Consider the following 72089-nt stretch of genomic DNA (forward strand, 5'->3'; position numbering starts at 1 on the left):
CATAGACAACATTGGACGTACATGTACGGCATGGTGTGCTGGACCTTAAATGGGCGCTGTCATTAAAATTATTTTTACAGCAGGTAAAATAAATAAGATTTGCAATTTACTCCCAGTAAAAAAAAAAAAATTTAGGTCACTTTTATGGCCTTATAAATCAGGCCACAAGGGGTCTCCCTTCTGGTCCAGACTGCATTCTGTCTGCTCAAAAGCACAGACTTTGGTCTCCTGCTGGACTGGCAGGAGACCAAAGTCAAGAAGTGCTGTCTGGCCATAGGCAGTGAATAGCACTAGGTCTCTGCCTGTGTATGAAACATGGAGAGCGAGTGCTATTCACTGCCTATGGCCAGACCGCATTTCCTGAATTTGGTCTCCTGCAGGGAGACCAAAGTCTGTGCTTTTAAGCAGACGGAATGCAGTCAGGACCAGAAGGGAGACCCCTAGTGCCCAGATTTATAAGGCCATGAAAGCGACATAAAAATAATTTTTTTACAGGGAGTAAATTACAGATCTTATTTATTTTACCTGATGTATCATATGCAAAAAATAATTTTAATGACAGCGCCCATTTAACTATATATATATAACATGATATACATTGAGTCATGTTGTGCATTCTGTCTATGAAGCAAGCACTTGCCTCATAGCTGGGACTCAACACTCATGCCCAACATGGGTATTCATGCTGTTGTCCACCATTTACCCTAAAGATGCCGTGATCAAGACCGATCATGGCATCTAAAAGCTGATAAAAAGTGTGGGCCACTCACCCCGCAGCACGATCACAGGGGCCCGATAAGATAAGATGGATGCAGACTGTACAAGGAGAGTACCAATGTCACTGAGCAATACTATGATACATGCTAAAAAAGTAAAAAAATTAACATATTTGGTATCACTACGTGCAGAATTGTCCTAACTATTAAAAATAATGTTTATGATCCCACAAGGTGAACAGTTTGAGTAGTACAATAATAAAAAAAAAAATAATAAATTGGGTAACATTTTAATCGCATTGACCTACAAAAGAAAGAGAACAGGTCATTTTTACCATAAAGTGCCCTGCGTAAAAACAAAAAAAAACTAAAAAAGTTGCAAAATTGCATTTTTCTTTTATATTTTGTCCCACAAATAACACGGTTCAGGTTTAGCTGTACATTTTATGGTAAAATAAAAAGTGTCATTCCTATGAACAATTATATAAAAAAAAACAAGTCATGGCTCTAAAAAGGTGAGGAGAAAAAAGCAAAAATCCAAAAATCTAAATGGGCTGTGCCCTTAAAGGGGTACTCCTGTGGAAAACATTTTTTTTTAAAATCAATTGGTGTCAAAAAGTTAAACAGATTTGTAAATTACTTCTATTAAACATCTTAATCCTTCCAGTACTTATTAGCTGCTGTATACTACAGAGGAAATTCTTTTCCTTTTGGATTTCTTTTTCTCTGCTGAAACCTAGCATATATTTGATATGGGAATTTTCTCCTAGTATACAGCTGCTAATAAGTACTGGAAGGATTTAGATTTTTTTTTTATAGAAGTAATTTACAAATCTGTTTAACTTTCTGGCACCAGTTCATTTAAAAAAAAAAAGTTTTCCACCAGAGTACCCCTTTAAAGAGTTAAAGTGTACATGTCATTACTAAAAACTCTTGATATGCAATAAAGACTTATTAAAATCATTTGTGGTCTGAGTGTTCAGACCCTGACCAATCAGTAGAGCAAGCAAGGAAGGTGCACACCTAGCACATTTACTCCTGGTTATATGTCACGTGATCAGGACAGACTTGTAATGTAAGTCTATGGGACCTTCCTACTCACATAGACACAGAACAGGAAGATGACCTCTCCCTGCTCTTCTACTGATGGGTTGGGGAACACTTTTAGTAAGAAGTCCCATACAGTTTAATGCAAACATTTGGGCACCATTTGTTAAATGACAAGCTCTGTTGAATTTGTACTTAAAAATAAATTAACAAATGCATGAAACAAACTCGCACATGATATTCTTACAAATCAAGTGTTACTATCACAAAAAGTATTTTTAACATGTCACACAGATATATCAAAAGATAAGATGGGTTAGGGTCTTAGAGCTGGCATGTTAGCCTATAGTACACATACATTAGTTTCCTTTCCCCTTTTCTGGCCAATCACAGGACAGCATCTACTCCTTTCTGGTATGACATCGTTTTGAAGAAACTGCACTGGACTGAATGAGCTGCCACTGTGCTGGAAATGATTTGCACAGTACACTGATATAAAATGCATGGGGGTGAGATTATTGATGCATTGACTTCTTGGGTACTTTGTAAGCAGAAAGGTAAATAGCAACAAGATCACTGCAAGGAATGAGTTACATCACAAAAGCAGCCCTAGTCTAAGCAGTAAACTGTTGCTGTTTCTTCTTTTGGTATGGCTGATGATGCCAAGCTAAGGGGAGAGAGTATAGAGTAGGAACACAAGCATTTACATAAGGGATTGCTGCCAAGAACTTTATGAGTGGTAAAGAGTAAGAGGGAAGCTTTGATTTACCTTTCAGGTATTAGCATGGACAAACTGAACTTGCATGTAAACACTAGCTAACCCTGCTCCCACTTTCTTTGTTCCCTCCTGGTCACTCTGCTTCTAAAGACAGAATTTTTCTAACAATAGCATTAGACAGCAGTTTGCAGGGAAGTGAGACACCTAGTGGCCAAGACTTTAGAGCATTTTTGTCTGAGGTAAGGCGTAACTATGTTACAGATCACATCGGCTATTAAACAGAAGGAAATGGTTTGAAACAACACTGACCATTTAAGTTAAATTTAGAAAAATATCTTGGGCAGTCCATAAATGATTTTGAGATTTAAAGTTCCAAAACTGTAAATAGAGATGAGCGAACTTACAGTAAATTCGATTCGTCACAAACTTCTCGGCTCGGCAGTTGATGATTATCCTGCATAAATGAGTTCAGTTTTCAGGTGCTCCGGTGGGCTGGAAAAGGTGGATACAGTCCTAGGAAAGAGTCTCCTGGAACTGTATTCACCTTTTCCAGCCCACGGGAGCACCGGAAAGCTGAACTCATTTATGCAGGAAAAGTCATCAACTGCCGAGCCGAGAAGTTTGTGACGAATCGAATTTACTGTAAGTTCGCTCATCTCTAACTGTAAATATTCAGTAAAATCCACCCCCACTAAGGGCACAATCTTTTTTTTATATATATTCCTGGCCAGTCTATGAAAGATTTTTGTGGGTCTCCCAGATTTTAACAATTTTAACAAAAATTTTTGTTTCTCGGTGATATTTCAGGCAGTAGAAACATATAGAACAGTGGTCTTCAACCTGTGGACCTCCAGATATTGCAAAACTACAACTCCCAGCATGCCTGGACAGCCGTTGGCTGTCCAGGCATGCTGGGAGTTGTAGTTTTGCAACATCTGGAGGTCCGCAGGTTGAAGACCACTGATATAGAAGCTGTAGAAAGTTGTTAAATATATTGTATAACTTGTAGGAGTCAATTGATGCTATAATACAGATCCCCAGTCAGCTGCTTAGAGATGCTCATGGCTGACAGAATTTATTATGTTCTGGAATTCCCACAAATCATTGTAATAAATAAGTAACAAGTTAATGAATTAGTTCTGAGACATTAGATGAACTAGAAGAGTGTCCAATCCTTTAAACAAAGGCACATTCTGTGTTCATATTTCCCCTATAATAATAATAATAATAATAATAATAATAATAATTATCAGCAAATACACAGTAAGGGGGCATTCACATGTTTTTTGTTTTCTGTTATTTTGAAAGTGTAAATGATGGAAATAAAATCTAACTTTTGTTGACATATTCTAAGAATGTCTAATCTGTAATTTGTTGACTTTTGGAGATTTTTCCATCTTTCCTTGGCTTCTTTATGCACATTAATACATTTTTTTACCTGGGGTGCCCAAACTTTTGATCCCCACTGTAAGAGGCTTGATAAATAACTGGTCACGTCAGACAGCAGTCTGACTACGTAACACAACCTTTAGTCACCTGGTGGTTTAGGACCACATTCTTGTTTGTCTAAAATACTACGGGGGGAGAGTTATCAAAACCTGTGTGGAGCAAGAGTGGTGCAGTTGCCCATAGCAACCAATCAGATCGCTTCTGTCATTTTTCACAGGCCTCCTTAAAAATGAAAGAAGCGAGCTGATTGGTTGCTATGGGCAACTGCACTAATCTTCCTCTGCACAGATTTTGATAAATCTCCCCCTATGTGATGTGCACGCTGAATGATTGCATCTGTGGGTAGTTATCTGAAAAGGGTAGTGAAGCATTGACCACAAGGACCCACAGAGGTGCAGAGAAGCACAAATGGCCTAGTGATATCCTGCCCAAGAGTGCTGTATGGATATCACCAGTTATGGCAGTGCATAGTCTCTTTGAAACCCAAAGCAGCTCAGGAGGACAGCCAAGAGCTGGCAGTCACTTTGGCGCAACCTGACATTAGAGAAGCCTTGGTCATGAATCTATGTAACTAAGAAGGACTTCTCAGAAAAAGTCACTTGTGCAAAGAATTAAAAGTCAGTCCTACCTATGACTGTCGGAGAGACATGGAAAGAAGTGCGTAATAGAAGGAACATAAAAATGTTTACGTTAACTTTTACAGAGCTGAGTGACTAGGTACCCGGGACAGTATGGCAGATTATGGCAGCTATCCCTTGTCCCTAGATACAGCAGGATCAACGTCTCTGGAGCACAAACTTCTTGCATGACTGTGTATTAGTGATGACTAAAGTTATTAGTTAGTTTGTAATGCTGAAAAAAATCATACAACACATCATTATTAGTCCCAATGGCAATGACCCTAGCAATAAAGTTTACTATAACTCCATGCTATGTATAATGTACAGTGATATCTCTCACAGGATCTAATCATACCCAGTACTGTATCTATAACAAGGGGGCATCCTCTACATCTAGAGGAAAGAAGGTTTCTACACCAGCACAGATGGGGGTTCTTTACTGTAAGAGCAGTGAGACTGTGGAATTCTCTGCCTGAGAAAGTGGTCATGGTGAACAAGAGTTCAAAGGGGCCTAGATACATTTCTGGAGAGTAGTAGTAGAATACTAGATTAATAGGGATTGCGATATTGGAGTCGGGAAGGAATTTTACCCCTTGGTATGGGACAATTGGCACACTAGGGATGTAGGTTGAACTTGAGAGACATTTGTCTTTTTTCAACCTTATAAACCATTGTAAAGGTCCTAGATGGGCATCCTCTAATCTGTGTGGCAGATGACACAGGCCGTATCGGGGAGCAGAGTCTAAGGTGCCACTGGTCTACCAGAGCCCGCTGCAAGGCAGGATGGGTTTGCTGCGGCAGGCGACACCCAGTTCGCTACCCCCGATACGACTCGACCACACAGGTAGCTGGGCAAAGACGAAGTACAGAAGGGTAAGGCAGAGGTGTAGTCGGACTTAAAAGAAGGTCAAGGCAGATGGAAAAGGTGCGTAGTCAAAAAACGTAGCGGAAGGGTCAATAAACACAGGCAAGGCAACAGACAATAAGGAAGCTTAATCTCAGGCTAGGGGCACTGAAGATCCGGCAGGGAGGAAAGGGAGGAGCTGCTTTATATAACATAGCAGTGGAACAAGGCACCAATCAGTGGGGCACTGGCCCTTTAAATTTCAGGCAGCAGGCGCATGTGCGTCCTAGGATTCACATGCGGGCGCGTCCCTCGATGTGAATCGCAGCCCGGACAGGAGAGCGGGGAGGTAGAGCGCTCGCGGTCAGAGCACCGGGCCGGAGCACTCACCGTAACAACTATATTACTATATAGACTTTATTTACACAGAAGACTGATTATATTATTTAGCATATAACCATTGGAAGGGGTCCACATTTTTCTTTTTTACTATCATGGCGGGAGGAAGCAAACACAACATAGCTCCACTCTAAAATACTACTACTAAAATATGAGAAATGCACTCTAACAGCAATGACCTAACCCCAGGTCTGCTAGGAAAGTTCTGTGCTATCTAAACTGCAGCATCGCTCGCTATAATACTACTACTCAATTACATTTTAAAGACGTAGAGAGCAATTATGGGGGAAGGGGGAGAAGCTCTACAATAAAACAGATTGCTATGCATGGGGGGGGGAGAAATATAGACAAATCCTTTAATACATATAACCACACAATCTGCTGCACAAACAAATATACTGCATTCGTTTGTGCAACTAGTTAAAGGGGTATTCCAGGCAAAAACTTTTTTAGATATATATATATATATATATATATATATATATATATATATATATATCAACTGGCTCCGGAAAGTTAAACAGATTTGTAAATGACTTCTATTAAAAAATCTTAATCCTTCCAATAGTTATTAGCTTCTGAAGTTTTCTGTCTAACTGCTCAATGATGATGTCATGTCCCGGGAGCTGTGCATGATGGGAGAATATCCCCATAGGAGCTGGACAGCTCCCAGGACGTGAGTCATCAGAAAGCAGTTAGACAGAAAACAGCTACTCAACTTCAGAAGCTAATAACTATTGGAAGGATTAAGATTTTTTTAATAGAAGTACCGTATTTTTCGCCGTATAAGACGCACTTTTTCTTCCCCAAAACTGGGGGGGAAAAGTTGGTGCGTCTTATACGGCGAATACACCCCTATCGCGGCGGTCCCTGCGGCCATCAACGGCCGGGACCCGCGGCTAACACAGGACATCACCAATCGCGGTGATGCCCTGTATTAACCCTTCAGACGCGGCGATCAAAGCTGACCGCCGCGTCTGAAGGGAAAGTGACACTAACCCGGCTGTTCAGTTGGGCTGTTCGGGACCGCCGCGATTTCACCGTGGCGGTCCCGAACAGCCCGACTGAATAGCCGGGTTAGTGCTTACAGGACACTGGGAGGGACCTTACCTGCCTCCTCGGTGTCTTCTCCGTTCAGGGATCCCCTGTATGGCTGGCGCTCTCCTTCCTCATCATCACGTTGTCGCGTACGTGCGTCGGCGTGCGTAACGACGTGATGGCGGCGACGGAGAGCGAGGATACCCGGCCGGCAGCAGAGATGTTCCGGAGCGACGGCGACAGCGATGGAGCGACATCCAGGGCAGCGGTGACGGGTCAGGAGCGGCGGGGACACGTGAGTATTACCTCCTATGCAGTGGTCTTCAATCTGCGCACCTCCAGCTGTTGCAAAACTACAACTCCCAGCATGCCCGGACAGCCAACGGCTGTCCGGGCATGCTGGGAGTTGTAGTTTTGCAACAGCTGGAGGTCCGCAGGTTGAAGACCACTATTGGGTTAAAAATCTTAAATTTTTTTGATTTTGCACCTAAAAATAGGGTGCGTCTTATACGCCGGTGCGTCCTATAGGACGAAAAATACGGTAATTTACAAATTTGTTTAACTTTACAGAGTCAGTTGAGATATATATATAAAAAAAAGTTTTTGCCTGGAATACCCCTTTAATATCTGTCTATACCAGCGGTCTTCAAACTGTGGCCCTCCAGATGTTGCAAAACTACAACTCCCGGCATGCCCGGAATTGTAGTTTTGCAACATCTGGAGGGCCACAGTTTGAAGACCACTGGTCTATACTGTCACATTTTAGATACTTTACACCAATGAATTTGTGCAGACAGAATATACAATTTTGCACGTGGGTGCTGCTTTACTCACTTACTTGCTATTTCTATGAAATACGTGCAAGAATTAACTGTGTGAGAGTCACAGACAGCATTGAGGGCAATTCATAGAATTATAACTGCTGGGAATTGGCTGACTTCCACTAAATGACACCACATTGCTTTGTATATAATTATTTCTTGTTGAAATTAAAATTAAAAAAAAGAAAGAAAAGAAACACAAAAATAGAACAAATGGTGAAAAACGTAACTTCATTTTAATAGCAACCTCTCGCACAGCTTACATTGCCTCTAGTCTAAACGCCTAAGAGGAGATTATTATTTTTTTGTTTGTTTACGAAAAATATGAATGGTGCGTAGAAGTAGCCAAATGTCTCCCTGATGTAATATATAACATTTGAAAACTCCTACAAGACTTACTAGATTTCCAAAGAAACAAATGGGGGGTATTCAGTAGCATTGACCTTATAGTCACATTATTTGCTTGTTGGTCAACTTTCAAATGCCACTGGGAAACGTGGAGATGTGTAGACGCTGACGCACTCTTCACAATGAATTGTTTTGCAAATATTTGGTGTGGTGCTTTTGTGACATTCTCCAGCGTAACCAAGCATCTAGATTCCTCCATGAGAACTAAGGCACTTTATCTTATTTAGAATATTATTTGAACCTGTAATGCCGAACGTGCTGTGGGGATCATGTGATAAAGCAGCAGTTAAAATCCATACAAAGATCAGAGAGAGAAGTCCATATGTTTTGGTCATGCAGCCGAGATGAAAGGGTTACTCCGCTCCCCAGCTTCCGGGACATTGAGTTCCTAACGCTGTGTGCGGGCTTCCGTGTACACACCCACTCCCTTGTGTCATCGCGCCCCGTCCTGTGACGTCACATCCTGCCCCGTCGCACCCCCTTCCCAGTACATCCTGCCGTCGCACCCCCTTCCCGGTACATCCCGCCCCGTCGCACCCCCTTCCAGGTACATCTTGCCGTCGCACCCCCTTCCCAGTACATCCCGCCCCGTCCCACCCCCTTCCCAGTACATCCTGCCGTCGCACCCCCTTCTCGGTACATCCCGCCCCGTCGCACCCCCTTCCCGGTACATCTTGCCGTCGCACCCCCTTCCCAGTACATCCCGCCCCGTCCCACCCCCTTCCCAGTACATCCTGCCGTCGCACACCCTTTCCGGTACATCCCGCCCCGTCGCACCCCCTTCCCAGTACATCCCGCCCCGTCGCACCCCCTTCCCAGTACATCCCGCCCCGTCGCACCCCCTTCCCGGTACATCTTGCCGTCGCACCCCCTTCCTATAGACTTTCATTGAGGAGGCAGGCCGTGACGACACGAGGGAGCGGGCATGCACGCGGAAGCTCGCACACAGCGTAAGGGACTCAATGTTCCGGAAGCTGGGGAGCGGAGTAACCCTTCAATGTTGCTGAAGCTCTTGGTCACTACAAGTGCCCAGGAGGCGGGCTCTTCTTATTAGATGCCTATAGCACTGTCTATTGAGAGTTTTCCCACCCTCTCAGCTATGACTATTAGCTCAAACAATCTCCTGATTGGATGCTAGCTGAGAAGAGAGGCCAGGAACACTTTCAAGAGAGAGCTAACAAGAGTCTACCTTGGGGTCACTTGCGGCACAGCTGCCACCGGACGGTATTTTACCAGCACAGCTGGTATTTTGGCCAGTCTGCCGGTATTTTTTACATAAAATACAGTGATCCCTCAACTTACAATGGCCTCACCATACAATAGTTTCAACATACAATGGTCTTTTCTGGACCATTGTAACTTGAAACCAGACTCAACATACAATGTATGAACAGTGTACGGTCAATGGCGGGAAAAACTGACCAATCAGAATGGCCATTCACAGGTAAAGCCCTGTATTACTGAAGTGCATGCACTGACTGACTGTCTAGTAGCGCGTCCTACAGTACAGGGAGGTATTACATGTTCTGTACTACTCTTAACCTATGCCACATTTAGCTGCTTCTTTGGAACCAGGTGACTGGGGCTCCATTTTACTTTTTTAGGACATTGGGTACTGTACAGGACCCTGAAGAAGCTCCAGAGCAGGGAGCCTCCAGCTGTTGCAAAACTACAACTCCCAGCATTCCCGGACAGCCAAAAATAAAAAAAAATAGCGACAAAACAAAAATGGTACTGTTAAAAACTACAGATCGGGGGGAAAATTTGCCCTAATATAGGCCCTTGTATGAAGAAATAAGAAAGTTATAGGGGTCAGAATAGGACAAAATTCCCCCCACATATGTGTATCCTGTGATGTTATGCATATGTAATTAATTATGCAAATTAGCATGGCCGGTATTTTTTTTGCAAGAAAGGTGGCGACCCTACTTGTGGCAGTGGCCAGGAGTTTCAACAATGTTTATCTTGTCATAAGAGCTGTATGACCGAGACATCAGGGATGGACTTCTATCCTTGCTAAAAGTAAAAATGGAATTACAAAAAGGTTTCAGCAATATTTTATTTATTTATTTATTTTTTTTGCCACCAGCCCATTTTGCCTTATAACAAACCATGGAATTAAATTTCTACACTGTGACAAGAAACCACTTTATCTGTACAGAAGAACATAGCGTTGGTCTTGTCACCTACATAAAGCTAAGTAACCATTCAAGTCTATTAGGGCAGTGCTTAGCAAGCATGTCCATTCCCGAAAAATACAAGTTGGGGAGTGTGAAGGTCTGCCTAATAAACATTAAAATAATGAAAGATACATCGCATACATAAAGAAATAGCTAAGGAATGTAGAGGATATAAGATATACAATACTCTTACATTATTCAGGATTATATAGTCATGGCCGTAAATGTTGGCACCCCTGAAATATTTCAAGAAAATGAAGCATTTCTCACAGGAAAGGATTGCAGTAACACATGTTTTGCTATACACATGTTTATTCCCTTTGTGTGTATTGGAACTAAACCAAAAAAGGGAGGGAAAAAAGCAAATTGGACATAATGTCACCAAACTCCAAAAATGGGCTGGACAAAATTATTGGCACCCTTTCAAAATTGAGGAAAAATAAGATTGTTTCAAGCATGTGATGCTCCTTTAAACTCACCTGGGGCAAGTAACAGGTGTGGGCAATATAAAAATCACACCTGAAAGCAGATAAAAAGGAGAGAAGTTCACTTAGTCTTTGCATTGTGTGTCTGTGTGTGCCACACTAATCATGGACAACAGAAAGAGGAGAAGAGAACTGTCTGAGGACTTGAGAATAAAAATTGTGGAAAAAAATATCAACAATCTCAAGGTTACAAGTCCATCTCCAGAGATCTAGATTTGCCTTTGTCCACAGTGCGCAACATTATCAAGAAGTTTGCAACCCATGGCACTGTAGCTAATCTCCCTGGGTGCAGACGGAAGAGAAAAATTTATGAAAGGTGTCAATGCAGGATAGTCTGGATGGGGGATAAGCAGCCCCAAACAAGTTCCAAAGGTATTCAAGCTGTCCTGCAGGCTCAGGGAGCATCAGTGTCAGCGCAAACTGTCCGTCGTCATTTAAATGAAATGAAACGCTACGGCAGGAGACCCTGGAGGACCCCACTGCTGATACAGAGACATTAAAAAAGCAAGACTACATTTTGCCAAAATGAACTTGAGTAAGCCCAAATCCTTCTGGGAAAACATCTTGTGGACAGATGAGACCAAGATAGAGCTTTTTGGTAAAGCACATCATTATACTGTTTACCGAAAATGGAATGAGGCCTACAAAGAAATAAACACAGTACCTACAGTGACATATGGTGGAGGTTCAGTGATGTTTTGGGTTGTTTTGCTGCCTCTGGCACTGGGTGCTTTGAATATGTGAAAGGTATCATGAAATCTGAGGATTACCAATGGATTTTGGGTTGCACTGTACAGCCCAGTGTCAGAAAGCTGGGTTTGCGTCCAAGATCTTGGGTCTTCCAGCAGGACAATGACATCAAAAAGCACCCAGAAATGGATGGCAACAAAGCGCTGTAGAGTTCTAAAGTGTCCAGCAATGAGTCCAGATCTAAATCCCATTGAACACCGCTGGAAAGATCTTAAAATTGCTGTTGGGTAAATGCGCCCTTCCAATAAGAGAGACCTGGAGCAGTTTGCAAAGGAAGAGTGGTCCAACATTCCGGCTGAGAGGTGTAAGAAGCTTATTGATGGTTATAGGAAGCGACTGATTTCAGTTCTTTTTTTCCAATGGGTGTGCAACCAAATATTAAGTTAAGGGTGCCAATAATTTTGTTCAGCCCATTTTTGGAGTTTGGTGACATTATGTCCAATTAGCTTTTTTCCCTCCCTTTTTTGGTTTAGTTCCAATACACACAAAGGGAATAAACATGTGTATAGCAAAACATGTGTTACTGCAATCCTTTTCTGTGGGAAATACTTAATTTTCTAGAAAAATTTCAGGGGTGCCAACATTTACGGCCATGACTGTAGGTCTAAGGCTGGATTCACACGTGATAGTTTGGTTACTCTTCATTTTGAAGCTTATTTTGCTCAATACTGTAGCCAAAATAAGGAACGGAATCAACAAACAAAAAAACTGAATGGAAAAATGTGTTCATTTTCCTGTGCTTTATACCCACTCCACCTTTTTGGCTAATGATACTGACCAAAAACTAATATGGTGCTGGAATGGGTGGAAAATAGAAAAAAAATGATACTAACCTAGCTGCAGCCCCCTTTGTATACTTTTCTTCCTTCTTTGGAGATGAGCATTCATTGCAGGACCTACTGTCTCTGCCAAGCACTGGCTGTAGTAGTGTCCCATCTCGGGCCAGTTGTTGGCTAAACCAACAGGTCCGGCATTGTGTACTTATCTCAGAAGCAGAGCGAAGACCAGGGGTCCAGACAAAGGAAAATTGGAGCTGCAGGGGACCAGGGCTAGGTACTGTGAATATAATTATTTTTTTCTATTTCATCCCCGACTCCCCTCATCAGCATCTTATTAGTTGATTTTTTTTATGGTAGGTAACTCTATCAGGGTTTCAGAAAAGTAATGAAGGAAAGTTAGAACAGATTGTTTAAAACATTATATGAAGCACAAACATTTTGATAAGAAAACTATAGATCAATGGAAAACATGGCGTTGGTTCATCTACATGCATATAGTGCATTCCAGATGAATGGATCTTCAGATCAATGGGAATATTGCCATGCACAGCTAAATACTTAGCAATTTGTCGTTCTGCTTGTGTTTTCTCTCCTCAGTTATTCAGTGGATGTGCTGGGCCAACAATTGCCTTCAGAGTACACGATGCCTGTGCCTCCAAACTATCCCTGCCAAGCTCATCCCGGAATCTCTGTTTAAACTCCTTCTGTCTTATAGAAAATTCTTGTCACTCACCAGGCCACTATTATAAAGGGAGATGCCAAATTTTCCTTTCAGATGAAATTAAATAATGTAAATAATAGGAATACACTAGATCTATATTTTAAGTGCTTGCCAAATATGACTTCATTTTCGAAAATACTTGGACAAACTTTAAATGAAACTCTAACCTTCAATGTAACAGGCATACACTGAATAGAGAACAACAGGGATTAAGGGAAGCAAGAAATCAGATATTTTTAAAGGACAATTCAACCAAACATCTTTATTAGCAAATAAGATCTGGCAGCTCGTGTCGTACTAGAAGCCTTTCTTTGAAGGTAAACGTGCTAACCTGTACATAGTTGTCCTTTCAACCTCTGAATGTAGCAATGCAGATTTATAATTGCAGAACATATAAATTAAGGATCTGTTTGAGTGGCACATGGGCCTTATACTATAGGAGGGCACATAGGTGGGCCTAACACTATATAGTGACACATTTCATACTACATGAGGGCAGAGAGGGGTTCTAACTACTATATAAGGGCACAGAAGAGGATATTATATAAAAAGCAAAAGAGAGGATTAAAGCAGCACACTGCTAGCACTGAGATATATGTGAAATATATCTTTTACATTACAATACTGCTATGGAGAAAAATAGAGGTTCTTAGCTTACCATTTGGCCAAATAGTGTGTACCATCCCACCACGATTAGGTGACCTCATTTGGGATGGACCCTACACTAAAGATATGCCTTTCTTGGGCTAGCACTAAGCCAATCGTTTCTGGACATGTAAGATCCAGCTATTCCCTACATAAAACACGTACCAAAATGGGGGCTGCTGGTTACTGATAACATCTAAAATAGTTGTAAAGGATGTGCTGACCAATTTTTGCTTTTTTATGTTACATATGTAGAGGGAGTGGCTGCCTCCATTCCACTGTGTGTCTATGTTTTTTTTAATTATTTTTAATCAAGGCCAAAACCATCTGAGCCTAGAGAGGACACAAGTCTTACCGAGAACCGGGTTCCCGGTAGCTGCGGCACTTGAACGCCGATAATGAGGTGAGGCTTGGTCGACCTATGAATACAGGCAAGTGATAATATTAGGAATAGACAATTTTTTGCTTTGTGACAATAATATTACGGAAATCAATAGCTTATTTATTCTTCAAATACATTTTTCTTATTTAAGTCAGACTATTCTTGGAGAGCACCTTAGATTGAGCAGGAGAAGGGGAGCAGAACCACAACCACATCAAGTCGGAGTTTCTCCATATCAAAGGAGACCACCACCGAGCAGGGCACCACCACCGAGCCAAGGCCTACAATAACATCAGGAGAGACGCAGACCTGCCCCATCTGCCTGGCCGAATATGAGAGCGGTGAGGAAGTAATGGTACTTCCATGGGGACACATATTTCACCACCAATGCATTGCCCCAGCGCTTCACACCAAGACCAGATGTCCATTGTGCCAAGGGCGTTGTTTTCAAGAGAGGACTTAAAGGGGTACTCCTGTAGAAAACTTTTTTTTTTTTTAAATCAACTGGTGCCAGAAAGTTAAACAGATTTGTAAATTACTTCTATTAAAAAATCTTAATCCTTTTGGAACAGAGGCAATTATTTTCATTTTGGATTTTCTGTCACGACCACAGTGCTCTCTGCTGACACCTCTGTCCATGTCAGAAACTGTCCAGAGCAGGAGAAAACCCCCATAGCAAACATATGCTGCTCTGGACAGTTCCTAAAATAGGCAGAGGTGTCAGCAGAGAGTACTGTTGTCGTGACAGAAAAGAAATCCAAAAAAAAAAGGAATTTCCTCTGTAGTATACAGCTGCTAATAAGTACTGGAAGGATTAAGAATTTTAAATAGAAGTCATTTACAAATCTGTTTAACTTTCTGGCACCAGTTGAAAGTTAAAGTGATCCACTATGGGGGAGATTTATCAAAACCTGTGCAGAGGAAAAGTTGCCCAGTTGCCCATAGCAACCAATCAGATCGCTTCTTTCATTTTGTAGAGGCCTTGTTAAAAATGAAAAAAGCGATCTTATTGGTTGCTTTGGGCAACTGGGTAACTTTTCCTCTGGACAGGTTTTGATAAATCCTCCCCCTATGTGTGTATTTATGTCATAGAGCAGCGTTTCCCAACCAGCATGCCAAAGGCAGTTTTGCAACAGGGGAAAAGCACAACATGATTTCTCTGTGGCTTCATGCTGTGGAAATGATCTGCAGCAGTTTGGCTACACTTTAATATACTGGCTCCTTGTCTTGTCCACTCATAGCCTAGAACTGGCAATACCCTATATTAACCCCTTAAAGGAAAACGGTCATCCCGTTCCCCCACACTAAACCCAATACATTGGGTTATAGTGGGGGTGAACAGGAGACTGATGCAGGGTCTCTGAATAAGATACATACAGACGGGCCCGCCGAGTTAATTTGAATATTCCTGGACGCTGGTCATGTGAGCGTTCAATAGGCACAAGCGCTCACGTGCAGGCCTGTCGCTACAGGACAGGCAAACTAAGCAATTGCTTGGGGCCCCGAGCTGGCCCAGGGCCCCGAGCAGAGCCGGTGAATGTTCTGCCGGGCCGTCCTCCTGCCCCTATCCCGGTTCAGCAGCTCGCCCTGTCGGCTGTCCGGCCCAGCAATGCGAGAGCCTGGAGCGGGACGGGAGGCAGAGACTAAAGCCGCTCGGCCTCCAGCCAGTGGGGGATCCCTTACAATGGCTTCAACAGACAATAGTTTCAACATACAATGGTCTTTTCCGGATCATTGTAACTTGAATCCATACTGAACATACAATGCTACGGACAGTCCAGATCTGCGAAACATATCGATGGCTGGAAGAATGCGAATTTTACTGGAAAAACACCTGTATCAGGCTAAATTTCCACTTGGTATTTTTCTGGCAGTTTTTGGAATACTGCCACTGCAGCTTTTGAGCCAAAGTCAGAAGTGGATCCATAAGGGAGGAGAAGTGTAAGTCCTTCCTTTATATGCCCTATTCCTTTTGAATACATTTCTGGCTTTGGCTCAAAAACTGCAGTGGTAGTATTCCAAAAACTGCCAGAAAAAAAAAACAAGTGGAAACTTAGCCTTACTGAAGTGCATTCACTGACTGGTGTCTGGTAGCGCCCCCTACAGTACAGGGAGGTATTACATGTTCTGTACTCTTTACCTGTGCCAGGGTTAGCTGCTCCTTTGGACACCAGGTGAGGGCGACTCCATTTTGCAGGACACTGCATGTACTGTACAGGACCCTGAAGAAGCTCCTGTCCTCTACATAGACAGTGATTACAGCTCCCAGCAGATCGTTATTACTTTTATATGTAAGGATTTGCTTTATCTATATTAGTTATCTACTTATTTTTGTTTGATCCTCACTTTTTCCTATTTTTGGATGACATTTTGGGGGCTTCAGAACCAATTACCAGGTTTCCATAGAGTTCTGGTCTCAACATACAATGGTTTCAACATACAATGATCGTCCTGGAACCAATTAATATTGTAACTTGTGAGACTACTGTAATGTTATCCATGATTCACATATCGCTACTTATTTCATATCTACTCACAGTTTAAGTATAAGCATATAGGGCAGTGGAATAAGTCTTTGCCATATAGATCAGTTGCTGATGATTATCAAACCATAGTTGTCCAAAACCAATTTCAGTAGGATCTGTAGAAGATTAAGAAGGAGATTTTTCAAGCTCCGTAGAATTTTTTTTTTGCTTTAAAAAGGTACTTGTGCACTTGCGTCTTTTCTATACATGCTGCAACTTTTTTATTTTTGCTTATTCCAAAGCACATTTTTTAAATCTGCTCACGTAGTAATTAATTTTTTTTCACTTTGCAGTGGTCATGTATTTATCAAATGCGATAGTCGCTATTTATGAAGAAAAAAAAGTTGCATCTCCATTTAAAAATCGCATATGTATTCCAGGTCCTACCTGGCTTACAGAAAGTGCATACGTAGAAAAGAACATTAACTATATAACTATTAATTATATAACTAATAACTATTATTTTTAGGTTGAAAATAATTACTGCACACCTTGTTACTTTTAGGACATGCTGGCGTACCCACAACATTTTAAAATTAATGTTGTGTTAGAATAAGGCACAAAATAATTGTGTAAGAATTTTTACACACTATGTAAAAAAACCATATGTGGCACAAAAAATGTTTCTTAAAAAAAAAAAAAAAGAAACATCCATAGTAATACAGTTTCATGCACATTTTGGGGTGGATAACGTACCGAGCGTTTTTTTTTTTGGTGCCTTCACTATTGTTTATGTGGCTGTTGGTGCTGCGCTGTCTTCCCAACAACGTCACAAAATGTGGGCTCAAAATTAAACAAAAAAGCCTCCAGATTACGGATATTCATGGTGCGGCACAGTATGTTTTTAATATTTTTTATTTCTGAGGAGGGTGGATGGGTTGTTGGATAGTTGTAGTGCAGCTATTTAGTGTCAGGCAGGCCAGTCAGGGTGTCACCCGATTAAGGTTGTTCCTGAAGATTGCATTTCTCAAAGAAACTGAGCAAAGTTTAGAGATACTACCCTTTAAGGTTTTTTCCAGAGTAAATGTATTGCTTCTATTATCAGGATAGGTCATTAATAACAGATAGGTGGGGTGTCCATTGGAGTGAACGGTAGGTGAGCTGCAGTAACCCAACACGGCCACTACATGGAGGATGGAGCTGTCTGCTTTTAACTCTGTTCTCTGATTCACCACAGCTCTGGAAAACTGACTGACTGATACCTGGCACCCTGCTTATCTGATACTAATGTTGACTACCTTCTTATCCCCTATCCAATCTCCCAGCTGCACCCAGCGATCATTTAGAGTGTCGGGTGCAGCGCCGGAGGCTCATGACGTCACGGCTACACCCCCTCAATGCAAGTCTACTGCTTTCACACCCCCTCCCATAGACTTGCATTGAGGGGGCGTGACGTCACAAGCGAGGTGTGATGTCACAAGCCTCCGCCCCGCATCGCCAGTCATCCGGCACAGAGCGAGGTTTGCTCCGTGCATCGGATGTCTGCGTAGGACCCCCGCAATCAGGCATCCTATCCCCTATACTTGGATAGGGGGATAAGATTTCTTGGGGTGGAGTACCCCTTTAAGGATAGGTTATCAATAAATTCCGCCTGGAATAACAAATGTATCCCTTTTAATAGGCAGTTTGCCTTTAAAGAATTGTGTTGCCTAAGGATATTTAGAGGACCCATCACTGTTGTCAGAAGGCTACCACTTAATATATCATCACATGTAATATTGTAGAGGCTCTCAAATGTATTTAATAGATATCTTTCTTTTTTTTCTTTTCTCTTCATTACCGTTAAAAAATAAATTACCAAACTGAGAACATAAACTTCAGATTAACTGTAAACGTACATAAAGATTTTTGAGATATATTCTTCTTGATCAGCATTATCAGTGACACATAATCGCCGCTATTATGAAGCTAAGATCAAAAAGAATATTTGTCATTATTTACAGTTTCCTCATCATCTTGACACATTCTTGGATTCCTCTTACATTAGCACTTGTTACCGCTAACCCTAAGTTCACTCTGAAATGTTATCACCAAAGACTTCACAGTAAGTATTGAAAAGAACAAAGCACCAGATTTATTTACCAACATTCTACTTTTATTGATACCTAATAAAATAAAATCAGTTTTTTAAAGCCTTAAAGTAAATGTGTATCCTAGATATGAATTCTGAACTGATACTAAAAAAAATTCTAATCTGTTTCAGTTTTCTGTTTGTAATATTTTCTATTTCAGTTTTAGTACATTATTATGGGGGCAGCCATCTTGCCTGAGCAGTTTTTAACAGCATTTAGTGATATGTAGTGTTGCTCGCGAATATTCGTAATGCAAATTTTATTCGCGAATATTGCATATTCACGAATATAGCACTATATATTCGCAATTACGAATATTGTTTTTTTTTTTTCACAGTACACATCACAGTGATCATCCCTCTCTGCTTCCAGCTTGTGTGGTGTAAAGAAGGCTCTAATACTACTGTGCGAGACTGGTGTACGAATGTTCGCATATGCGAATATTTTGCATATGCAAATTTCCGCACATGCGAATTTTTGCTTATGCAAATTTTCGCATATGCTGATTTTTCGCATATGCGAAATATTAACGCGAATATTTCGAATATGCGAATTTAGCGAATATATGACGAATATTCCTCCATATATTCGCGAAATATCGCAAATTTGAATATGGCCTATGCCGCTCAACACTAGTGATATGTTTTACAGCAGTCCCCATGGAATTAGACACAATTAACACTCCAGACCCCATTATTTGTATGGGACAGGCTTGTAAGCATACTCTTTGACCTTCTACAGGGGAGAGGAGTCTGAGCTGCTATTGTCATATCTATATACTGGTGTCACCCTTGGTTCTAATTCTGTACTCATCACTCTCTAGTAGTCTCCTCCTTACCATTATAGACAGTACAGAAAGTCTCATCATAGTTTTGGGACTAGTGGTCAGAGTGAAAATTGCAAGATTTCAGGATCATTTTGTAATATAGATAGTAAAATGGAAAATTAGAAAAAAAAATTCACAGAAATTTCTTAAAAAAACATGTTAAACATAAAAACTAGATTTAAACAAAATATCATTTTCTGATGACATGTTTTTTTCAATCTTATAGAACATTATTCATTCTTTTCAGCAATGAAAACATAAATATACAACAATTGACAATGACCATATAAAAAAAATTACGATCAAATTTGGTTGCCATATGAAGGGTTATCCTGGTTGTAAAAATAACTCAAAGCACTGGATTGAAGGGGTTTTCCATTATAAAGTGATTTTAGTATTTACCTACAGGATAGTAATGGACATGCTTAGGGCTAAATGGCTATGTTGTGAGATTACCATAAAGCTGAGGCTATCTTTATGTAAACTGGCTATTTCCTGTTGGAGTTTGTTCTCTCAAACTACAAGTCCCATGGTTCTTTGTTTGTGAGTGTGAGGTCACATTTCTCCCTCAAACACATCAGCCACCCCACCCACTGAAACACCCCTGTGATCCTTCCCATGCAATAGTCCAGTGTTTTCTGACCAAGGTGCCTCCAGCCATTGCAAAACCACCCAGCGGTCACTCAACTCATTGAAGCAAAGACACCTCACTAGTGATGTAATGTTTCGGGCCGCACTGCAACCTGGGAAAACCTTAGACAAGTCATTTTGTATGCTGCTAAAAATAGACATTCACCATGAAACACAGGTACAGACACTATATTATGAACTACACTAACTTTACAGCCCCTGTAGCATAGTCAAATAAGAAAAAAATGTCACCCTAAAACTAATGTATATTTGAGCCCTGCTAGAACAGTAACTTAAACAAAAACTCTTCTCTTATTTTTAGGGAACCCTCTTACCCATTATATATGGACCATCAACTCATAGAAACCTATGGCTCATATAGTTACATAGCTAGTACAGTTTTAAAAAAAACACATATGTCCATCAAGTTCATGTAAGCACCGTACACCTGATGTCCTCATCACATATACTATACCACAAATCTAATGGGCTGTAAGTACTGATATTGTGTACTGTGTTTTCTCATTTTTGGTGTCTACAAAATGCCACATCATCTCCAATACCTGATGTCCATCTGATCCCTCATAAATGGTCATCTTATCATTCCAAATGGTTCTTTATAGCTGGTGGATCTGTTCACCTGGTAAGAAAGTGTTTGGTACCTCATCGTTAGTGCTAATTGTATGATAAGTAAATTGAAGGTGTCTGTATCTGTTACATAATATACTTTTGTTTTATGATGTATGTATTTAATTGTTGCTGGACTGCCATCAGCTTGTAAGGGATGTTTTAGTGGCCCTGTAATAGTGATAGGAGTGAGATACTCCCTGTTCTTGCACTCCGACACTTGGTAAGGGATGTTTTAGTGGCCCTGTAATAGTGATAGGAGTGAGATACTCCCTGTTCTTGCACTCCGACACTTGGTAAGGGATGTTTTAGTGGCCCTGTAATAGTGATAGCAGTGAGATACTCCCTGTTCTTGCACTCCGACACTTGGTAAGGGATGTTTTAGTGGCCCTGTAATAGTGATAGGAGTGAGATACTCCCTGTTCTTGCACTCCGACACTTGGTAAGGGATGTTTTAGTGGCCCTGTAATAGTGATAGGAGTGAGATACTCCCTGTTCTTGCACTCCGACACTTGGTAAGGGATGTTTTAGTGGCCCTGTAATAGTGATAGCAGTGAGATACTCCCTGTTCTTGCACTCCGACACTTGGTAAGGGATGTTTTAGTGGCCCTGTAATAGTGATAGCAGTGAGATACTCCCTGTTCTTGCACTTCGACACTTGGTAAGGGATGTTTTAGTGGCCCTGTAATAGTGATAGGAGTGAGATACTCCCTGTTCTTGCACTCCGACACTTGGTAAGGGATGTTTTAGTGGCCCTGTAATAGTGATAGCAGTTAGATACTCCCTGTTCTAGCACTTCGACACTTGGTAAGGGATGTTTTAGTGGCCCTGTAATAGTGATAGGAGTGAGATACTCCCTGTTCTTGCACTTCGACACTTGGTAAGGGATGTTTTAGTGGCCCTGTAATAGTGATAGGAGTGAGATACTCCCTGTTCTTGCACTCCGACACTTGGTAAGGGATGTTTTAGTGGCCCTGTAATAGTGATAACAGTGAGATACTCCCTGTTCTTGCACTCCGACACTTGGTAAGGGATGTTTTAGTGGCCCTGTAATAGTGATAGGAGTGAGATACTCCCTGTTCTTGCACTCCGACACTTGGTAAGGGATGTTTTAGTGGCCCTGTAATAGTGATAACAGTGAGATACTCCCTGTTCTTGCACTCCGACACTTGGTAAGGGATGTTTTAGTGGCCCTGTAATAGTGATAGGAGTGAGATACTCCCTGTTCTTGCACTCCGACACTTGGTAAGGGATGTTTTAGTGGCCCTGTAATAGTGATAGCAGTGAGATACTCCCTGTTCTTGCACTCCGACACTTGGTAAGGGATGTTTTAGTGGCCCTGTAATAGTGATAGCAGTGAGATACTCCCTGTTCTTGCACTCCGACACTTGGTAAGGGATGTTTTAGTGGCCCTGTAATAGTGATAGCAGTGAGATACTCCCTGTTCTTGCACTCCGACACTTGGTAAGGGATGTTTTAGTGGCCCTGTAATAGTGATAGCAGTGAGATACTCCCTGTTCTTGCACTCCGACACTTGGTAAGTGATGTTTTAGTGGCCCTGTAATAGTGATAGCAGTGAGATACTGCCTGTTCTTGCACTCCGACACTTGGTAAGGGATGTTTTAGTGGCCCTGTAATAGTGATAGCAGTTAGATACTCCCTGTTCTTGCACTCCGACACTTGGTAAGGGATGTTTTAGTGGCCCTGTAATAGTGATAGCAGTGAGATACTCCCTGTTCTTGCACTCCGACACTTGGTAAGTGATGTTTTAGTAGCCCTGTAATAGTGATAGGAGTGAGATACTCCCTGTTCTTGCACTCCGACACTTGGTAAGGGATGTTTTGGGGGCCCTGTAATAGTGATAGCAGTGAGATACTCCCTGTTCTTGCACTCCGACACTTGGTAAGGGATGTTTTAGTGGCCCTGTAATAGTGATAGCAGTGAGATACTCCCTGTTCTTGCACTCTGACACTTGGTAAGGGATGTTTTAGTAGCCCTGTAATAGTGATAGCAGTGAGATACTCCCTGTTCTTGCACTCCGACACTTGGTAAGGGATGTTTTAGTGGCCCTGTAATAGTGATAGGAGTGAGATACTCCCTGTTCTTGCACTCCGACACTTGGTAAGGGATGTTTTAAGAGAGACCACAAAACTAAGAAAAATACCTATAAACAAAAGTATTGAAACTCCTATACATTATAGGCATTATATCCAGGGTCGGTGCTACCATATGGCTGGATAAGCAGCTTCCTTAGAGTGCTCAGGTTGGGGGGGGGGTCAATGGGGCTAACTTGCCCCCCCCCAAAAAAAAAGTAAAGGGAGTCTTGATGAGTACAATGAGCCTCATGTTCAAGATCTGCCTAAGGCCTCACAAAGCTTATGGCCACCTCTGGGAAGATGGGCACATAACTGGGTAGACAAGTACAACACAGAGCATGGGACATGGTGATTAAGCGATTAAGGTGAGGTCCATGGGGAATATCATAGTGGGGGGCACCAAAATACACCTTTGCCTGTAAAGATGAAATTCATTGCACTGGCACGGAATATATTGAGTAGATCATCTTTGCAGTTATAAAAGCTTTCACTCTTCGCAGGAGACTTTCAACAAGCTTTTAGAGTGTATCTGTGGCAATGGAAACCCATGCCATGACACCCCAAAGGGGCACAGTTTTGTGCTGAATTTAATACCAGATGAGGTTTGGAGCTCTGTATTTAAATGTCTTGCATTATGCACTCAACAACTCCGCTCGGTAGCATTACATGGTCTCCACTGAATGACTGAGTTGTTTGAATCCTATTACTTCTCAGAGTTGATGAACGAAGATTAAGAAGGGAATACATTTCACCAACTGACTTGTTGCATCGGTGGGGTGCTATCACAGTACCATGCTAGAATTTAGTGAGCTCTTTAAAAAAAAAAACTACTTTTTTCACGTATATTTGTAAAGGCAAACTGCATTAATGGGGGCTGGATTTTAAACACTTGTGGCAATGGGACTGCATAATAAATTGATTAAAAGGTGGGAGCCAATACTTTTGTCCACCTAGTATATAGAAATTATTTGCCAATTAGCAGGTGTGTGGGGGGGGGGGGGGGGAGGGGGTACAGACACATGCCAGTCTCCGGTCTAAGGTTTACCAGTGAAGTAATAATGAGAGAAGACTTTTAGACCCGGCACAGCAGGCTCTAGCTTGACCAGCATATATAACTAGGAGTGTAGGGGTCCCAACTTAGTCTGATGGGGGGCTTAATGTGTAGAAGAAACAATTCATATAGCCAAGTGAGATAGAAAATCACGAAGCACTCACCATCCTGTAGAGAATTCATGCGTTATTCCATAATCTCTATCCAGATGCTAGGAATCGACAAGTGGGACAATGCAGGGAGAGGGGATCAGGTGCGGGGGGAGTTCGAGACAACAGGTCTGTTTCGTGTCTAATGAAACACTTTTTCCGGCCTCGATTTTCTATCTCACTTGGCTTTACTAGTGAAGGGCAAACTAATTTTGGCCCACCCTACTATAAGCAATTTTCATTGTAAAAATACATATGAAACCCACAAATGAGACCAAGAATGATTTTACAGCTTCATTGGTTTCTCTTATGATAAATGAAATGCAATGATATGTATGTAGTTCCCCTTCATATCAATAAGAGATTACTAGATGCTGAATTGACAGAAATAACATAGAGGTACTACCCCAAGGCTCTATTGTCTTTTTACAGTCCTGGAAACAATGATTTGCTCACCTTCTGGGAGGACTAGTAGCATGTAATTCTCCTTGTAGTTCTGAGAGTCATTTTTCTGAGAGCTCTGGATATAGCTGTCATGTTCAATATGCTTATAATTACTTTATAACTCAGACCTTCTCAACTCAATTTTGGAATCATTACTGTAAAGCAAGTAATAGAATGTAAAAGTCTGCAATGTGATAGATCACAAATACAAAGTCCTCGTCATTCTAATTATTAACACATTATTATAAATTAATATCTCAATTTCCCAAAATGTCTCTGTTAATTCCATTTTATGACGCCTTTGTCTTACATAATCGTTGAAACATCACCTATTATTTAGTCTGGATCATCCCTGCAGGGTTTTCCTGGAAAAGTCCACTAAAATTTTTGCAGAAAAATAAGTCATTTGTATTTGACACAAATTACAGTGGTCCCTCACGTTACAATATTAATTGGTTCCAGGATGACCATTGTATGTTGAGTCCATAACTCTATGGAAAACTGGTAATTGGTTTCTGAGTCCACGAAATTTCAACCCAATGTAAGAAAATATGAAGAATAAAGGTAAAAAATAACCTCAAAAAGAGTACAGATAAATCATGGGGGAGATTTATCAAATCCTGTCTAGAGGAAAAGTTGCCCAGTTGCCCATAGCAACCAATCAGATCGCTTCTTTAATTTTTAACAAGGCCTCTGCAAAATGAAAGAAGCGGTTTGATTGGTTACTATGGGCAACTGGGCAACTTTTCCTTCCACAGGATATTGTATACAGTGCTGACCTCACCCTCTGCCCCTATATACAGTATTTTACTGTATTGAATAAGGGGCAATACATAATAGGGGCAATGTTGTGAATGTGTTTGTACTGTTTTGTGCACATTACTGCCTTGCTGATATCCCTGCAACTGCTTGCACACTAGAGGTACTTGGTATTTGGACCCCTAGTGTGCGAGGGATGAGCAGGGCAGCTATGATTGGATGCTGCAGCAGAAGCTGCAGGCTTATTGGACGCAAGGGCGGCGTGGTGACAGGGCATAATAATGAGGGTGGCGCAGGGCAATGGGAATTAGTAGCAGGGGCAGTGTGAACAGCGTAGTTTTCTCACAATTCTTCTGTGATTTTCACCCAAATATTTATTTTTAACAGCATACAAAATGACTGTTGTCTCAGATTTTTCCCAGGTTGCAATGCAGCCGAGACCTGACTCACTAGTCAGCTGATGACAGGGAGCCTGTCTGCTTCAATGGGTGGAGCGATCGCTTGGTGGGAGAGAGATCAATCTGCAACTAATACAACAGCTGTAGACACCCTGATTGAAAACCACAGGTCTTTTGAATTGATGCAGCTCAATTATTTTTCAATGGGTGGTGTGGCTGATGTGAAGGAGGGAGGGAAATGGAATTATGGGATTTGTAGTAGAAAAAAGAAAACTGAAACAGGAAATACCAGTTCACAAAAGCTAGCCACAGTATTATGGTAATCTCACAACATAGCCATTTAGCCCCAAGACAAGTGCAGATCCTTCCTAAGCATGTCTATTACTGTATTACTGTCTGCCAGGTACGTACTAAAATCACCCTTTAACCCCTTAACGACGCAGGACGTATATTTACGTCCTGCGCCGGCTCCCGCGATATGAAGCGGGATCGCGCCGTGATCCTGCATCATATCGCTTCGGTCCCGGCGCTCATCAACGGCCGGGACCCGCGGCTAATACCACACATCGCTGATCGCGGCGATGTGCGGTATTAACCCTTTAGAAGCGGCGGTCAAAGCTGACCGCTGCTTCTAAAGTGAAACTGAAAGTGACCCGGCTGCTCAGTCGGGCTGTTCGGGACCGCCGCGGTGAAATCACGGCGTCCCGAACAGCTGACCGGACACCGGGAGGGCCCTTACCTGCCTCCTCGGTGTCCGATCGACGAATGACTGCTCCGTGCCTGAGATCCAGGCAGGAGCAGTCAAGCGCCAATAATGCTGATCACAGGCGTGTTAATATACGCCTGTGATCTGTGTAAAAGATCAGTGTGTGCAGTGGCCTATAACACTGTAAAAAAATGTAAAAAAATGTAAAAAAAAAAAAAAAAAGTGTTGATAAAGGTCATTTAACCCCTTCCCTAATAAAAGTTTGAATCACCCCCCTTTTCCCATAAAAAAAATAAAACAGTGTAAAAAAATAAATAAATAGACATATGTGGTATCGCCGCGTGCGTAAATGTCCGAACTATAAAAATATATCATTAATTAAACCGCACGGTCAATGGCGTACGCGCAAAAAAATTCCAAAGTCCAAAAAAGCGTATTTTGGGCACTTTTTATACCATTAAAAAAATGAATAAAAAGTGATCAAAAAGACCAATCAAAACAAAAATCATACCAATAAAAATTTCAGATCACGGCGCAAAAAATGAGTCCTCATACCGCCCTGTACATGAAAAAAAATAAAAAAGTTATAGGGGTCAGAAGATGACATTTTTAAACGTATAAATTTTCCTGCATGTAGTTATGATTTTTTTCAGAAGTGCGACAAAATCAAACCTATATAAGTAGGGTATCATTTTAACCCTATGGACCTACAGAATAATGATAAGGGGTAATTTTTACCGAAATATGCACTGCGTAGAAACGGAAGCCCCCAAAAGTTACAAAATGGCGTTTTTTTTTCTCGATTTTGTCGCACAATGATTTTTTTTTCCATTTTGCCGTGCATTTTTGGGTAAAATTACTAATGTCACTGCAAAGTAGAATTGGTGACGCAAAAAAGAAGCCATAATATGGATTTTTAGGTGGAAAATTTAAAGGGTTATGATTTTTAAAAGGTAAGGAGGAAAAAACGAAAGTGCAAAAACGGAAAAACCCTGAGTCCTTAAGGGGTTAAAGAAAGAGCAGAAGTTCATGCCCCATTGACAACTGAGCAGTGGTAACCGCCCCATTGACAGGTCATAGTTACATACACTGCTCAAAATAATAAAGACAACCAAACCACACAAAAATTATTAATGGAAATCAAATTTATCAACCCATGGAGATCTGGATATGGAGTTACACTCAAAATCAAAGTGGAAAACCTCACTACAGGCTGATCCAACTTTGATGCAATGTCCTTAAAACAAGTCAAAATGAGGCTTAGTAGTGTGTTTTGCCTCCACGTGCCCATATGACCTCCCTACAATGCCTGGGCATGCTCCTGATGAGGTGGCGGATGGTCTCCTGAGGGATGTCCTCCCAGACCTGGACTAAAGCATCCGCCAACTCCTGGACAGTCTGTGGTGCAACGTGGCGTTGGTGGATGTAGCGAGACGTGATGTCCCAGATGTGCTCAATCGGATTCAGGTCTGGGGAATGGGCGGGCCAGTCCATAGCATCAATGCCTTCCTCTTGCAGGAACTGCTGACACACTCCAGCCACATGAGGTCTAGCATTGTCTTGCATTAGGAGGAACCCAGGGCCAACCGCACCAGCATATGGTCTCACAAGGGGTCTAAGGATCTTATCTCGGTACCCAATGGCAGTTAGGCTACCTCTGGCAACCACATGGAGGGCTGTAGGCCCCCCAAAGAAATGCCATCCCACACCATTACTGACCCACTGCCAAACCGGTCATGCTGGAGGATGTTGCAGGCAGCAGAACGTCAGTCACATGTGCTCAGTGTGAACCTGCTTTCATCTGTGAAGAGCACAGGGCGCCAGTGGCGAATTTGCCAATCTTGGTGTTCTCTGGCAAATGCCAAATGTCCTGCACGGTGTTGGGCTGTAAGCACAAACCCCACCTGTGGATGTCAGGCCCTCATACCACCGTCATGGAGTCTGTTTCTGACCGTTTGAGTGGACACATGCACATTTGTGGCCTGCTGGAGGTCATTTGCAGGGCTCTGGCAGTGCTCTTCCGGCTCCTCCTTGCACAAAGGCGGAGGTAGCAGTCCTGCTGCTGGGTTGTTGCCCTCCCACGGTCTCCTCCACATCTCCTGATGTACTGGCCTGTCTCCTGGTAGAGCCTCCATGCTCTGGACACTATGCTGACAGACACAGCAAACCTTCTTGCCACAGCTCGCATTGATGTGCCATCCTGAATGACCAGCCCTACCTAAGCCACTTGTGAAAGTTGTAGACCCATGTCTCATGTTACCACTAGAGTGAAAGCACCGCCAGCATTCAAAAGGGACCAAAATATCAGCCAGGAAGCATAGGAACTGAGAAGTGGTCTGTGGTCACCACCTGCAGAACCACTCCTTTATTGGGGGTGTCTTGCTAATTGCCTATAATTTCCACCTGTTGTCTGTTCCATTTGCACAACAGCATGTGAAATTGATTGTCAATCAGTGTTGCTTCCTGAGTGGACAGTGTGATTTCACAGAAGTGTCATTGACTTGGAGTTACATTGTGTTGTTTAAGTGTTCCCTTTATTGAGCAGTGTAGTTGCATTGTCACTGTGGCAGGATGGAGGGCTCAACTAAACATCAATCTAAACAGTGAAAAAGCAGCTAGAGCAATAATGATTCCCAAAAAAAATTTACTAGAATCAGCCATTTGATCTAAATCAAAAAAGCCTCCATGGCTCTAAAAAATCAGGCATAACAATCCTAGATTTCACATGTTTTCTACTTATTCTGGGAATAGGGGATATGCAAAGCTGCTCTTACACTAACTTTCCCTTAAAGGGATACTCCCGTGCCCCAGTGTTCTGAACATTTTATTCAGAATGCTTGGAGTCGGCAGACATGATGGTGACATCAAGGCACATCCCCCTCCATTCATGTCTAATGGAGGGAGCGTGTTGGCCGTTATGCCCCCTCCCTAATGGAGGGAGTGTGGTGTGATGGCACGAGGGGGTGTGGCCGTGACGTCACAACCACTGCCGCCAAAACCCAGCATTTGATTAGAATGCCGGGTGCTACTGGAGATCGGGGGGGAGGGGATAGAGCTTGCCTAGGACAGGCACTAATCAATGCAGGACATATGTCCTGCATTGATCTGTATGAACCATATATTGATGGCTCATAAAAGTCCCTTAGGGGGACTAAGAAAATGCTTAAAAGTTTTTTAAACTTTTGTATGTTTGTGGTGTAATTGAGGGCATTGCGAGAGAAAAGCCACACTTCATAAAACTATTACCACTGCAAAGAGAAAAACTAAAGTGTGTTCCAAAGTCAATTTAAAAAGTCACACACTTTTTGCACAAGTGTGACAAATCAGTGACAAATTTAAACCAAAAAGCAGTGTAAAAATGTGGATAAATGTCCCCCTATGTCTTTATGCATATGATTTATTGTGTTTTGCCCAGTAGAGGTGACCCTGCAAGATTTAACAAGGTTTAACAGCACTACACACATGTAGTGCAAAGGTACAACTAGAGTAAGGTTCCCTTTAAGGGCCGAAATCCCATGGCAGGTAGAGGTCAGGGAAGTCCAAGGCCCTGCTCACCAGTCCTTAGCCAAGTATGAGTTGAGAACACGGGTTGAGAGAAAAACTGAGCTCTTATACCTCGCCTTTTCTTTGCTGACATGGTGTCCTATGTCCACTACAAACAAGAGGAAGCTTTCAGGAGAAGTTTCAAAGGACCTGATAGCACACAGGGAAAACCAGGTGCTCCTTGCCTTAAAAACTTGGTCCTGTTAGCAAGTACTGATTGCCAAGTCAGGGGATACCCATCTGGACACGCCAGCTGGAACATGTCTTAGCAGGATCAATGTCATTGATATTTTTTTTTATATATTTGAAGAATCTTACAACTATCTAAGCTACATCCCTGGAAGGACCCTGTTTCAGTAAGTACATAGGGATTGTGGTAGAGAGCCAACAAGTCTCACACGTTATAGTCACATAAGCAGAGTCAAGGAACAAGTTGGGTTACACTCTGATCAGGGAACAAATCTTGTCCTGGGATAGACCCAACTGCTGAGCCCAGTACCCCAATACAGAAAGTCTTTATTCCAAACAAATTTTAGTTAATCACCAACACACTAAAAACGTACACCTTTCCTCTGCACACTATATTAACCCTTGCAGCTCTTAATGCCTGAGACTTTGTAAAATGAACTGTTACTGCAGTTTACATCTGAAGTTCAACAAGTAAAGCTGTGCTGCACCTTCTCCTCATTTCCATGTGTCTGGTTCACTGCATACTCCAGGAGTATCCCAACCAACACCACCAGTAGACAGTTACATGCACCAAGAGCCAGCCATTAGAGATGAGCGAAGTTACAGTGATTCGATTCGTCACAAACTTCTCGGCTCGGCAGTTGATGACTTTTCCTGCATAAATTAGTTCAGTTTTCAGGTGCTCCGGTGGGCTGGAAAAGGTAGATACAGTCCTAGGAGACTCTTTTAGGACTGTATCCACTTTTTCCAGCGCTCCGGAGCATGTAAAAGCTGAACTAATTTATGCAGGATAAGTCATCGAGAAGTTTGTGATGAATCGAATCACTGTAACTTCGCTCATCTCTACCAGCCATAGTACCACCACTTGCAGCCTCTCAATTTGCAAAGCTGTGCGCACCTAGAACTGGGTTAAATTGGGACTGCCACACCACTTCCAGCACCATTGACATGCTGGGTGCACCTCTAGTCCAGGCTTCCAACGCCTAAGCCACAAGCTTTTCTGATCGCTGAGATAGGGAATAAGTTCATTTTCGCTGGAGTTCTCCTTTAAAAGACTTTTCTATCACCAATTGTTGTCTGAGAGTGCAGTACAAAAGTGGAGGAGTCTATACTCTAAGACTTTGTTTACACGCTTGAATGTCTGCATGGAAAATCTCTGTGCGGACATTCCAGACCCTGTGGGCACCGGCACTAGGACCACACGGGAATCAGCCATCTGATAGATGGCTATGCATTCTGTGTGGAGTCGGCAGAAAAAATGAACATGTTCATTCTTTCTGCGGACAAAGAAAATAGAATTTCCATGCCGCAAACATCTGGCATGGAAATTCTGCCGTGTGTACAGCACAACAGAATCCCTGTAAATTCAATGGGACTCTACTGCAGCGGAATTTCCGTGCAGATTTCCAAGCGTAATTTCACACGAAAATTCCGACACGTGAACATAGCCTAAACGTTAAGAAGAAAGGTGTGTCCTAAAAGTTTATCCAAGTTTGAATTGTTTCTGCTGAAGAAAACCCCATGGGGAAGATTGATCAAAACCTGTCCAGAGGAAAAGTTGCCCAGTTGCCCATAGCAACCAATCAGATCACTTCTTTCATTTTGCAGAGTCATTTTCAAGAATGAAAGAAGCAATCTGATTGGTTGCTATGGGCAACTCAGCAACTTTTCCTCTGGACAGGTTTTGATAAATCTCCCCCCATGTGCTTATGTGTACTGCAGAGGACTGCTTCAATCTCAAACCCCAGACTAGAGATTCCTATACAGTCCTATCATTTTACCGGTTCTCGCTATTGTCTGTACTCTCAGAAGTTGGCTACAAGTTTTGTAATTTTTACAAGTTTCTGCTGGATCTGCTACCATGCAGGAAAACTAAGGAGGTGCCCACCAGCTAGGGGTAGGAATAAAACCTGCCAGCATGGCCACACCCCTTTCATAAAATATGCACGTGCCGCTACAGTCGTTGCACAGAACTCAGCCGAACACAGCGCATATGAAAATAAATTCCCACCTGTTCAGTGAATCCATCAAAGGAGACTAAGAAGCCCTAAAACTCAGGAACAGGGGGGCCAATCATAATGCTGTATACATACATGTGATCAGCCCCCCCCCCCTAAGCTATCTACTGGTTACTGCAACTAACCACAGGTTCTCTTGAGAAATTTGGTAAAAGATAGATAGAAAAACTGGAGAAAAAAAACTGATTTAAACAATAGGTCATTTTCTGATGACACCTTCCCTTTAAATGGGTTACCTTGTGAAGACAACTTCCATCCATATGCCCAATTAGGGCATATGGAAGTCATAGAGGGGATTCCCAAGCTTGGGACCCTCCTCTATAAGCCAAAAGGGAGGGCCACTTACTAACCGACGTTTCCAGGATCTCTGACTTTATCATAATATGGAGCCTTATATCCTCTACGTGCTGCCATACAGACATTGTTGGTTGCCATATATGTAGAGATACTCTTCTAAAAGCAGGGCTTATATTGTCTGAAGGGCTACTAAGGAATTTGACAGTAAAGCCCTTTCTATTATTTTGTATGTACAAAGATGGAGCCGAAATACGGTCATGCGCATGAAGCCTCCTTTTTATTCTCTGTACTCTGTTTCATGCAGAGGAACAAACCAAAAAAATTACGGAAAAGCAGCAATGTGCTACTACCTAAAGTAAGAAGTACATGTTCTATAACCAGGGTTGGTGCAAGGATTTTTGCCACCCTAGGCGAAGGCTACCGTATTTATCGGGGTATACCACGCACCGGCCTATAACACGCACCCTCATTTTACCAAGGATATTTGGGTAAATTTTTTACCCAAATATCCTTGGTAGAATGAGGGTGCGTGTGTGTGCATGTGTATACCCCGATACACTGTTTCTGACCCCGCAGAAGCCCCCAGGAAAGGCAGGGGGAGAGAGGCCGTCGCTGCTGGCTTCTCTCCCCCTGCCTTTCCTGGGGTCTAGAGCCCTGCTGCTGCCGCTTCTCTCCCCATGGCTATCGGCGCCGCTGCCCCATCTCTCCCCCTGGCTATCGGCGCTGCTGCCCCATTGCCGGTGCCGATAGCCAGGGGGAGAGAAGCGGTGCCGGCACTGGGGCAGCGGCACCGATAGCCAGGGGGAGAGAAGGGGCAGCGGCACCCATTGCCTCCCCCATCCCCGGTTGTATAATTACCTTTGCCGGGGTCGGGTCCGCGCTGCTTCTGGCCTCCGGTGTGGCGTCCCCTGCGTCGTTGCTATGCGCTGCGACACGCAATAACTAGTGACGTCTTCAACGTGACGTCACTCGTCATTGCGCAGCGCATAGCAACGACGCAGGGGACGCCACACCGGAGGCCAGAAGCAGTGCGGACCCGACCCCGGCAAAGGTAATTATACAACCGGGGATGGGGGAGGCAACGGGGCAGTGCCGGCAGTCTCTGGACCCCAGGACAGGCAGGGGCAGAGAAGCCGGCAGCGACGGCAGGTCTCTGTACCTGCAAAAGCCGCTGCAGTACATTGATTTAAAGCGCCCGCTTTAAATAATTGAATTGCAGCGGCTTATCAGCGTATAGCACGCAGATAAACTTTAGGCTAAAAATTTTAGCCTAAAAAATGTGTGTTATACGCCGATAAATATGGTAATTTTGCCACCCTTTGCCACCCTTTGACACGCTCCACCTTACTACTGGGATGACACACTGTAATAAACCTCTTTCTCGTGGATTCACCTTACTACTGGGGTTAAGAAACAGGCGCTCCATAGAGTAGTAACGTCAGAACCCGTGGTGAAATAATTATTATACAAATTACTTGCTCACCCTGGGTGGTTGTGCAAATTCATACACAACAATGATGTAAGCGTAGAATAATAGTAGGTCAACTGCTGCCCTCCGGTAGATATTTGCAGTATAGGATAAGGCTTCAAAGGAATCCGGCTCAATCGGCGCTGAACGACCACAAAAGGTGAACGGTTAAAAGGAATTTATTTGACCAGAATGCAATGCGTTTCGCTGCGCATGCGCAGCGAAACGTGTTGCATTCTGGTCAAATAAATTCCTTTTAACCGTTCACCTGTTTTGGTCGTTCTGCGCCGATTGAGCCGGGTTCCTGTGAAGCCTTATCCTATATTACTACTGGGGTGACTGTAAAGAGCCTCATCATCATGTGATCCCCTTACTAGGGTTACACACTGTAACAAACCCACTCATTATGTCATCTCCTTACTACTGTGGTGACACACTGTAATAACCCTCCTCCTCATGTCATTACCTTACTACTGGGATGACACGGTGGTGCTGCGCCCACATTAAGAGGGCGCTCTAGGCGGCTGCCTATTTTGCCTATAGGTAGAACCGGCCCTGCCGATAACTTATTTATGTAATGTCTGTATTTTTAGGACATAGTCATAGTAAAGGAGTCTGCATTGCAGTCTTTTAAGGTCATCTGATGGTTTATCTTGTACCTTCATCTAAGTTTATCTTAATATTGAGGAGATGCCTCCATGACTTTAATGATTAATGCAGTAAAGGTTTAAGCTGTGAACGTTATATAGAACTTTGCTTGAAAAGAAAAAAAAGTATTGAGATATTGAGGCACGACTGTTTGATCATTCCCTAAAGACAATGCAGATGGAAAGCAAAGTTATTTTGAGCTGCACAGGAGGCTAAAAGGTCTTGGCTTGAGTTCACACCAGACAATAGAGAGAACACAGCAGAGAGATAACCAGTAGAACATGATTAAATCACGCAACTGACGTAAAATCAATCAAATGAGCTGCAAATCAATACACTTAAGTAAGAGACAGGAGAGCCTGTGTTATTTTCAGATTTCTGCAAAATGATATTTCATTGGATTTATGTTGTGCAATTGAGTTCTCTGTTTGGAATGAAGATTTTGCAATACATATCCCATTTGCTTTCATTACGAGAATATTAATGTTAAAGGGGTATTTCGGCTTTATACATCTTATCCCCTATCCAAATGACCCCCGCTATCTCGGTGCAGCCCCCGGCATTCTGTGCAGGGCGCTGCCTCTGAGACAGGGACGTGATGTCGTGGCCACGCCCCCTAGTGACATCACGCCACTCCCCTCCATTCATGTCTATGGGAGGGGGCGTGACAGCTGTCATGCCCCCTCCCATAGACATGAATGGAGGGGCATGGCGTGATGTAACTACCATGGCCTTGACGTCACAGAATGCCGAGGGCTGCACCGAGATCACAGTAGCGGGACCCCTGCGATGATACATCTTATCCCCTATCCTTTGGATAGGGGATAAGATGTATAAAGCCAGAATACCCCTTTAAGTGGCATTCCGAGCTTTGCTTATCATCCGTACAGCTGGCTCATCCCACAATATAGGTAACTTGAAGTACACTTCAAACGAAGTACTTATACACACTTTTAGATTCCCTACGTAGATTCCCTCCGACAAAAAATGTCCAATATAATGGTATCTATACTTGTATAACGCCAATTACTAAAAGGGGAGATGCCCATCCAGGCCCCCAAATCTCTCCTACAATGGCAATTGGATGATCCACTTGTGTCTTTTAGGAGGCAGCTCCTGCGATCAGAAGATTTGATCAATGGGGTCTAGGAAGTGCAAGTCATTTACTCCCCACTACATGCCACAAGAGACAGACTGCAATGGAAAGTCTATGGGCTCGTCTCCTGTCTTGTATACAGAATTGGTAGAAACAGCGCTCAGCCATGTGCTTCTTCCTGCTCATTCTGAACACCCAGACCCCCACCAATCAAAACCTTTGACATGTCCATAGGACACATCGGACGCTTAAGGGTCCTTTCAGACTAACAGATGGCTGCCCAACACCAGCAATGATATAGTAGATCAATGCGCCTTCAAGAAGCCTTTTGCATGGCTCAATAATCGTACAGGAAGGGCTTCCCGAACCAATCCAGTCATTTGTGTGTCCCTTTACTCACATTGTTGTCAACTACATATCTCTTGTTTACATAGGAAAATATACAGATATAGTCTCCCAGTACCTATAGTCTAGACACCATCCCGAAAGAAGTTGTCGTGTGGCTGTGAGAGCACTTTCTCTAAACTACGGGAATCTTTTTGGAGTACTGGGAGTATACTTGCAAAACTGTTCTTCCACTACATTGAGATGTAAAACAAGAGTGTAAGGGTTAAAATGTGCAACTTGTTGTGTCAGATGAATGATGCCTTTATCAAGTGATGCCTCCAAGCCTTTGTTTCTGCACAGAAACTTCTAGAAGGGCAATGGAAGAAGTTCCTAGTTGACCCACTACAGTGAGTGTCCGATGCAGTCCAATCCATCGAGGCCCACCTTGAAACTTATTGTACCTGAAGGATTTGGTGATTTTGGTGTCAGATAACACAGGACACCTTTGGTGGCATATAGATGGGATCTATACAATATCAGGCGGATGGTTTTAAAGGGGTACTCCGGCACTAAGACATTATCTCCTATCCAAAGGATAGGGGATAAGATGCCTGATCGCGGGGGTCCCGCCACTGGGGACCCCCGTGATCTTGCACGGAGCACCCCGTTAGAATCAGTCCCCGGAGCATGTTCGTTCCGGGTCTGATTACTGGCGATCACGGGGACGGAGCATTGTGACATCACGCTCCGCCCCCTCAATGCAAGCCTATGGGAGGGGGCGTCACGCCCCCTCCCATAGGCTTGCATTGAGGGGGCAGAGTGTGACATCACACGGGGGCGGAGCCGTGACGTCACTATGCTCCGTCCCAGTGATCGCCAGTAATCAGACCCGGAGCGAACATGCTCCGGGGACTGATTCTAACGGGGTGCTGCGTGCATGATCACGGGGGTCCCCAGTGGCGGACGTGATGTCACAATGCTCCGTCCCAGTGATCGACAGTAATCAGACCCGAAGCGAACACGCTCTGGGGACTGATTCTAACGGGGTGCTTCGTGCAAGATCACGGGGGTCCCCAGCGGCGTGACCAACGCGATCAGGCATCTTATCCCCTATCCTTTGGATAGGGGATAAGATGTCTTAGCGCCGGAATACCCCTTTAATGTTATAGCTGATCTGTGTATATACATCTATATGCATAAAGTAGGGCACTTCTATAATGTGATTTCACATAGGGCAGTATACTTTTTAATGTGTTCTATTATCATCCTGCATTATTGCCCTGAAACATTATTCAGTCTTAAAAGGCTCCAGGACACAGGATTAGAAATGGATTTAGCATAAAAGTGCAGGAAGTTGTAAAAATATATTTAACCACTTTGTTACTAGAAGACAATCAAAAAGAGATAAATCCTGAGTCTTTATCTGAGTGTTATTTGCCTGGAAAATGGCCTGATATGAGATGTTTGTGGAGTCAGGGCATATTTTCTTTCTCTTTAATACAATAGATAATTCTTGCATACCTCAAAATACATGGATACATTCATACCCTCATATAAAATAGTAATCGGACAAACAACTAACATGTTTTCCTGGACTTATCGATATCTATACAGTCCCTGCTCAACTGAATCAGCGAAACCATAGGTAGTCTTTAGAGATGAGCGAACTTACAGTAAATTCGATTCGTCACAAACTTCTCGGCTCGGCGGTTGCTGACTTTTCCTGCATAAATTAGATCAGCTTTCAGGTGCTCCGGTGGGCTGGAGACTCTTTCCTAGGACTGCATCCACCTTTTCCAGCCCACCGGAGCACCGGAAAGCTGAACTCATTTATGCAGGAAAAGTCAGCAACCACCGAGCCGAGAAGTTCGTGACGAATCGAATTTACTGTAAGTTCGCTCATCTCTAGTAGTCTTCATATGTGTGTATCACTAAACCTAGTACTGTGGTTTACAGCCTCTGGGAGAATAGCCCCATTCACTGACAGCAAACATGAAAACTTAGCAAAATGAAATCAAACATGTCCTATAAAGAGGATTTTTGGACAAGGCAAAAACATGCAATAACCGGCAAACAAGCCTTGTGTAATACGTAGTACATGGTGTTTTATACATGAGGCATTTCTTTAGACATAAGGGGAGATTCATCAAAACCTGTGTAGAGGAAGAGGGGTGCAGTTGCCCATGGCAACCAGATTGCTTCTTTCATGACCTGTGAAAAATGAAAGAAGCGATCTGATTGGTTGCTATGGGCAGCTGCACCACTCTTCTTCTACACAGGTTTTGATGAATCTCCTCCATTGTGTCTAGTTTTGTTTTACCTATTAGTTGTCTTACTTTGCAGCAACTTTTCAAACCACCCCCTTTCTGCTAAGCCACTCCTGCTTCCCAATAAACCTTGTAATACCTTGTAATTTTAAAAGCTGAAGAGTGTTCAATCATATGTGATGTCCCAGTACGGGATATGTTTCTACAATCCTGTCAGGTTGAGTCCCTGTATGTCCTCAGGGCTCTCCTGCAGTGTTCCCCCATAGTGTGAATAGGTTGTATATTAAGTGCAAAGGACCTTTGATATGGTCACATGATTATTAGTCACATGATAATGTTTGTCACATATTTTTGTTACCCGGAGAGCACCAGGTCACCCGCAGTTGGCCTATGGGCTCTTTGCTCAGCCCCCCTTTATAAGAGTCGGAGGTACTAGAATCTCTCTCTTGTGTTTCACTTTCTGCTGAGGTCAAGTCCAGTCCAAACGTCTCAGGGTAAGTGTCCAGCACATTTGGAGGCCTCAACTTAAATTGCAGCCACAAGTCAGTAAGTCAAGTCATCTTTATCTGCTGTCATCATCTTCAGTCAAGTCAAGTCAATTGTAGTGAGCATGGCCTGCACCTATAGTCTCTCAAGTCACTGCAAGTCCCAGCAAGCTGTGAGGTCCCCTGTGTTACTGGTCACCTTTCTGGGACCCTGGCAGAACTGAATAGACTGTAACACCTATCTAACCTCAGGAAAAGTTACCGTTAACCTTAACCTGGCATTGGACTATTATTTGCCCCTGCCTAACCTAGGCAAACCACGCCCTGGCATCATGGACATGAAGGGGTTAATACCAGATTGATGAACCAAGGTTTGAGGGGTACTTTGCCCCTAGACATCTTATCCCCTATCCAAAGGTTAAAAGGGTACCCCTGTGATCTCGGCTGCGTTACCCCAGACATCTGGAGCACAAATCGAACTTCGCTCCGTGTCAGATGACTGGCAATGCATGGGGGAGGCTTGTGATGTCACGGCCACGCCTCCTCAATGCAAGTCTATGGGACGGGGCGTGACCCCCTCCCATAGTCTTGCATTGAGGGGGCGTGGCCATAACGTCACGAGCAGGGCACGGCCGTGATGTCACAAGCCTCTGGGTGCAGCAGGGAGATTGCGAGGGTCCCCAGCGGCGGGACCCTCGCAATCAGACATCTTATCCCCTATCCTTTAGAAAGAGGATAAGATGACTAGGGGCGGAGTTCCCCTTAAAAGGATTGCATTGAAGAACAGGACACATCACACAATCATACTGCAATGAGCCCATCTCACATGTCACAGAATGGAGCTAGGTGCTTAAAAATTGAGCCGTGTGCAGATCTTAGCCCCATCTGCTACTTCTTACATTTGCATAACCTTATGGCTTGTTCTTCTTGGTGCTGGAGTTTCAATAATGAAGAGTGTATATACAGCATGTACTGTCTATATACTAGATGGTTTTATAGAGTATCACCCTATATCAGCCAATCAATAGAAATCTTTGGACAACCGGAAATTTTGGAAAACATTTGGCTGCTCATGGTAAAAGTATTGGTTCCACTGTTCTTAATAAGTTACCAACATGGACGTCATCACTTATTTAGTGGAAACAGTTTGCATGCAGTAAAATAAATAATAAAGCCTTATGTGCAGTCTGCAATAGACAGGTATTTCTCTGGATATGCATATTGAATCTCCTTAGAATAATGTATTTCCCTGCACGCAATAGGTATGTCCCATACAGCATCATAAACTAATAAATAGTTTCCAGAAATCTACGAAGGTCAAATGGAACTAGGTGGGAGCTCAAACAAACAGAACCTCAAAATGATCCGTTCTACCCCTTTTCCAAACAAATGAAATGGCTCCATAAAACAATAAATGGATTGTAACTAGGAGACTGTTTCTGTAACACACACAGAAGACACATTTGCAACATACAACAGTCATTACAACGTAATGTTCTCCAGTGACTATGGTTACGCACACCACACTTCGGTCTTACAGTAAACCTTGAAGATATGTTCTCAACAAAATGCTCCACAATTCTACCTCCCATCATGACAAAAATCTAATAAACATTCTGTCAATCCAATGTATTAGGCTCTGTCTGCAGCTCTATTATATTTGACGGGAAGAATACCCAAATAAATGCCATGTTTCATGGGTTGAAAACATTGTAAACACATGATTTTTGGCTAAGAAAGGCCAGCCATCATAAGCATGGGTAACGTTTTACTCAAATGCTGTTTGTTATGTTGAAACAATGTTTATTCTTCTAAAGTGATCTATTGTCTTGCTGAATGCAAGATGTCATATGGTAGTTTGCCTCTCCACCCAGCCTCCTTTAAAAACCAAGTAAAGTTTGCATGCAGAAAATTTGCGGCGTGTCACAATACCAGCAATGTATACTTTATACCTCTGTGCAATAATCATACAGTTACCAAATAATTTCTGAATTTCCAGTTCTGACTTCCTGGCATTCCACATTTGTTTCCAGCCATCATTGGCAGGTCATGGAATCAATCGTGCCAACAGTACAGAACAAGAAAGGCTAGGGGAGTGTTGTGTAGCAGAAGATGCTAGACAGTTTGATTTATTGGCACTACATTAAACATGCCGCACCCCAGGGACTCTGTAACCTACAGCCTGAGGTGAGATACTCATCTTGCTTCATGGCAGATAAGGCCCTGCCTGCATCTAATAATTTGTGGCTTAAGTCTCTGCGGTGCTGAACACAATTTACAAGCCATCCATTTAATCAAAATCTGTGTACAACTCACTTTGTGTTTGTATCATGTATGGAAGAAAGCATAACACCAGCACTCGCTTCAGTAACGGCTGGCTATCGCTTGAGGGTAATGTTGGTGCCTGTTCACATTCTGACTTCAGTGGTGCAATGCGTTTAAAAAGATTATAACACAATTGATAGCAGTTCATGAAGAAAAGAGTAACGCTGCACTCACCACACTTGTCTTAGTCAGTAGAAAATGTCTTCTTTATTCTTAAGTAGATAAAAGCATGTTGACAGGTACAGCAGGAGAGTGGGGAACACACGTGTGGGGGGATATGTAAGATGGCGACGGACCATTGCGTACCCTCAGCACTTCATCAGGCCAAAATACGGAATGGGATAAGGTAAGTACCAGTGCCATCAGTGTCACCGACAGTTTAGTACAGTTGACACTGATGATAGATTTCCTTTTAATTGCCACATACTTTTGCATCTGAATTTTGCAATTTTTTGGCAAATGGTGCCATATATAAAGCCATGCCTTTTCCTGAAGCCACATCTTTTTTGCTGAAGTCGTGGCCTTTTTTGGACAATGTAAAAAAGGGTTTAAAAAATGTCTAAAACTCTTGTTAAATGTACAAGAAAATAACTTTTTGCAGATAAAAACCAGTAGCTGTATTCATTGTTTACATACAATCAGGATACAGGGAGACAAGAATTACTGTTTTGGCACACAATGCACCAGAATTCTGGTGCAGGAGCAATAGTAACAATCAAATGCAATGGTGTCCGCTCACCTCCGGAGCCGAATCTCTGACACACCTGTGCTCTCACGGACCCGCCGGTCCCGCCCCGGCTTCAACAGCGTATAGAAGGAAGGATTGTCCGGCACCAGGTATGCTCTAAAAGATTTCTTTTATTCAAGCCGTAGCAAGGAAGCAAACATCACAGGACTGTAGTAATCTGACGCGTTTCGCTCTCTCTTGAGCTTAAACGTAGACTCATAGTCTACGTTTAAGCTCAAGAGAGAGCGAAACGCGTCAGATTACTACAGTCCTGTGATGTTTGCTTCCTTGCTACGGCTTGAATAAAAGAAATCTTTTAGAGCATACCTGGTGCCGGACAATCCTTCCTTCAATAGTAACAATGCCCCATTGTCAATCATAAGAATACAGACTAATAAAAACTTAATGAAGTAGTGTACTTAAAATATTAGACTAGGGTGGATGCTCCATCACAGAATTTGTTTAAATGACTAGTTTGTTTTTACCCATTGCAATTCAAGCTGCTGTTTTTTGCCTTAAATGGTACCTGTCATTAGTAATATAAATTTATATATTATAGATTAGCCTATTTAAATTACTTTTCCAATATACTTCTTAATTTTTTTTTGTAACTTTATGTCTTAAATTAACCTCTAAAATGTTGTCCATCTGGGGTCCTTCTGGTCCTGTCTGCAGTCCTGGTTTCAGATTGTCTCCTGCAGCAGCCTGGCAGAGACAAAAGTCAGGAAATGTAGGTGGGACCCCAGCTGAGCACAGTGTATAGAGTGTATATTAGTGTTCATTGGGCTGAGGGGGGTGTGCGGCCTCAGCCAACCACAGCCCATCTCCCACTTAACTGCTCTGGGCTGTGTGTAGCGGAGTAAGGGAGGAAGTTCTCCCCTGCAGGGCTTCAAAGGATGTCATGCCTGCTGAGTAATGCCCCTTCCCAGTATGTTGAGCACAGAACAATATCAGGGTAGAAAACCATACCTATCAGGGTATATATCAGGGTAATATTAGGGTTCATCCATACCTCCCAACTTTTGTGGAGAGAAAAGAGAGACAAGCCACGCCCCTAACCGTGCCCTCAGCCACACCCTTAACCACACCCTCACCCACGCCCCTAACCACGCCTGCACATGCGGAATGGGAAAACCTACAGTATTTAACAGCAATAATGTTGTCAGTCTGTCATGTAAGTTTATGAGGACATCCTATATTAACAGACTGACAACAACTCCCATCATTACCACTACCTCCCTCCCTCCCTCCCTGTAGGTAGCAGACCCCCCTTAAGTTAGTTGCCCCCTGGCAGCCAGATACTTTCCTTGCTCCTTTGCTCGTCCAGTCCGGGACCTACTTCTATGGGCCATTGCCCTAAGCATTAGGTCCCCTGACCCAAGGAGCAATGGAGCACAGATGCTGTAGATATCTGCGGCAGACTCCGTGGCCGGTCCTGTGCGCCTGCTGTCCTGCCGCTGCCTCTCCTGTGTAGCTTGTTGATGTAACATGGAGCGCGCTGCACATCCCATTACACTACCTCCCGGCAGCCATTGCTCTTTAAGTGGCAATGGCTGTTGGGCCCCAGCGGACCCCCGTCAGTCATTAGGTAAGGTAGTAAGAAACGGGACATGTTGGGGCCGTTCCGGGGCGGTTGGTAGGTATATTTATCATGACGAGGCAGTGAATTGGGAGGATTATAAAATTTATCAAGATTATGAGAGGTACTCTTACATAGGGTAAGATTCATCAAAACCTGTGCTGAGGAATCAGATTGCTTCAACAATGAAAGAAGCGATCCGATTGGTTGCTACGGGCAACTGGTCAACTTTTCCTCTGCACAGGTTTTTATGAATCTCCCCTATAGTGTTATACAAGGCTTTTAGGGCTCTTAGACAGTGTTATACACACATTTATGGGCTATTGGGAAAGTACATGTTGAGCAGAACTAGTTACTTGAGAACCAGAACTTTTTGCCAGAGCTTGGCAAACTGGCAGAACTGAATGTTTGAAAAATTCACTCATCTAGATTCCCAATTCCTATCATTAACTAGCATGTAATGGTAGTATCAAACACATGATAACACAGTATACATATCAACACAAGGCATTGTACACAGAGGTTGAGCAGGTATCACAATGTACTTGTATAATAAGGTTGCATATAATGGGGCAGGTAAAAGAACCAAAATCATGCAGTGCAGTGAGAGCGATGCAGTCAGTCTGCTTGGTCAAATGCCGGAAGAAGATCTGCATTCAGATGATGTAATAAATCCCGGCACTGCCATCATCCCTGGCAGTGCTGTCCTCCCTCATAGTGCTGTAATCTCCAGCAATACTGCTCAGCTTTATTTCACATCATTGGAATGATAATTCATGTATCTTTTCTATGATTATGTTTGGAGGGATTTTTTTTTGTCTATTTTTGACGCAATGTTTTGCCACAGTCATTTTCTGTGACAAAAGTGTATAACGTTCCATATAGAAGACTCCTAAGGCTCTATAGTTGTGTTTGGTTAGGAATTTTGCAGTGGTAATGTATTCACTATAGCTGCAGCTCACAATGACTTAACCAAGGTATACTATGGTAATACAACTATACCCTAGGTGTTAGAAAAAAGAAAATGGGAAATGGGAAAAATAATTTTAACCATAAACCTTGAGGAAAATACCAGGGTTCCAAACTTATACCAGTGCTGTACAGTCATTATGTGACCCAACTGCAAACATGAAAATTATGGGGCCAAAAATGCTTTCATGGAATTCTTACTGACCAATACCACATTGTTCATACTCATTATTACGTGACCTATTCAATTTAGTAATTGTCTAAAGCAGTATGGGCTAGATGCTTAGTTTGTATTGTATTGGTTGGCAATGATTTGCTAAGGCATTAAACACCAAATGTGCATAGCTAAAAGGGTTCTGGTGCATTGAAACGCCTGCACCCCACTGCATGGCTGGAAGAGCTCTATTTAGGCCTTTGTAGTTAGGAAGTGTGTATGGGGGGGTGGATTTGGGACCTTTTCCCTCTAAGCTGGACAATTCAGAATAAAATCAAACAAATATTAGCTTACCCTAAAAGATATACCACAGGCAGATATACAGGACCACGTATTATTACAGCAGACAGTATTATACAACAAGCAAGTCTAGTGCAGTGAAGGGTATGGTCTTTGTCCCTGGTGGTCTAGGGCAGTGAATGGCATAATGTCTGTATGCATGGGGTCTATAGCAGTAAAGGTTTTAGTGGCAAAAGAGTTAATGCCAATATACATGAAGGTCTAGGACAGAGAGGGGGTTAATTTAACAATATGTGGTGTTCTAGGGCAGTGTAGGGATGATGTTAGGTGGTTTATGGCAGTATAACCTTAATGTTAGGATACTTGGTCCTCTAGGGCAGTGTAAAGATGATGTTGGGTGATTTAAGGTGGTGAAGAAGTTAATGTAAGACAGTGTAAGGTTAATGTTAAGATACTTGGTAGTTTAGGGCAGACAATGGGTTAATGTTAATGTATAACAGGTGGTCTAGAGCAGTTAATGTTGCCATAATGTAGGGGGGTATAGGACAGTGAGGAGCTTACTGTAAGGCCACATAGAGTTAATGTTAGTAATCTGTTGATCTAGGGCAGTGTAGGGGTTAATGGGGTTATCTAACATAAGTTGACTTTAGTACTTACCTGCTAGACAGTAATGGACATGCTAAGGAAGAATCCGTGCTTGTCCTGGGGCTAAATGGCTGTGTTGTGAGTCCACCATAATGCTGCTGCTTTCTTTTTGTGAAATTTCCTGTTTGAGTTCCCTCCCTCCGACTACAAGTCCCATGATCCGTTGTTGACAAGTGTGAGGTCACTTTTCTCCCATCCACACATCAGTCTCCCCACCCATTGAAGCACAGCTGAGCTCCCTTCCATGTGTGCTGTGATTGTAGCTGCAATTCCCTGCAACCCTGTGGAAAATGATCTCCCTCCCACCCAGCAATTGCTCAACCCATTAAAGCACAGACAGGCTCCCTTTTAACACCCTACTAGTTATGTAATGTCTCGTGCCACACTGCAACCTCGAAAACCCTGAGACAACACTTATTTTGTATGCTGCTAAAAATGAACATTGGGAAAAACATCACATGAGAATGAGAACATCACGTGAGACCAGCCATCAAAACAGGTACAAACACTATATTGTAAACAACATTAACTTTACAGCCCCTGTAGCACAGTCAAAGAAAACAAAACCTTGTGGTCTAGGGCAGTGAGTGAGAAATGTCTGTATACCTGGTGGTCTAGTGCAGTGAGTGTGTAATGCTAGTATACCTGATGGTGTAGGGCAGTAAGTGGGTAATGCTAGTATACCTGATGGTGTAGGGCAGTAAGTGGGTAATGCCAGTATACCTGATGGTGTAGGGCAGTAAGTGGGTAATGCCAGTATACCTGATGGTGTAGGGCAATAAGTGGGTAATGCCAGTATACCTGATGGTCTAGGGCAGTAAGTGGGTAATGCCAGTATACCTGATGGTGTAGGGCAGTAAGTGGGTAATGCCAGTATACCTGATGGTGTAGGGCAATAAGTGGGTAATGCCAGTATACCTGATGGTCTAGGGCAGTAAGTGGGTAATGCCAGTATACCTGATGGTCTAGGGCAGTAAGTGGGTAATGCCAGTATACCTGATGGTGTAGGGCAGTAAATGGGTAATGCTAGTATACCTGATGGTCTAGGGCAGTAAGTGGGTAATGCTAGTATACCTGATGGTCTAGGGCAGTAATTGGGTAATGTCAGTATACCTGATGGTCTAGGGCAGTAAATGGGTAATGCTAGTATACCTGATGGTCTAGGGCAGTAAGTGGGTAATGCCAGTATACCTGATGGTCTAGGGCAGTAAGTGGGTAATGCCAGTATACCTGATGGTCTAGGGCAGTAAGTGGGTAATGCTAGTATATCTGATGGTCTAGGGCAGTAAGTGGGTAATGCCAGTATACCTGATGGTCTAGGACAGTAAGTGGGTAATGCCAGTATACCTGATGGTCTAGGGCAGTAAGTGGGTAATGCTAGTATACCTGATGGTGTAGGGCAGTAAGTGGGTAATGCCAGTATACCTGATGGTGTAGGGCAGTAAGTGGGTAATGCCAGTATACCTGATGGTGTAGGGCAATAAGTGGGTAATGCCAGTATACCTGATGGTCTAGGGCAGTAAGTGGGTAATGCCAGTATACCTGATGGTGTAGGGCAGTAAGTGGGTAATGCCAGTATACCTGATGGTGTAGGGCAATAAGTGGGTAATGCCAGTATACCTGATGGTCTAGGGCAGTAAGTGGGTAATGCCAGTATACCTGATGGTCTAGGGCAGTAAGTGGGTAATGCCAGTATACCTGATGGTGTAGGGCAGTAAATGGGTAATGCTAGTATACCTGATGGTCTAGGGCAGTAAGTGGGTAATGCTAGTATACCTGATGGTCTAGGGCAGTAATTGGGTAATGTCAGTATACCTGATGGTCTAGGGCAGTAAATGGGTAATGCTAGTATACCTGATGGTCTAGGGCAGTAAGTGGGTAATGCCAGTATACCTGATGGTCTAGGGCAGTAAGTGGGTAATGCCAGTATACCTGATGGTCTAGGGCAGTAAGTGGGTAATGCTAGTATATCTGATGGTCTAGGGCAGTAAGTGGGTAATGCCAGTATACCTGATGGTCTAGGACAGTAAGTGGGTAATGCCAGTATACCTGATGGTCTAGGGCAGTAAGTGGGTAATGCCAGTATACCTGAGGGTCTAGGGCAGTAAGTGGGTAATGCCAGTATACCTGATGGTCTAGGGCAGTAAGTGGGTGATGCCAGTATACCTGGTGGTCAAGTGCAGTGAGTGCTTAATGCCAGTATACCTGAGGGTCTAGGGCAGTAAGTGGGTAATACCAGTATACCTGATGGTCTAGGGCAGTAAGTGGGTAATGCCAGTATACCTGGTTGTCTAGGGCAGTAAGTGGGTAATGCCAGTATACCTGATGGTCTAGGGCAGTAAATGGGTAATGCCAGTATACCTGGTGGTCCAGTGCAGCAAAAAAATTGTTAATGTAAGGTTCCTTGGTAGTCTAGAGTAGTGTTAGTGTCAATATATCAGGTGAAAATATCTAGGAAAAGCTGTTCCAGAATTTTTAACCTTTTGGAGAAAGTATTTACTCAAACAGACATATCAGGAGAACCGACAGGTCCTTACTATTAGCAGTAAATGTAGCAAAAAAACAAAAACGTATTCAAATAAATGAAGACAATGCAGCCATCCATTCCAATAGATCCTAACTTATACACGGAGATACAGGCAATAATCAATACTTATATATCAAAAGTGAAAGGTTTCTGCTTATTCTGGAACAATAGCCAAACAAAGTAAATGTTTGCAGCAATTTGGAATCGCTATCGGTTATAGAAAGCATGACTAATAAAATCAATAGGGCACGTATGAAGAAATAGGTATGGGTGGAACTTGTGCTTTGGATAGAATTCCTGCTAAGAATGTCAGCTATTCTGAGTCCTCTTAAGTCATGAAAAGTCTGCTGTCTGCACAGTGCATGTATCTATTAGGCAGAGGGAATGTGCAAACTGTCTTTGATGTCATTTCGATCATGGTAATATAGTGATATGCACACCTTGGTATGTGAAGTAATGAAGAGCATTTAATGGCTGTACATCTAAGCATAGAAAATATTGTTGTTCGAATACCTGGGCTGGCGCTGCAGTGGGTGATGTCATCCTACAGACCGCTCTCCGCATCACTCATGGTTACTGAAGATAGCACTTAAAAAGTGACCATGTTTAATGTGTCTAAGCTATAGACTGGTTCAATGTAAACGTCGGCTTCCAAAGGGGCTTTTATGCTAAATGAATCTGCTATTCCAAGAGCAGTTTCAATGTCAATAAGGCTGCACATAACTGATTTTCGTTAAAATGTTCTGACTGATTACTATTAGGAGCTGCTATAACCAGCAATACTCCAGGATGCAAATGGTTAAACTTAACTGTTCATCTTCTCCCTGAACCTGAAGCGAGATTTAATGTGTGGTGCTACGTGAAAAAAATCGAATAATTCATAATGCAGAAAAGCTTGGAATACTGAGTGCTGCAAATGAATAGGAAGCACATAGAGCATCAATGTATATAGAGAGCAATATACTCTACATACAGTATACTGATCAGCCATAACATTAAAGGGGTACTCTGGTGGAAAACTTTTTTTTATTTTTATCAACTGGTGCCAGAAAAATAAACAGATTTGTAAATTACTTCTATTAAAAAATCTTAATCCTTCCAGTACTTATTAGCTGCTTAACACTACAGAGGAAATCCTTTTTTTTTTTAACACAGAGCTGTCTGCTGACATCATGACCACAGTGCTCTCTTCTGACATCTCTGTCCAATTTAAGAACTGTCCAGAATAGGAGAAAATCCCCATAGCAAACATATGCTGCTCTGGACAGTTCCTAAAATGGACAGAGATGTCAGCAGAGAGCACTGTGCTTGTCATGTCAGCAGAGAGCACTGTGTTCCAAAATGAAAAGAATTTCCTCTGTAGTATTCAGCTGCTAATAAGTACTGGAAGGATTAAGATTTTTTAATAGAAATAATTTACAAATCAGTATAACCAGAGTACCCCTTTAAATCCACTGCCTAATATTGTGTAGTTGTCCCTGCTCTGATGCTGATCTGTGGTATCTGGAACCATCTTTCCTTCAGCAGTGTACAGGGAACAGCTTGGACACTCTGTCCAGTCTACAGATATGCAGCCCCTTATACCGCAGTCTTGACACCTTTCTAATCCTTGCAGGAATGTTCATTCCCAGTTATTACACAGTGTTGATCAAACGATGAACGAGCAGAAGCTTGTTCATTGGCTGGTCCCATAGATGTAGTGGTTGCCAACATAGTCAGCAGCACACCATGTCCATTGCACTATGCAGCTGATTGAGAGCCGCCAGCCAACTGCACTTCTGTGAGCTGCAATTTGGACTATGCATATGGTCCTTTATAGAAGTGCTGATCAACTTCTAAAGAGTCGATCAGCTCTTGTAATGGGTAATTTTGTGGCAGCTACCTATTTGATTGCCATGGACTACTCTAGTTTTACCATGGACCAGTATTGATACCCCTTCACGAATGTGTTACGTTTTTCCAAACTGCTTCTAAGGCTATGTGATAGCCTGGGGGAGTAGGGTATATGGGGTGTAGCTGTGCGGTGACTAAAGGGTGTCTGGTTAACCCTTTCTATTCTTGACGCCAGAGTGAGGGCACCTCTGTAATGCTTGTCCTACCGCCACCCTTCCCAAGAGCGATAGGGAGGTATAGGATAATTGAATGTCCACAACCGGAGAATTTGCTGAAAAGAGTTGGAACTTTTACTGAAGATTTTATGCAAGCTTCATAACAGAAGCAGTCTCTATACATGCAAAGTCTCTCAGAGATTGACAATGGTTGGGACCTTAAGCGATTTAGAGTCCTTAGACTGATATGCGCTGTTCCACTGGATTTAGGGGAATTAGTTGCGGTCCAGCAGTCACGCTAGCTTTAGTGGGTGGGGATTAGTTTAGAACTCACGGTTTAGTTTAGGCTGAGGCCGGTAGGTTTTCTGGCCTAGCGTGTCTTTGAAAGTTGTGCAGATCCATCCTGCTAGTCCAGCATCCACGAGAGCAGCAACCCAAGAGAGCGATAATTGGCTACAGCTCCCTTATATGGACAGGGGCTGGACTAGAGCTAATTGGTCCATACTGATGTCAATCACCTTCACATAGGATTATGGGTAGCATGTGACCCAAGGATCTCCAAAGATCCTCTAACATACCATAGAAAAATTAACATAGTCACATGACCGAAGCTCCTGCGACGCTAACAAGGTAAGTATAGTATACATTATATTAAATATACACATTATTATTAAATATGTACAGGTAACCATCACAGAATTAGAATAGAGGAGAGGCAACTAGGGGCTGTCCCACCTTGGGGACCCTACCTGAGCGTAGTTACTCTGACTTTGGGGACCACCATACAAGGTACGTATGGATTATTTTTTATTTTTAAGGCATCCTAAGCTGCAGATATTTATTAAATGAACACCTTTAGCATTATTGTGTAGAATTTGTTATAAACTGCACCATGGCTCCATATAACCCCAGGATAGGGGATAAGTAGCTGATCGCGGGACCCCAGCACTTTCAGTGAAGAGCGCGTGTCCCACCCCCATTGATTTCTATGGGATCGCCGATGATGTCTGAGTGCTGTACTCTGGTCTTCTCAGCACTCCCTTAGATAAGAATGGAGCACGTGCTGGCTGCAGCACGCACTTCTCACTGAGTGTCAGGTCCCCCAGTGATCACGGGGAGTCCAAGCGGTCAGAACCCCCAAGATTAAGCTACTTAACCCCTATCTTGTGGAGAGGGGATAAGTTAATTTTCGCTGGAGATCTCCTTTTACCCCTTAAGGACCACGGGTGCATGGGTACGCCCTGACACCCGGTTACTGTACGTCCATGGGAATTTTGCGCGCCGGGCGGTGACCGCACCGGGAAACTTGCTGAAATCCCATATTGGCGATCGCCGCAAATTGCCGAGGCTGTCTCTGACAGTGATTCCGGGCTGTCAGAGACAGCCTCAATCCTCCTAAAGGATAGGAGTGAGGGGTGCCACCTCCTCCTATCCCCTGCGATTTGCCGGTCAAGACTGACCAACGAATCGCAGGGCAGAGCGGGGGGGGGGGGGGGTGAAATTTCATTTCCCCCGCTCTGCCTGCCCCTGGAAGTCCGGGCAGAGTGGAGGAAGATGGTGGCGACAGCTGCGGGGGGCCAGCGTGGCGGGGGGACCGGCGGCAGTTACCTGATGATCGGTGGCAGGCAGCGGGGACAGATGCAGGCAGCGGGGGACAAAGCAAATGGGGGACAAAGCAGCGGGGGAGGCAGGCAAATGGAGGCAGCTGCGTCAGAGGCAGCAGTGAAGATCGCTGTAAAGTGATCTTCACTGCTGCTTCTAGGAGTTTCAAATCTACAACTCCCTTTGGCTGTCTGTGCATGCTGGGAGTTGTAGTTTTGCAACATCTGGAGGGCAGTGGTCTCCAAACTGTATCCTTCCAGATGTTGCAAAACTACAACTCTCAGCATGCCCAGACAGTCTAGACATGCTGGGAGTTGTAGTTCTGTAACATCTGGCCCTTCAGATGTTGCAGAACTACAACTCCCAGCATGCCTGGACAGTCTTAGCATGCTGGGAGTTGTAGTTTTGCAAAATCTGGAAGGGCACTGTTTTGAGACCACTATACAGTGGTGTCCAAACTGTAGTGCTCCTGATGTCAATTCTTAGCATGCCGAGACTGTCCAGGCATGCTAGGAGTTGTAGTTTGGCAACATCTGGCCTTTCAGATGTTGCCGAACTACAACTCCCAGCATGCCTGGGCAGTCTGGGCATGCTCGAAGTTGAAGTTTTGCAACATCTGGAGGACTACAGTTCAGAGACCACTACACAGTGGTCTCCAAAGTGTTCTCCTCCAGTTGTTGCATAACTATAGCTCCCAACATTCCCTTCGGCTGTCTGGGCATGCTGGGAGTTGTAGTTTTGCAACAACTGGAGGCACACTGGTAGGGAAACATTGTCTGTTTCCTAACTCAGTGTTTGCCATCACGTGTGCCTCCAGCTGTTGCAAAACTATAACTCCAAGCATGCACTGAAAAACCATGCATGCTGGGAGTTGTAGTTTTGCAACAGCTGGAGGCACACAGGTTGGGAAAACACACAGAGTTGGGAAACAGACAGTATTGCAGAAACATTGCGCTAGTCTGCTACCTAACTCAGTGTTTCCCAACCAGTGCCCCTCTAGCTGTTGCATAACTACAACTCCCAGCATGCATGGTCTGTCAGTGCATGCTGGGAGTTGTAGTTTTGCAACAGCTGAAGGTTTGCCCCCCCCCCCCCCCCCCCCCCCCGCCCCCCCCCAAGTGAGTGTAAAGGTTACATTCACACGGGCTGGGGTTTACAGCAAGTTTCCCGTTTCAAATTTGAGATGCGGCAAATTTTCCACTGCAGCTCAAACTCCCAGTGGGAAACACTCCGTGAACCCCCGCCTGTGTGAATGTATCCTAAAAACACTACACTACACTAACCCTAAATAAAGAGTAAAACACTACATATACACTACACCCTAACACTGTCGCTCAGCTCAGAAGCTCATAAGTACTGAAAGGATTAAGATTTTTTAATAGAAGTAATTTACAAATCTTTTCCTGGAATACCCCTTTAAGTGAAATGGGCTTGGTCCTTAAGGGGTTAGGGTTGTAAAGAGCCATAATACAGCACACATATTAACTTACTAGAGACATAATAACCATTAACCATCATCAATGGCCAGATTAATAACAATTCCCAATTACTACTATGCCCACTATTTTACAATGATTGTACATTCCTGATTGTCTAGTAGGGTTAGTGCAAGTGTTGCACCTAGTTAGGATGTTAGTAAATAAAGAATGTTTTGTGCCCAAGATATATATAGACGTTCAGATGATAATTTTATGCAAAATTTCAAAGACATTGGCCCTCATTTACTATTCTAAACCCGACTTCTTTTGTCGGGTTTTTTTGTCGCATCTTTGTCTGCGCCAGTCTGGTGCGCCAGTCTGCGACACGATGCAACATCTTTTCCCGACGGACCCGATGTGGATTCTCCCAAACCCGAAAAAGGGGCGTAACCCGACATTTCTGAGCTTTCCCACGTATTTATAAAGGTTTCCAACCCGAATTTGTTGAATTGTTGTGGATTTTTTCCCGACAGCTCAGAGGAGTTGGAAACCAAAGCCAACAAAACGCACGTGCGACAAACAGGATGCGACATAATAATAAATACCAGGGGAAAAAAGCAGTCGGGTAAGAAAGCAAGATAGACTTACAACCCGATTTTCTAAGTAAATGAGGGCCATTATAGTAGAGACAAGGGGGGAGATTTATCAAAACCTGTGCAGAGGAAGAGTGGTGCAGTTGCCCATAGCAACCAATCAGATTGCTTCTTTCATTTTCCACAGGCCTCTTTAGAGGCCTGTGGAAAATGAAAGAAGCAATCTGATTGGTTGCTATGGGCACCTGCACCACTCTTCCTCTGCACAGGTTTTGATAAATCTCCCCCAAGGTGTATTATTAGTTTATCAGTTACCAAGTGATTTATGATATTTGTTTTTCATTGGCCAACTTCCTGATCATACATGCCCTCAGTCACGCTAACTCTTCCCTGAGGTCACACTAGAAGCAACCAAAACCAGTCCGAAAGGGTGGCACCTATGTGTACACTTCTCAGTCCACAGGAGATCTGAACACTACCAGGAAGTTCTGTATTAGAAATGTAGATGAACTATAGTCGCCATTCAACTTCATTTCCTCCTTAGATAATTCAATTCTTGCCTGATGTACTCTAGTAAATTTCTCTACTTCTATGGTGTTTGTTTCTTATTTTCCCAAAATAGACCTGAAATGAACTGATGCCTTTAACCCCTTAAGGACGCAGGACGTAAATGTACGTCCTGGTGAGGTGGTACTTAACGCACCAGGACGTACATTTACGTCATGTGCATAACCGCGGGCATCGGAGCGATGCCCGTGTCATGCGCGGCTGATCCCGGCTGCTGATCGCAGCCAGGGACCCGCCGGCAATGGCCGACGCCCGCGATCTCGCGGGCGTCCGCCATTAACCCCTCAGGTGCCGGGATCAATACAGATCCCGGCATCTGCGGCAGTTCGCGATTTAAATGAACGATCGGATCGCCCGCAGCGCTGCTGCGGGGATCCGATCATTCATAACGCCGCACGGAGGTCCCCTTTCCTTCCTCCGACCGGCTCCCGGCGTCTCCTGCTCTGGTCTGTGATCGAGCAGACCAGAGCAGGAGATGACCGATAATACTGATCTGTTCTATGTCCTATACATAGAACAGATCAGTATTAGCAATCATGGTATTGCTATGAATAGTCCCCTATGGGGACTATTAAAGTGTAAAAAAAATGTAAAAAAATGTAAAAGTAAAAAAAAAGTGAAAAATCCCCTCCCCCAATAAAAAAGTAAAACGTCAGTTTTTTCCTATTTTACCCCCAAAAAGCGTAAAAAAAAAATTTTTTATAGACATATTTGGTATCGCCGCGTGCGTAAATGTCCGAAATATTAAAATAAAATGTTAATGATCCCGTACGGTGAACGGCGTGAACGAAAAAAAAAAAAAAAAAGTCCCAAATTCCTACTTTTTTTAATACATTTTATAAAAAATAAATTATAAAAAATGTATTAAAAGTTTTTTATATGCAAAATGTGGTATAAAAAAAAAGTACAGATCATGGCGCAAAAAATGAGCCCCCATACCGCCACTTATACGGAAAAATAAAAAAGTTAGAGGTCATCAAAATAAAGGGATTATAAACGTACTAATTTGGTTAAAAAGTTTGTGATTTTTTTTAAGCGCAACAATAATATAAAAGTATATAATAATGGGTATCATTTTAATCATATTGACCCTCAGAATAAAGAACACATGTCATTTTTACCATAAATTGTACGGCGTGAAAACAAAACCTTCCAAAATTAGCAAAATTGCGTTTTTCGTTTTAATTTCCCCACAAAAATAGTGTTTTTTGGTTGCGCCATACATTTTATGATATAATGAGTGATGTAATTACAAAGGACAACTGGTCGCGCAAAAAACAAGCCCTCATACTAGTCTGTGGATGAAAATATAAAAGAGTTATGATTTTTAGAAGGCGAGGAGGAAAAAATGAAAACGTAAAAATTAAATTGTCTGAGTCCTTAAGGCCAAAATGGGCTGAGTCCTTAGGGGGTTAAAGGGGTACTCTGGTGGAAAAAAAAATGTAAAATCAGCTGGTGCCAGAAAGTTAAACAGATTTGTAAATGAATCCTTCCAGTACTTATCAGCTGCTGTGTACTACAGAGGAATTTCTTTCCTTTTTATATGTATTTTCTGTCTGACCACAGTGCTCTCTGCTGACACCTTTGTCCATGTCAGGAACTGTCCAGAGCAGGAGCAAATCCACATAGCAAACCTCTCCTTCTCTGGACAGTTCCTGACATGGACAGAGGTGTCAGCAGACAGAAAAGAAATTCAAAAAGAAAAGAACTTCCTGTGTAGTATACAGCGGCTGATAAGTAATGGAAGGATTAATATATTTAAATAGAACTAAATTGTTTTCCACTGGGGGAACCCCTTTAAGTAGCTGTGACCTCACAAATCTGTTTCTCAGTTGTTTCATCCTGGAAAACAATTGGCATCTGTTTATCAAATTGTGTATTCTTGAACAGTCTTTAATATTTACATATTTAAATTTCTCTTAGACTTTAACGGGGGCATTTTTGTTCAGTGTCGTCTTCGCATCAACATGAATGCTCAGCTATGGCATTTCAGTAACAGACTGCTTAGACATCTGCAGGTTGCTTAGTCCCAAGGCTAAAATATGCCAGCCCACTACATAAAGGCAGCAACGATTTGCCAGGTCACCTTCTAAGTATGAAACACACAATGGGGTTTATTTACTAACAGTGTTGTGTAGGTTTCTTTGTGGGTTTTGATTTCCCACTGGTATTTTCCCGAGGTATTTACTAAGGTTTCTCTACATTTTCCACTTTTCCTACATTTTGCTTTTTTTTTACACATGCTCTGATCTGTCGGGTTTTTCTCAGCTCAAATACACCACATTTTCTTTGGAAACCTTAGTAAATATGTTGGGATTTTTCAAAACTGTCTTGACCACGCCCCCTTTTCAGGCACCACGCCCACTTTATCATGTGGCCACGCCCCCTTTTGGGGTTTTCCTTGTAAAATGGAGGGTTTTGGTTTTTTTGGTCGCAAATTGTGTCACAAGGGACGTGCGACACAATTTGGGCGCAAAACCCGACAAAAAAGAGTCGGGATCACGTTAGTAAATAAACCCCAATGTGTGGCTTATGATCAACACAGGCTTGTTTAGTAACCAGCAGTGCACAGAGAATTGCTGTGGCTGCTAGGGCAGATTGCCCAAATAGGTAGGGACAGTGGTTTGGGTGGACTCCAGAGCTACACTGCACCCCCTCCTTTTACAATACCTATAAAGGTTAATTTTGATATAAATATAATATATCTGGGTCTGTTCAGACACTGGTTTTTCGTGTTCTGAGCAGTTTTTGTTCTAATTCTTCCTAGGCTTGGAAGAGTTAATGCTTTCGCCCTATTGCAGTTCTGACCATGTCTGTTTTATCATGCACTTTGTACTTATCTTGTAATATTTCTGTGTTTTAACCATGGTCCTGTTTATTATTGATTTGTTTTTAGGATTATTGTATGTCGTTCTGCTTTAGCCTTGTATCTTAGTCTGTGTTCACATTGTGAGTCTCGCTTGTATAATTCCTTTTCAGGTGTCCTGGTTCCTCCATATTGTGGAGTTTGGTTTTTCTTATCCGTTTTTTATAGAGTACATGCACTGATCATAGTGTACAAGATCACTGATCTAGTGTTTCCTCTGTACATTACCATTGGTCTATAGTGTCCTTTGTACTTTATCACTGATCTGTGTCCTCTGAACTAGAATCTGTTTATGTTAGTGTTCTGTGTCCAGTGTGAACAGTGTTCTATTTTCCTGATCTGTTTGGTGTTTAACATTCAGTTCATCTGTTCATCTCCTGTATATTCTGATTTCTGCTGTATACTTATTCCATACCTTGTCCTGTTCATTTATTTATGTCTGCTATTTATCTTGGTTCCGGTTTCTGAACTGTATGTTAGTTCAATACATCCTGCCCTGTTTGCCTGTTTATATTCTGTTTTGTATATCTGCTTGTTTGGTAGTTTTCCCGTAATGTTCCTGGCCTGTGACCGACTATGTATATTATTATTTGTTTATACGCCCACTGCACTTTAGCTCAGGAAGGACCCTGCACAGTGGTTGTCGATCCACTGTTTAGGGTGGATTGGCAAGTAGGCAGGGAGAGTGTTATTAGGCACAGCTTAGGGCTCACTCTACCTGTCCACCCTCGGACATGACATATGTGTATATAAATATATATATATATATATATATATATATGTGTGTATCTATTTTACACTCTTAAGGTCGCTATTCACAATGAATGGCAGCATGTGAATCGTTTCCCCAATGCATGCTACAAGGTCATGTGGGTAAATGCTTCATTCCTGCCCACTTGTTGTGAGAAGCAGCACAGAAGAAGGGATTTGGGAATATCTTTTTAATTCATATGATACAACACATTCAAAATCTACTCTGCCTAAAGAGTGGCAGCTGTGTAGCCTGATCAGCTTAGTCATAAAATTTAATACTTAACATCCAGAGTCAATGCATGCTCTGGAAGTGTTTTGTATAACCTTTTTTTTATAGGTTGAACTGTTTTTAATTCAGGTCCAGCCTAGAGTAGCCTATGTATGCCCTCTGGTGCTCAGAGTCTTAATTTGCACTCGTACAGTAGACATTAGGGGGATACCATCATAGGGGTCTCCAGTAGTGAAGACCTCCTACTCATAAGTTCTCCAACTCAGGCATGGGCCAATGCAGTGTTAATGTGTTTCCGATAGAATTACCAATCAAGCAATCTGTCAAGTTAACTCACCTCTCAGGGTTATGGGAATATTTTGCAGTATTTTGCTCTTGCATTTATCTTTTTCCCCATGTGAATAAGATAAATAGACTAAGCGGCAGACTGCAGAGCTGCCAAAAATAATCTTCACCTTATGAATAAGTAACATTAACAGTAATGATGGTGGTAATAGAAATAGAAAAGATACATCAATTTCTGGCAATGCTACATCCTCCTGTTGTTTGTGAAATGAAGCTTGTAAGACATTTACCATCAACCTCCAGGTTCAGTACTATGGAAATATTTAGCACTCATCTTGTCCGTGACTCAAAACTAAACAATTGTATTAAACCAAATAGATCCAAGACCATGCTACCAAACCATGCATTTAATGAAGGATCCCCCTGTCCCTCAGAGTGACTTCAAATAGATATAAGCACAGCATACACATTATTTCAATATTTAAATTTAAGAAAGAAAGTAAGGCACGATTGGAAGCGGACATTTTCTGTCTTCATTGACATCAGCTATATGACCATTGATTTCTTAGTTATTTCCCTGTAAGTGTTGGTGAAGGGATCCACTGCACTTGGACTTTCAAATATGGATTTTTTGATTTACTAATTGCTGATGCCAATTTTGGACTTTGACCTATAGGTTCTTGTGTTTGATGTTTGTCATTTAATGTGTATGTGCATATAATAGAAAAACGTGCAAGGAAAAATGTTATTTTTACAACTCACTCTGGTGCAGCTTTGAATCTGGAGGTTCCTTCTGGCGCTGTTTAGACTCTAGTAGCTCACTTTGCTGCTGTTCTAGTTGCTGGTCTACTGTCCAACAGGGCTGGTGCAAGGATTTTTGCCACCCTAGGCCAAAGCTAATTTTGCCGCCCCTTGACCCCGCCCATTGGCTCCTCCCAATGCATGGAGGCGCGCCCTATGTCAGGATGTTGGATGGGCCTGACCTTAGTGATCCCCCCCTGTCTGCCTCGGAGGTGGCACTGGGCTGCTCCAGCAGGCTGAAAAATGCCGATTATCATAGTACAGGCGGTGGGGGTAGCGTGGCAGGGTTTTGCTTGATGGGCAGGTGCTTCAGATGAGCAGGTGCTTTGGATGCTGGCTAACTTTATTGCAGTGGGCAGAGCGGCGCCCTCATCAAGAGGGCACTCTAGGCGGCTGCCTATTTTGCCTATAGGCAGAGCCAGCCCTGCTGTCCAGCTTAATTATACCAAAGCCTGGCCTTTTCCGGGTGGTACAATGGCGCTAGAGTTTCCTCCTGGCACTATTTGAGCTTCAGTCTTCTCCTTAGTACATGTGCACAAACTCATGCAACAGAAACAGGCCCCCAAATTTTGACCTTTGCTGTCTGAGCATCATGTGACAATTGGCTGTGAAACCTCTTTAAGTGAGCACCATGCATCAGGCCCTAGAAGAATTGTGATGGTATAGTGTTAAAGGGGTACTTGGCAATCTCGGCTGCGTCACCCCAGACATCCGATGCATGGAGCGACCTTTGCTCCGTGCTGGATGACTGGTGATGCGGGGCGGAGGCTTGTGACGTCACGGCCACACCCTGCTCATGATGTCACGACCACGCCCCCTCAATGCATGTCTATAGGAGGGGGCATGACAGCATCACGCCCCCTTCCGTAGACTTGCATTGAGGAGGTGTGGCCGTGACATCACAAGCCTCCGGCACTGCACCCAACGCTCTAAACGAACGATGGGTGCAGCAGGGAATGCTGGGTGTGGTGGGACCCTCACGACCAGACATCTTATCCCCTATCCTTTGAATAGGGAATAAGATGTCTAGGGGTGGAATACCCCTTTAAGTAAGTTGACAAAGCATGGACCACATAAAATGGCCATGTGCCGCGGAGACCCAATGTTCTCCCAAATAGATTGTCTGTCTTGCATGGAACAAATGAAAGAGAGAAAAGAAACTAAACTGCAATTGGTTAGTGCTGTGAGGAAATTTTTTCAAAAAACTGGAAATTGTAAAATGGGTACAGGAAAATCTTTAGAAATGTCAGAGAAAAGTTGTTAAAATCTGCATGAAAGTAGAACATAGATATATTTTCATTCTATTCTGTTGATGCAATGACCCCAAACATATAAACAACATTGCAAAGAAATGGTTTAAATACATTGAAAATGACTGGAATTGTTCAGATTTTGCTAGAGGCTCTAAAGTAAAAATGCAAAACTTCACTATGAATCCAGTGGTGGGTTAAGCATACCATAGATGATCAAAATAACAGTATGAAGCTACAAAACCAAAACATCAGCCATGGCATTGTTCCATCTCGATAAAGAAGGTCTACGTAACAAGAGTTTTTCCATGTGCTCTGATTCCCTTTAAAATTCCGGTATCATTTTCCAGGGAATTTGAGCACTTGGACAAGCACTTGTAAAGCAGAACTTCTTTATTGAGACGGAAGAATCCCACTGCTGATGTTTTGGTTTTCTACATTCATACTGTTGTCTTGTTTATCTATGCTCAAAAGCTTTACAAAAAGCTTGGAACGCTTTTGGTTTCCACATGTGCTCACAGAAACTGGTCCACACCAATGCTAAGGCACCTCCACTAACTACTGACTGGTTGGGGGGGGCGGTGGGACATTCATGCTAAGGTGCCTCCACTAACTACTGACTGGTTGGGGGGGGCGGGGGGACATTCATGCTAAGGCGCCTCCACTAACTACTGACTGGTTGGGGGGGCGGGGGGACATTCATGCTAAGGCGCCTCCACTAACTACTGACTGGTTGGGGGGGCGAGGGGACATTCATGCTAAGGCGCCTCCACTAACTACTGACTGGTTGGCGGGCGGGGGGACATTCATGCTAAGGCGCCTCCACTAACTACTGACTGGTTGGGGGGGGCGGGGGGACATTCATGCTAAGGCGCCTCCACTAACTACTGACTGGTTGGGGGGGCGGGGGGACATTCATGCTAAGGCGCCTCCACTAACTACTGACTGGTTGGGGGGGCGGGGGGACATTCATGCTAAGGCGCCTCCACTAACTACTGACTGGTTGGCGGGCGGGGGGACATTCATGCTAAGGCGCCTCCACTAACTACTGACTGGTTGGGGGGGGGGCGGGGGGACATTCATGCTAAGGCGCCTCCACTAACTACTGACTGATTGGCGGGCGGGGGGACATTCATGCTAAGGCGCCTCCACTAACTACTGACTGGTTGGCGGGCGGGGGGACATTCATGCTAAGGCGCCTCCACTAACTACTGACTGGTTGGGGGGGGCGGGGGGACATTCATGCTAAGGCGCCTCCACTAACTACTGACTGGTTGGGGGGGGGCGGGGGGACATTCATGCTAAGGCGCCTCCACTAACTACTGACTGGTTGGGGGGGCGGGGGGACATTCATGCTAAGGCGCCTCCACTAACTACTGACTGGTTGGAGGGGGGCGGGGGGACATTCATTTGTTTTTGATTGTATGTCATCCAGTTTGACATTAGTTGCTCGAAACTTAAACATTCTACAAAATAATACACAAATAGGTCCACTTTGGAAAATAGATGGATCATCACACTGTTCCATTAATTCTCAAGAAACTAGGGCACACAGTTTATCCTTTGTAGCTCCAGAAAATAAAACACATTCTATATATATATATATATATATATATATATACATATATATATATATATATATATATATACAGAATTCTTACTAGGAACATAACTGCACAAGCCTTGTAAGGTGTGGAGGTTCTAGCAGATTTTTTTCATTTATTTTTGTTTTAGTAATTTAGCTGGAATATGCTGGAATTTTTTCCTCCTATAAAACAAACTCATTGGGAATAGTAAATTGGGTAATCTCATATTTATAACAGAATCTGTTTACTCTGTCACTCAATTTATTGTTCGCTGATCAAAGTTCAAGTCTTTTAGCTCAACCACACCTGTGACACTTATTCAATAAACATGGGAAATAAAGTCTGTATTCCTGTTACATGATGTGCAGACACAGCAACACACTGTGACTCAGGTATTAATCTTTGTACCTCAGAAAATATGTATATTACCTACTGTATATACTCGAGTATAAGCCGACCTGAATATAAGACCAGGCACCTAATTTCACCCCAAAAACTGGGAAAAACTTATTGACTGAAGTATTAGCCTAGGGTGGGAAATGTACTCCCCTCTGTCATCATCCACTGCCACAAATCCATCACCCTCCTCTGTCATCATCCACTGCCACAAATCCATCACCCTCCTCTGTCATCATCCACTGCCACAAATCCATCACCCTCCTCTGTCATCATCCACTGCCACAAATCCATCACCCTCCTCTGTCATCATCCACTGCCACAAATCAAACACCCTCCTCTGTCATCATCCACTGCCACAAATTCATCACCCTCCTCTGTCATCATCCACTGCCACAAATCCATCACCCTTCTCTGTCATCATCCACTGCCACAAATCCATCACCCTCCTCTGTCATCATCCACTGCCACAAATCAAACACCCTCCTCTGTCATCATCCACTGCCACAAATTCATCACCCTCCTCTGTCATCATCCACTGCCACAAATCCATCACCCTCCTCTGTCATCATGCACTGCCACAAATCCATCACCCTCCTCTGTCATCATCCACAGCAACAAATCCATCACCCTCCTCTGTCATCATCCACTGCCACAAATCCATCACCCTCCTCTGTCATCATCCACTGCCACAAACCCATTCCCCCCCCTCCGTTCACCTCCACAGTTGCAGCTCTCAGCAGAGGCATGATTCTCCTGTTGCGGAGCAGCTCAGAAAGGGACACTTCCGAAGAAATACGGACGTCTGCTGCGCACGGCGCAGCCGGTCCCTGCGCAGTAGCCTTCCTACCCTGGCTGAGTCCAGGGCCGGCCATTTTCACAATTAATTTTAACTCACTCAAGTATAAGTCGAGGGGGCATTTTCGGCACGAAGAAATGTGCTCAAAAACTCGACTTATACTCGAGTATATATGGTACAATGTTGAGTAATATCTATCATTCCAGTTGGCATGGTATGTGCTCTAAAAAATAGCATATGTATACCAAAGGTCCGATCTGCCTCAAAGATACTGGCAAAAAAATACACCACCCAAAAAATACACTTAAAGTTTGGGTCCGACAACCTTGTAACCATACTTTAACTCCTTAACAACACAGAACGCACATTTCCATCCTGCGCTGGCTCCCACGATATAACGCGGGGTCAGTCCCGGTGGCTATCGATGGCCGGGACCTGCAACTAATACGGACATCACCGATCGCGGTGATGACCGGTATTGACCCTTCAGACGCGGCGATCAAAGTTGACCGCCACGTCTGAAGTGAAACTGAAAGCATCCCGGCAGCTCAGTCAGGACCACCGCAGTGAAATTGTGACGTCCCAAACAGCTTGCAGGACACCAGGAGGATCCATACCTGCCTCCTGCATGTCCGATCGCCGAAAGACTGCTCCATGCCTGAGATCCAGGCAGGAGCAGTCAAGCGCAGACAACACTGATCAATGCCATGCTATTACATGGCAGTGAACAGTGTAAGAGATCAGTGTAATGCATGTTATAGCCCCCTATGGGGGCTATAACATTAAAAAAAAAGTGTTAATAAATGTGATTTAACCCCTTCCCTAATAAAAATCAGAACCACCCCCCCCCCCCCCTTTTCCCATAAAAAACAAAAAAAAGAATGTAAATACAAATAAATATAAACATATGTGGTATCTCTGCGTGCATAAATGTACAAACTATAAAAATATATCATTAATTAACCTCTCAAGGACGCAGGGCGTGCTTGTATGCCCTGCGCCCGGTCCCAGTATATAACTGGGGGTCACGCCGTCATACCGGGTCGGTCCTGGTGGTTAATGAAAGCCAGGACCTTGGGCTAATAGCGTGCGGCACCAATCATTGTGACGCGCACTAATAACACTTTAGACGCGGCGTTCAAAGTTGATCGCTGTGTCTAAAATGAAAGTGAAGGCTTCCCGGCAGCTCAGTCAGGCTGATCGGGACCATCGTGGTGAAATCGCGATGTCCCGATCAGCTAGAATGCGAGCGGAGGGTGGCTTACCTGCCTCTGTCGTGTCCGATCGGCGATTGATTGCTCCAAGCCTGAAATCCAGGCTTGAGCAATCGACTGCCGATAATACTGATCTTTGCCGTCTTAATGCACGGCAATGATCTGTGTAGCAGATCAGTGTGTGCAGTGCTATAGTCACTAGGGGGAGCTATAACACTGCAAAAAAAAAAGTGTGAAAAAAAGTTAATAAAGATCATTTAACCCCTTCCCTAATAAAGGTAAGAATCACCCCCTTTTCCCATTTAAAAAAAAACTGTGTAAATAAAAATAAACATATGTGGTATGTGCCGAAATGTCCAAACTATAAAAAATATATCGTTAATGGCGTACGGTCAAACAGCGTATTTTTGGTCACTTTTTAGAACATAAAAAAATGAATAAAAAGTGATCAAAAAGTCAGATCAATACAAATATGGTACTGATAAAAACTTCAAGTCAAGGCACAAAAAATGAGCCCTCATACCGGCCCATACATGAAAAAATAAAAAAGTTATAGGGGTCAGAAGATGACAATTTTAAATGTATAAATTTTCCTGCATGTAGTTATGATTTTTTTACAAGTACGACAAAATCAAACCTATATAAGTAGGGTATCATTTTAATCGTATGGACCTACAGAATAAAAAGAAGGTGTCATTTTTAACGAAAAATTTACTGCGTACAAACGGAAGCCCCAGAAATTTACAAAATGGCATTTTTTTCTTCAATTTTGTCGCACAATGAATTTTTTCCCGTTTCGCTGTAGATAGTTTGGTAAAATGACTGATGTCACTGCAAAATAGAATTGGTGGCGCAAAAAATAAATCATAATATGGAATTTTAGGTGCAAAATTTAAAGCATTATGATTTTTAGAAGGTGATGAGAAAAATTTTAATGCAAAAACGGAAAAACCCTGAGTCCTTAAGGGGTTAAACCGCACGATCAATGGGGTACAAGTAAAAAAAAATTCAAAATAGCGTATTTTTGGTCACTTTTTATACCATTAAAAAATTTCTAAAAAGCGATCAAAAAGTCCAATCAAAACAAAAATGGTACGGATAAAAACTTTATGTCACAGTGCAAAAAATGAGCCTCCATGCCGCCCCATATCCAGAAAAATAAAAAAGTTATAGGGGTCAGAAATGACATTTTTAAACGTATAAATTTTCCTGCATGTAGTTATGATTTTTTCCAGAAGTGCGACAAAATTAAATCTATATAAGTAGGGTATCGTTTTAACCGTATGGACCTACAGAATAAATATCAGATGTCATTTTTACTGAAAAATGTACTACGTAGAAACGGAAGCCCCCAAAATGTAAAAAATTGCGTTTTTCTTCAATTTTTTCGCACAATGATTTTTATTTTTCCATTTCGCCGTGAAATTTTGGGTAAAATGACTAGTGTCACTGCAAAGTAGAATTGGTGGTGCAAAAATATAAGCCATAATATGTTTTTTTAGGTGGAAAATTGAATTAATGCTTAACATTAAAAATGATTATACTGGGGCTCTCTGGCCTTTTAGAATGATCTGCAATTTAGGAAACCTTTGCATATTCCGGGGAGGGAGTACTAGAGCAACATGAGATGTTGTATAGCTTGAGCATCTCCTTGATTTAGATACCTGTCTCATCTTAGCTCAACTTCAGGATGCTACTTGGGGTCTCTCACCAGGCTTCATTACTTTCTCTACTTATATACCCTAGTAGTGATTTATAAATCCAAATTCTGTGTTTATTTTAGATTTTCTGCTGTAAGCAGAACATAAGGAATATTAGGTTGCATATCAGTGTATTTATTATTTACTTCTGTTGCTTATGTAGTGCTGACATATACCACAGTGCGGTACAGATATAATAATCTTTGACATCTCAATCGATCTCCCTATATCAGACAGACAGTTTTTACTTAGGCCTTTACAGATGTCTGAACAGTAAGAATGCTTCTACGGCGCTGCGATTATCTCGGGAGGGAACCGGTCTTTGGACCAGAATGGTTTATGCTGATCGGTAGTGGTGGTGCTCAGGTATTATAAACAGTGTGGCATGAAATTCAGATGAAGAAAAGAAAAAATGGCCACTCACCATATCCTTCTTCTTGCTTTATTGCATGATAAGATACCCACAGTGACACATAGGGAGAGGGGGGTACAAGAGGCAACAAGCTCCATTTCGCACTTAACAAGTGCTTCTTCCGGCCATGGCTGGAAGAAGCACTTGTTACCGTATTTTTCGCCCTATAGGACGCTCCGGCATATAAGACGCACCCAATTTTAAAGGTGCAAAATCTAGAAGAAAAAGATTCTGAACCCAACAGTGAACTTCAAACTGCCGCCCTCCAGATGTTGCAAAAGTACAACTCCCAGCATGCCCGGACAGCCGTTGGCTGTCCGGGCATGCTGGGAATTGTAGTTTTGCAACATCTGTAGGTCCGCAGGTTGAAGACCACTGGATAGGAGGTAGTACTCACGTGTCCCCGCCGCTCCGGACCCGTCACTGCTGCCCTGGATGTCGCTCCATCGCTGTTGCCGCGTCCCCGTGGTGTCCCCGCTCCGGACGTCTTCTTCCCCGGGATCCACGCTCTCCGTCGCCGTCATCAGGTCGCTACGCACGCCGCTCCTATTGGATGACGGGACGGCGTGCGTGACGACGTGATGACGTCGAAGGAGAGCGCCGGCCATGCAGGGGATCCCGGAACAGAGCAGACACCGAGGAGGCAGGTAAGGTCCCTCCCGGTGTCCTGTATGCTGTTTGGGACGCCGCGATTTCACCGCGGCGGTCCCGAACAGCTGACTGAGCGATCGTTGATGTCCTGTATTAGCCGCGGGTCCCGATTGTTGACGGCCGCAGGGACCGCCGCGATAGGTGTGTGTATTCATCGTATAAGACACACCAACTTTTCTTTTGGGGAAGAAAAAGTGCGTCTTATACGGCGAAAAATACGGTAATCATTTTTGCTCATTTTCTTGGCATAATTGTGGCAGACAAATATGTTCCGACTAAGCGATGAGAAAACAGACGCCTGTGCACACATATCCCGGGCCTAGTCTACATCATCCCATCCACAAAGAGGAGAAAACACAAAGGATTGTGGGGATTGGTATGTAAACGAGACCTTAAAAGGACCCTATATTTGCTTCCTAAGTTTGTGTACAGGATCTTCCTGGATGTAGCCGTGATGCAAACATCAGCTTTAGAAAATAGAATGGAGAAAAGTAATTATCCCGAGCAGATGTGCAGCCCGGGACATTTCTGACTTAGTCTCTTAGCATGGAGGAGAAGCATCCTTTGTACGGGGGCAAAATACAAGCCCTGGGGAAAACTCACACCACTGTTTGCTCTCCACATTTTTGAAGGGCGAGTAAACATAGCAGTCCTCTAAATAAACCACTACTCTGAAAAGACAAAACCAAAGTTAGATGAAATGCTTCACTTTGTTACTTTGTTTCATTTCATGGTCTACTTGATGGTCATTTAAATTTTGCTAAATTAAACTATAAAACTTTTTAGACTATATTTTTATTATTTTAAATGTCAGAGGCTTAATAAATTTGATCAGATTAGATTATAAAAATTATAATTTATAATGGAAGACACAAAGTCTGTCAGTTATTTCCTATTTAAATTAAGGATGTGCTTTACTGCAGATGTATGCAATCCCTCCTGCCTTACAGACCATGTCAGGACATGTTTGAAGAGCTGCCCGGACAGAGAGTGTTTCTTTTTATGTTACTGGGACTGGAGGAAACATAAAGTGGAATACAGTGACCCCCCCCCCAACCTACGATGGCCCCGACATACGATCATTTCAACATACGATGGCCTCTCAGAGGCCATCGCGTGTTGAAGGCAGCATCAACATACGATGCTTTTGTATGTCGGGGCCATCGCATAAACGGCTATCCGGCAGCGCAGACTGCTTCAGCTGTTTACGGTGCCCTGTGTGGTCCGCTGACGATCACTTACCTGTCCTCGGGGCTCCGGCGCGTCCTCTTCGGGATCCCCTGCATCATCGGCGCTCTCCATCGTCGTCATCATGTCGCTGAGCACGCCGTCCCATCATCCAATAGGAGCGGCGTGCGTAGCAACGTGATGGCGGCGACAGAGAGCGAGGATGCCGGGAAAGTAGAGGCCTTGCCGGAGCGTCAGGGACACCCCGGGGACACGGCGACAGCGATGGAGGGCGACATCCAGGGCAGCGGTGACGAGCGGTGACAGTCCGGAGCGGCGGGGACACGTTAGTTTAACCTCTAATACCAGTGGTCTTCAACCTGCGGACCTCCAGATGTTGCAAAACTAGAACTCCCAGCATGCTGGGTGTTGTAGTTTTGCAACATCTGGAGGTCCGCAGGTTGTAGACCTCTGTCCTATATTTTACATTGCACGGATCCCTCAACATATGATGGTTTCAACAAACGATGGTTCATTTGGAACGGATTACCATCGTATGTTGAGGGACCACTGTACTTATTCGGCCTGCTCCCCCATTGCTGCTAGTTTCCCGAGCGCCTGGTCTTCTCTGCGATGCTCATATTTACTAGTGTCGTGTCCCGGTACAGAACGAGGCTCTGTACAGTCCTAAAGTCCCCTCAGGTCCACAGGACTCTCCTGCAGGGTCCCCCCCAGGTCATTATTATGGTTATTATTGTATATTACACATGTACATTTATTATAAGTATTGTACAATGAATATAAACTGTGTACAAAGGTTATTAGGATTTTTAAACTGTATAGGACCTTCCTAAGGTCATGTGACATGTGATCACCTGATACTCAGAGTTCCAGAGGCACAGGTAACCATAGGCAACCAGCTACCAATGGGATTTAGTCCGGCCCCTGATATATAAGGGGCAGTAGTCTCCACACTAGTCCTCTTCTCTTTCCCTTGATTCCTGGACAGTAAAGCGAGCACAGGTCCTGTACAAGTTCAGTCCAGTCCAGCTAGGCCAAAGCCTACAAGTCTGGATCCACATCTAATCTGTAAGTCTTCTATGTCTACAAGTCAGGTCTCTACTGTCCCTACCAAAGTCATAACAGTAGCACAGTGGCTGCATCATCATTATTATCACTACAAGTCCAAGCAAGCCTGAGAGGTTCTCTGTGTCCCGGTCACCTCTGTGGAAGTTGGCTCTCTGTATGAAATGTTATATTGTCTTCTATAGTAAAGTTCCAGTTGCATCAAAACCTGCTTAGGACTCTCATTTAATATATGCCATTTTGGGTTGGTTGTCGGCAGTGCCCTACACCATACAACCACATCCTGGCGTCACGAACACTAGGATTTAACAACATCTTGCCCCAGGGTTTAATACCATCTGGCCTCACCACCTACACCGTGGGTCACCACAACTTTGGCGTCACCAACAGGATACGGGTGTGTGCCTTAACCACTCAACCACCAAGTCAAGTCACCGTGGGTCACCACACTAGTTCTGGTGATGATTTGTGTGGACTGGTCTCTATGCTGTCTATTCTTTAAGTATACCACTTTGTTACAAGAACATATAGAAAAAAATGCTCTCTGCTAAGACAACTCCTTTAAAAAGGCTATCCAGGATTAGAAAGACAAGGCTGATTTCTTTAAAAAAAAAAAATGCGTAAGGGTCTATTCACAGAGCGCAATTTCCACCTCAAATGAAAGCCCAATACACTTCTATGGGATTCCGCACACTGGTTGACACTTCGGAATTTCCGCTTGCGGAATTCTGCAAGCGGAAATTCCGAAGTGTCAACCGGAGTGCGGAATCCCATAGAGCTCTATTGGGCTTTCATTTGAGGAGGAATTCCGCCGGCAGAACTTCCGCTGTTTTAATAGACCCTTAGGCTGGGTTCACACTGCAGAACTTCTGCCGGAGAATGAGCAGGCAGCGCTAGGACCGAGCACACTGCATTGCTGCTCCCATAGACTGCAATGCATTTCTGAGTGGATCTTTTGGGAGATCTGCTCAGAAATGCATTGCCATCTATGGGGACGGCAATGTAGTCCACGCGGTCCTAGTGCCGCCGGCTCGATCTCCGGCAGAAATTAGGTCCAGAAATTCCACAGTGTGAACCCAGCCTTACTGCTCAGTTCCATTGACGTGAAAGTAGCCAAGTTGTAATACCACACACAACCTCAGGACAGGGTGGCATTGTTTTTGCAAGAAATTAGCTCTGTTCTTCTATTCCTGGATAACCACTTTAAGCATCGAATAAGCGCTTTCCTCTATTTTATTGGGAGACATAGTCACCTTGCAGAAAACGACAGAAATGGTGGGCTGGAAGTTGACGGACATGGGTTTTATTCTAGGATTTTTTTTAAATATCGGGTCTGGAGTAAAAACGTTACCACCTTCAAAGTGCGCCGGTCATCGTCCACTACACTGCAGCCAATGACTGGGCTCAGCAGTTTATGTGGTCTGCCTATACAGAATTTTCTAAAAAGTCACGTAAAACCGTTTTAGGTGCTGGAAAGCAACACTGGGTCATATTAATGCAGAAGCATTGTGTCAGTTTGTTAACCAGGACCCCAATCCTTATTTCAAGTATGAGACATATATACATGGGGTGCAGAGGTAACATTTGCTCTTGGGCCCTGGGGCTTCTGGTCTAGTTGTGGAAACTATTGGAAAGTGGCCTTCTTACGTCTTCTTTTCCATTCCTTGGTTTATCATTACTCTGCATTCAGCTCTTCCTCCATCATTCGGCTTTCCAGTAGAACACATTTATTATTATATCGCTTGCATGGACCTTCTTGGTACAACATCCAGATCTTGGTGTCCCACATGCATAGTGCCCAGGTACTGGAAGTAGTGACTTTATATCTCCCTACATATATCAAAAGCAGTTGCCTATGGCAACCAATCAGATCTCTTCTTTTATTTTTCAGAGGCCTTTTTATAAATGAAAGAAGCAATCTGATTGGTTGCTATGGGAAACCACAACACTTCTCCTCTACACAGGTTTTTATAAAATTCCCCCATAGAGTATTTGCTTAGAAAACACTCAAGACTCATCCTGCCAAGTTTACACAGCTTTATGCCATCCCAGAAAGGCGTAGGGGGTATAGAGGGGACATCAAATGAAACCCTTACCTTACCGGGGAGTACTAAGCACTAAATGTATATCAATCAAGATAGCAATGGGGCCAACGGGCAAAGAAAGCCATTGCAGCTCATCTTTCCCCCCCAAAAAAATTTACACATATACTGTGGTCCCTCAACATACAATGGTAATCCGTTCCAAATGGACCATCGTTTGTTGAAACCATCGCATGTTGAGGGATCCGTGCAATGTAAAGTATAGGACAGTGGTCTACAACCTGCGGACCTCCAGATGTTGCAAAACAACAACACCCAGCATGCCCGGACAGCCGTTGGCTGTCCGGGCATGCTGGGAGTTGTAGTTTTGCAACATCTAGAGGTCCGCAGGTTGAAGACCACTGTTAGAGGAAGTTGTACTCTGCTGTCCCCGCCGCTCTGGACCGTCACTGCTGGTCACCGCTGCCCTGGATGTCACCGTCCATCGCTGTCGCTGCGTCCCAGGGGTGTCCCCGACGCTCCGGCAAGGCCTCTGCTTCCCCGGCATCCTCGCTCTCCGTCGCCGGCATCACGTCGCTACGCACGCCGCTCCTATTGGATGACGGGACGGCGTGCGCAGTGACGTGATGACGTCGATGGAGAGCGCCGTCGATCCAGGGGATACCGAAGAGGACGCGCCGGATCCCAGAGGACAGGTAAGTGATCGTCAGCGGACCACACGGGGCACCGTTAACGGCTATCCGGTGGCAGCTGAAGCAGTCTGCGCTGCCGGATA

The 72089-nt window shown here is 43.4% G+C and overlaps 1 long non-coding RNA gene across 2 annotated transcripts; it reads right to left on the minus strand.

Annotated features, from left to right (window-relative positions):
- Positions 1–12585: 12585 nt before the first annotated feature.
- LOC130272527 (uncharacterized) lies at positions 12586–53678 on the minus strand. Of its 2 annotated transcripts, none has more exons than XR_008843596.1 (4): positions 53630–53678; positions 24435–24577; positions 13976–14039; positions 12586–12994 (listed from the first exon to the last, which is right to left on the minus strand). It is a non-coding gene; the product is annotated as an uncharacterized LOC130272527 (long non-coding RNA). The 2 variants fall into 2 exon arrangements; XR_008843595.1 differs by lacking the exon at positions 53630–53678 and adding an exon at positions 38278–38398.
- Positions 53679–72089: the final 18411 nt, after the last annotated feature.

This window comes from Hyla sarda, chromosome 5, assembly GCF_029499605.1.
Source record: "Hyla sarda isolate aHylSar1 chromosome 5, aHylSar1.hap1, whole genome shotgun sequence".
Lineage (NCBI taxonomy): Eukaryota > Metazoa > Chordata > Amphibia > Anura > Hylidae > Hyla > Hyla sarda.